This window comes from Oenanthe melanoleuca, chromosome Z, assembly GCF_029582105.1.
Source record: "Oenanthe melanoleuca isolate GR-GAL-2019-014 chromosome Z, OMel1.0, whole genome shotgun sequence".
Taxonomy (NCBI): Eukaryota; Metazoa; Chordata; class Aves; order Passeriformes; family Muscicapidae; genus Oenanthe; species Oenanthe melanoleuca.
Window position 1 is genome coordinate 73,050,379 of NC_079362.1, and position 72,089 is coordinate 73,122,467.

A 72,089-nucleotide genomic window follows, 5' to 3' on the forward strand; every position below is an offset into this window, starting at 1 on the left:
GATATTCTCTGCTAATGGGCCAACAGTTAAAAACCAGGTGGGGCAATGCTCTCTATCTTTTCCATGACCCATCCTTAATGGGCCATTGAGTCCCACTGAATGACTGATAAAATTACATCATCCCATTGGGAGATGCTTCAGCCAGAGGGAGGAGACAAACTTTTCCTACCCAGATAAAAACTGAGATTTGGAACACCAAAGTAGCCTTTTTCCACTGGATTCCAGAGGAAAGCCAGCCCTTTCCACATCATCCCTGAACCTTCAGAGGAAACTGCACCTTCTACAGGAGCACTGCTCCAGCTGAACCACATCTGCCCCTGCAGGAGGATGCAGCCACCATTGAATGGGACTGCTACCACCACGCTAACTAGTGGAGTGTCAGGTTGTGTTCTGACTCTGTCAGTGCTGTTTTCTTTTGTACTACTGGACTATTTTTTTTTCCTTCCTATTAAATTGTATTTCTGACTTGGAATCTGTCAAGGTTTGACTTGGGTTTGACAATTTTAATATATTTAATTTTTTTTAGAGATAGGATTTTGGAGCTAAAACAAGGCAGGCATAAAACTTAAGAGGGTATAAGAAGAAATTTATTAATAATACTAAAAAAAAAAAAGAAATTCAGAATAAGATTTCCAAATTATTCCCTCCTTCCCCTTCCCTCATCTTCCACATTTCTTAACCGCAACATACAAAGAACACTTCAGTTATCCACTTAATCATTTCAGATTTGAGAGAAAAGTTCCTTTTTTTGGTTTCGCCTTAGGGGTTGTCTTCACTTTCACAATTTGCATCCACCCAGGAAAAACTACTGCAAATTATGACTTCCTCCCATCCCCACAGTCCCTCTAGAGCTGTGTTATGGGCTATGCTGCAAAATTTGGGTACTACTTTTAAAGGCAGGCTGCTGAAAGCCAAAATTCTCTTTATCTGTTTTTCTATTAAATGTCTCTGTCCGTATCTCCAGTCCCAAAACAGAGAGCCCCATTTCCTCGAGGCAAAAAAATCCTTTTCTCAAGCACTTTAACCTCCCCAAGTGTATTTCACAGTTTAAAAGAATTTCAGCATAGTCACAGTCCCCTTATAGCCCACAAAAAAGGTTTCCAGCTACTTATCAGTGGCATCTCTTCAATCTCTTCCCATCTGGAAACTTAATCTTCATTTCACTGACTTCAATAGACTCCTTGTTTTATATTTCTCATTCAGGGGAGCTCAGGAGATCTGTAGTGTCATCTCCTCATGCTGCATGGTCAGCTGGAGGCCTCTCCTCTCTTGGTTGCTTCCAAAAGGGCGGCAGGACCCCGGCCGAGTTGTGGCCGCACTGGGGGCGGCAGGACCTCAGCAAAAGCCTCTCCCCCACCCCGGCCACCAGGACTCGGGAAGGGAAGGGGAAGGGGAAGGGGGCTTCTTTGGCTCCCTCACCCTCTCACCCGGCCAGGCCGCATGGAGAAGGGGCGGGGCCAAGCCGGGGCCGGGACCCCGGCCAGAGCCCACCTCACCGCCAGAGGCCGGAAGTCAAAAGAGACCGGCTTCACTTTACCAATGTGATTTGTGATAGCGAAATAACTTTTTAATTGGTTACACGAGCTGTCAGTTACTAAATTCAGCTCTCTGATTGGTCTCTGCAGCTCACGGGGGACGCCCCCGGAGCGGGGACAGCCCCCCCGTTTCCGGGCTGGTGCTCCTCCCCTCAGGCGGCTCCCCCCGCCTGTGAAACCAGCACAGTCTCTCATTGGTTTCGCTTTCAAAACCATTACCAGCTAATTACAAACCATTTGCTGCCTATTTTTGGCTTAGCTGAAGGGTTGTATGTCCCTAAGCCTGATATAGACATTATATGTGCTTGCAAAATGAGAGAATGCACAGATGTCACTTGACTGGTCACTGAGGTGATACAGGCAGAGAAGGGAATTCTGCAGCACCTTCTACGCGAAGGCAACCAGAACAGACCAAGGTAAATATGCACAGCCAGATTTAGAGAAGACATTATAAATGAGGAGCTTCTGGTTCGTAGAGAAGTATGGACATAATTAACCCAGAGTAAGATCAGCACTCATGGATCAGCAACAACCCAAGGGAGGGACCAGAAGATCTCCTACCGCTTTCTGGGATCTGTTGCAGCTCACAAATTCTCTGTGTTTCCTTCAAAAGAGGACAACATAGCCCGAAGCAGTCACTATCTGGTGATGCTGACCAGAAACAAAGCTTTGCTGTTGTCAGCTCCAACAGTTTGGCATTTTACTTTTCTCCTTGCCAACTCTGTGAACAGCTGTTTGCTCTCCTCCCTGGTGTAAATCAGGAGTAGCTTCAGTCAACATGATGCTGTTTCTCTGTTCATCATGTGGTAAAGATCTAATGCATTCTTCCTCCTAGGAGAGTAAAATGCAGCCAAGGGTAAATGTTGGCCTTGCTTTCCTTGCTCTTACACCAGCATGTGACTGTTACCATAAGAAATTGGTATTTTTTGTTTTATTTTGTTGTTATTTTTGTTGTTAGTTTTTGGGGTTTTTTTTTATGAGAAACAATGCTCATCTAGATGAAAATCAGGAGGAATCAGACCTATGAAGTGCATCTTAAGTACAGTAATGTGAAAGCAGTGCAGATTAAGGAGTTTGGGATCTAGGAGCATGCTTCTTGTGTATCACTGAGACTCTTGGTACTGATTGCAGCCAAGAGGATTAGCTTATGCTGTGGCTGTGGTGAAGATATCTGTGCTCAAAGCCAGGCAGGGTTGATCATGTTCTCAGACCCTGAAAAAGAGAAAATCAGTGGGATCTCCTCACAGCTAATTCAAATCCCCCCATCCTGCAGGGTGGTTTCAACTCTCTCAGAAAACTGCTGTTGGCCTGCAGATTTGGTACCAAAGGAGTATCATGGATACTCCTACTTACTATAAAAATGTATTTTCTGGCTTGGAAGACTTGAGCAATTTCAGGCTTGAAAGTCATCCTCACTTAAGTTGATTTCATGTCAAGGTATCAAATCCACTCTGACTTTTATCAGATGAAAGCAAGCACAATTTCAGAGACTTTCCAGGCTCAACCAATTTCTGTCCAGTGTTAATACTCAGTTACATTTGGTTGAGAAGGATTGTCTCATGCATTAGAAAGTACATATAAATAAACCACTCATGGTCAGGCCATGGAAGGAAAAGGCAACTGTTGACAAGCTTTGCCAGCCTTAGCTGGGGGTAACAGAAATCATGGATTCATGGGATCATTTGGGTTGGAAAAGACCTCTGAGTCATCAAGTCCTCCAGTTCCCCAGCCCTGCCAAGCCTAATTAAACCATGCCTCCAAATGTAACATTGACACATCTTTGAAATCCCTCAAAGAGAGGTTTAGACTGGATATTGGAAAAATTTCTGCAACACATTTTCCAGCCTTGGCATAGACAGCCCACGGCTGAAAATTTCTCCTCTTAGGAGTGGTTAAGAGATAAGGAAAAAAGTAGTGGGAGCACATAATTTACCTTTGCAGTGGGGTGAATTTAGCAGATGGTGTCCCCATGACCCACACTGTGCCCACTGTTCTTCCCAGTATCCACATGTAATCTGAAAAAGGAGCAGCACTTGCAGGTGCTAAAAATTATACAGGACAGTCAAATCTAATACAGACTGCAAAGAGTCACAGAATTATCTTGAGGTACCGTCTAACTGGGTAATAAAATGTTTGAGAAAATTTAATTTCTACAAATACAAAGTAACGTACATGTGGAATAATAACCCTAACTATACATATTCATTGATGGCTTCAAATAAGATTTGTATCACTGTATTTCATTTATGTATTCTGAATGGGATATATTATCACATTGTCTTGCAAAAGATGCAGTAGAACTGGAAGACATAGAGAGAAGGTAACAAAGACAATTAAAGGCACAAAACACCCACTATAACATAAAAATAAACTGTTACAGTGGATATAGCAGAGAGCTATAGAATGAAGAATGGTGTGAAGAAAGTAAGAAGGGGAAATAATTCACTTTTTCACAGTACAGTATCTTCAAGACTCCAAAGGAAATGCTTAGACAGAAAATTTGTTTCTTTTACTTCGCATTTGTTTTTCATTTTTTTTTGTTTGGTTTTTTGTTTTCTTTGGTTTTGGTTTCATTTGGTGTTGTTTTCCCATGCTGCACATTGAACTGTAAGCTTTGTTACAGAATTTTCCAGAAAATAAAAAATTATCCACAGGTTCAAAGTAGAGAATAGACATCCATGGAAGTCCACAGATCGAGCTGCTATTAAACACAGCAGCCCATCTGTGGCCTCCAGATCAGCACTCCCTGCAATACTTAGTGCTGGAAAGTTGTCCCAGGGGAATCCCAATGCCCTTTTCACACATCCCAGGCTTTTTTTTTTTTTTTTTTTTTTTTTTTCCACTCTGCTGGGCATCTGTTGTAGCTACTATGGAAACAACATCCTGATAAATATCTGTCCTGATCCAGTATCTTACATCTCTATATTGTGAGGCAGAAAAAAACCCACAAAAACCTGGCTAGATTAGTAAGATTAGTGTATTAATTTAGCCCAGATCCTGTTGTTTTGCTTCTCATAGAAATCATCTGGGCCCACAAAAATTCTGTGACCAATTGTAAATACAATTTGCATAAATGATCATGCTCATTTGCATATAGTTGCTTCCTTTGCTTCCTTCCCTCAGGGAATGACAATCTGTTCCCTCTGCAGTGAGTTTGGGATTGCCTTGCACCTCTGAATTATATAATTTTACTTCCTTTCTCTTTCCCTCTTATTCATTTCTTACATTATATCATATTTCTTTTCAGCTCAGCTGAGTCCTCGGCTTAGCATAGACCTGCCTTTCCTTATGTCTCTTCACTCTTTCCAAGAAAATTCACTATTCTTTTTGATGGATATCTGAATAGTCTCTACAATGTGTAATCACATCAAAAGAAAAGATTATTAACTTTTTATCCTTTTGATGTACGTTCAGCTTGCTCTAATTCATAACTGAAAAATAGGTACAGACGGTGTTCAAAACTGTTTGCTATAAGGCAAATATACTCTTGCTTATTGCACCCTTCCATTTTTTAAATTGTGCTAAAATGGCCCAAATTGTAACTTTCAGGAGAATTGGATTGGCAGGCACTTTAGGTAATTTAAGTCACCTCTCTCCCTTGAAAATCAAACTTCCTAATTCAAGCAGAACAAATGCGCAAACCAGCCCCTGTATTTTATTTCCTTTTAGTGAGAAAATTTTAAAAATAAAAGGTCTTGCTGAACAACATTTTTCCAGTTTAATCCAATTCTCAAGTAAAGCAAGATGAAGAATATTGCTATTATGAATGAACAGACCTTTACATGTCTGCTGCTCACTGTCCATAGATGGCTGAGGAGGATCAGGATTCAGACCTGTCCTTTTTCCATCAAGGTGTGGCTGGTCTTGCCTTTGTGACTGTTTTCTGCTCAGCGTTATTTTGGATCTGCAATAATAAAATTATGCAAGATGTCACAAAAATCTGATAAAATCCCATAAAAAGCAGAATTTCAGACTGAAAAACTTTATGATTAAAGCTGCCAATGTTTTCTTGCTCCACAACACCCTTGAGAAGAATTCACCAGGTTATATAGATACCAAACCTCATCTGAAGATTAAAACCTCCTGTCAGACAAGACTGCTCTGAATCACTGCAGCTATTTTCTGGTCATCAAACACCCATCATAGAGGAGATAAAATTATTTATAGGGTGAATACAATTAAAGAATACTACAACCATAAGAATACAGCCTTCCTGGCCTCCTTGCTAATGTGAAATTATGTAGTTCATGTGATTTTCATACACTGTTAAAATTTGTCTGAGAGATATTACGTGAGGCTGTAATTGAGAGCTGGACTTTTATTAAGGGATTGTTCTAGTGTCCCCATTCATTCCCTCCCAGGGATACCACATGGGGGGCTGTTGGGCTGATTTTTAATTGTTTCATAGGATGTACAAATGTCTGCTGTCAGAGAATGAATGAGTACCTCATGGTGTACCCACCCAGAAGAATTTTCCCTGCCACAAGCAGGTATACAAACATCAGTACTGGGATGTGTGCTGGGGTCACACATGCAACAGAATGAGATGAGATCCACTTCACAGGCAGCACAAGTGAAGCACGAAGCCACTGGTCCCACAAATCTATGGAAATGTACGGAGCAAATCCGATTTGGCTAATAGCCATCTGTATATTTTAACCACCAGGCAGCCCTTTCTCTCCCATTAGAGGGTACAGTCATCACCTCTGCAAAGCTAGAGTATCACTAAAAAGAGACCAGCTGAGCTTCCCTTCTGTTTCCTCGAGATGTGTGATGCTGTGAAAATACTACAGGCAGTGAGAGCTGGTGCACGAGCAGCCGTGGGGGAAAGCGCAGCGTTCCTTTCAGCTCCTGTGCTGGAAGCCATCGCAGAGAGGAAACCAACAATGATAAATGGGCTCACTCTGTGTAAGCCACCACAGCAGAGGGAGAGAATATCAAAATGTGGTAGCACTTTGGGATAGAGTGGTCCAAATGGGACAATGTCTGGTCAGCTACGGTACCAGCCCTGTGTGCTGTGTCTCATTTCCAGGTCATCTCCAAGCTGTGCTGCATATCTTGTATGGGGTGCTATTAGTTCATGATAATCACACTCTCTGCAGTTCCTTTACTGCTATTATAAAAATGCTTTTATGTTGGGTAGATGTGTTATTTATTACGTGCTAGGAGGAAATGAAGTTGGTAGTTCTGAATGTTGAACAGCAGTTGGAGCTGAGCTGCACAGTTCCTAGTCCCAAAGAACCCTGTCTCCTGTTTCATAATAATAATAGTGATTTATCCCCTGTGTTATTAAACCATTTGAATGACTCCATGCAGATCTCGGGGCCAGCATTTTATTTCTGTCATCTGAGCTGAAGCTGTAATAGCAAGACTGATCTTTTTTCTTTTTTCTTTTTTCTTTTTTCTTTTTTCTTTTTTCTTTTTTCTTTTTTCTTTTTTCTTTTTTCTTTTTTCTTTTTTCTTTTTTCTTTTTTCTTTTTTCATTTTTCTTTTTTCTTTTTTCTTTTTTATTTTTCTTTTTTTACTTTTTTATTTTTTTCTTTCTTTTTTCTTTCTTTTCTTTCTTTTCTTTTTTCTTTTTTGTTTTTCATTTTTCTATTTTCTTTTTTCTTTTTTCTTTCTTTTATTTTTCTTTTTCCTTTTCCTTTTTTTTTTTTCTTAAATCTTTTTACTTTTTTCCTTTCTCTTTTTCCTTTTTTCTTTTTTCTTTTTCCTTTTTTTTCTTTTTTCTCTTTTTTTCTTTTTTCTTTTTCTTTTCTTTTTTTCTTCCTTCCTTCCTTCCTGCCTTCCTTCCTTCCTGCCTTCCTGCCTTCCTGCCTTCCATTTCCCTCCTTCAGGGAAATTTCCAGAGTTGGCCAGATGGTACAGTTCAACAATTTTTGGCTCATACTCCTGTTGTGAGGACTGCTTGGAAGTTGTTATTGTTATGCACTAAATGAAAATTTGTTTTAAACTTAATTTAAAATTCTATTTTAAATTGGGTGTGGAGGGGGGAAGGTGGAAATTTATCCATATTTTTAGCAGGACACTGATGCAACTCCAGTGAAATGAGACATCCTTCTCAATGACTAAGAATTTTTTCAGACCAAGTTTTTGTCTCATGTGTTGTCTGAGTAGTGAAAGTTTTGGGTGAGGTCAATGGGTTTTTAAAAAATCCAAACAAAGAAAAATCTCAAAAATTAAGCAAAAGATTGCTTTTCTTGTGCTCCATGATGTAAAAACCTGTGCTCAAATTTGAGCAATAACCAATCCCTTGTACACTACGTGAGATTCAGTCCCCCTTAGCTTCAGAAGTAGTAAATCAGTTCACTGATTTAAAGGTCTAAACAAATCAGTATATATGTTATGTGCATAATTAAGTTCACTTTCCAGCTAGCACAGGTTTGATTTGGTTGACCAGACTCCATGAGAAGGATCTCATAGTGATGTCTGGAGATGGAAGTGGGACAGTTTCCCCTTCTGTAAAGATTATTTTCTCCATAGCAGAGGAATAAAGATTACTTCATTCTTTCAATGTATATGCCACCAACTGTGCAATGAAATTCCTTAAATTATGATGAAATTGCTCATTTCCTGAAGTGAACACAACAAACTAACAGGCACAGTAATTTTTAGTAGATTTGGATTCAATTCAATTTTCCAGATGTTTGCCTGCAATCAGCCTAGGAACTCAAATCTCAGAACGGTGCTATTCACACAACAGCTGTTGCAAATTTTTCTTTTGAATCACACCAATCTAAGTGTGGATTTGTTTACAGGCAGCCTCAGTCTTACATGAGGAACTGATTGATTACACAAAAAAAAAATCTTAAAAATGTTCTTCTGACCATTTACGCAGTTTCACTATTATTATATTACAGCTCCTTTTTAAAGTAACTTTTCTTATTAATTAGTAAATTTAATTTTCTTCACCAGTCAGTGAGTTTTGTTGGTGAATTGAATTTTTTTAAGAAAGACTTTTTTTTATCTTTTTTTTTTTTTTTTGTAATTTAAGTCAGCTTCCTATCAGGAATGTTAGAAGAAAATAGCAGAGTAGTCACTGAAGACCTCTTTGGAATCCATTGTCATCAGTATTTGCATAAGCTAACCTGCTCCAAGGAGTGTAATTAACACATGCTCAGTCCAAAAAAGATTAACAACACCTTTAGTCCACCTTGTATAATTCACACCTTAAATTATCACCCTCTACAGAACTCACTGTCCTTTTTTTTGATTTACAGGGAAAAAAAACAAAAACAAACCAACAGCTATCCATCACTTCCCCCAATAATTTATTCTGGTGGTCAGCTATTTTAGCAGTGTCCACCCTTGTATTTGACTTCTGGCATATTGCAAGTACAGGGTTTTTTATTATGTCTGGAATTGTTTTATTGAAGCAACCATCTAACGTTTCCTAGCTCATCCACTTCTTGTAGTTGGAGAGCAAAATGATTCATGCATGTTTACTGTTGTGCACACAATTTATGTCCAACTTTTGCTGCCTAAGAGTGGTTCATCTGGACCTACAGTCAATGGAGAGAAAAATAGGATGACTTTTGTAATATTCTGTCCCTTGGATCCGTCTGCATGTATCCCCTGGCCACAGGAGACAAAAATCAGACAACTACATCTGGATCACGTTATTTTCACTTGGGTTTGAATGACTAGAACTTGCACCTTGTATCACTTCAACTCCTGCCCCAGCCAGAAAAAAAGCATCCCTAGATTTCCAAATCCAGTCTTTATTTTATGGGGGGAGGTAGAACTTGAATGCAGGTATAGGAATATTACCATGCTGAGCAAATAATTGAAAGAGGCTGTTTGAATGTTGCTTGTGAAAATGAGGGAGAACAACATTTACACAGGCAGATGGGACAAGGGGACAAATTTTTGTTTTGTTTTCAAATGGAAGAGGAGAGATTCAGATTAGATGTAAGCAAGTTCTTTACTAGGAGGGTGATGAGGCCCTGGCACAGGATGCCCAGAGTAGCTGTGGCTGCCTGGATCCCTGGAAGTGTCCAAGGGCAGGTTGGACAGGGAATGAAGCAACCTGGGAAAGTGGAAGGTGTCCCTGGTGTTGCAAGGAGGTGGAACAGGAAGAACCTTAAGGTACCTTCCAATGTAAACCATTCTTGATTGTCAGAAATATCACAGATGGAAGTCTGGAGATGGCTGAGGGATTGATGTATTTGTGACCAAGCTCTCATTTGCAGGCATCTCACTAATGAGGATTTACAACTAAATGCTAACTAAATAGCTAGCTAAATGATGGTAAGCTATTTTTTCTTTTTTCTTTTATTTTTCTTTTTTAATATATAAGGGAGATAATATACAAGGGAGAACAATGTAAAGTTTTTGTATTTACAAGGAAATTGTCACTGTTAATGAAATAATCCAAGTAATTAACATTGCAAATTCACTAGATGTTAGGCACTAAGTAATAAAGTCTATTTAGTGTCAAGAGTTCTTACAGGAGATTAATGAAGCTAGGGTACATTTTTTCAAACTGCCTACAAAGTTGGTGTTTGACAACATGATGTGGTGTGTCTGGTAATATTCTACTGCAAGTGTCATACTGGTTGATAGACAAAAGTAATTTAACCAGAATGTGAAGTGAAGGATCGGAGGGTTTATTGGAAAGGGTACATACAGAAAGAAAACTCAAGTTACCTGAATTATACAGTATCTTTCATTCATAGTGCTACTGAGCCAAAGGTGTAGGGAACATGGTAGTGAATTATTACATATTTGGAAGTCTTTAATGTTTATACTGCTAAAAGACTGTGAAATGTGTTAATAAGAAAGATTAAATCTGAGGGGGTTTTGCTTTTTCAGTGTTACTTCTTCTACTATCTTTCCAAAATTTTTGTGGGATTGTTTAGAAGGATGAATTCAACAGTGGGTATTTAATTGATTAATTCCATCTACTTATACAAGACACTTTTTTCCACATTTTAAGGCAATGGACATTGTGTTCTTCTAATATGTCTAAAGAGAATAACACCTTTTTCTAAAAGTTAGTGGACTGGTTTCTTTTTTTCCAGAATATTTCCCTGTTTGTCAAGTTGTATTATGAAAGAGCTTGTCTGTTACCCACTTCCTTCTGCTATGTGGAACTACCTAGACTTTTCTAAACCTTTTGGTTTTTTCTGTCCTTGGGATCTGTTACGGATTTAGGCAACAGTGTTCTGTTCTATAATATCAGCAACAGAGAAATTTTCTGAAGTAAAAAGACTTGCTTTTTGAATGGATGCTCCTGAATGATCCTCCCAAATAGGATCACACATACAATCGTGCATACAAGCATGCATGCTTATCTGAGAAAACTTTACAGAATAAATCTGCAGCAGTTAGCAATATTCCCCAGTTCCTCACAAGGGAATTGAGACTAGAGAAGAAATTCATGGCAATGAAATGAACCTGATTAATTTTCACATGAAGTTTTCACCACTGAGGATTTGGTTTCTGTTGTTATTGTTTTAATTTTTAACACATGCATGTGCATAGAAATAGCAAGAGTCTGCTTTAAAAACCACTGGAGTAATTAAATGAAATTAACTTGATGAATGCTATCGTGTGCATCCTGATTGCTGAGTACTGAAGTTCTGTCTTCCTTTAATAACTTGGTGAGATAAAGTGATTTTAAACTGAATGTGATGTATTCAGTTCAGCAGGCAGCAACTGGAGAAATCTAAACTCATCCAACAGATAAAGAAAACTTTATGGTTTGTGAAATGCACATGTTGAATTCACATCACTCTCATTCAAGAAAAGTTGTCTGAGACATCATCAGTGAAGTGACTTAGTTTCATTCAGATGTGATATAGATGACACACATACCCAGTCATGGTTTCTGGAGAAGACTAATTACAGCTGCTAGGATGTGAAAAACCCTCACAAGAAGAGGAAAATTTTCTTTTTTCTACTCCTTTTCCCTCCTTTTCCCCTCCATCTTTTAACCTTTGTTTTCTTCCTCTTTTCTAAATGTCTTTCTCATTTCTACCATCAATTTTCCTCACTTTTTCCTACCCTTTAAATGAATCAGTTTCTCTTTACCTCCCATATATTCTCTCAGACTAACACTCTTCCTAAAGAAGGTTCCCACATTTTCTTTCTTTCCTTGCATCCCAAGCCTTCAGGTTCTCTTCTCGTATCCTAACATTGTTTATGTCCCCTGTGTGTTTTATACTTCCTCTTTTTTTTTTTTTTTTTTTTTTTTTTTTTTTTTTTTTTTTTTTTTTTCTGCAGAATGACCATTCCAGTAAAACAAACTGTTATTTTCACAAATTATATGTTTCTCAGGTAATTAAAATAGTTAAGTTCCTCCCATTGCTGTTAGAGTCAGTGTCTCCCTTTCTCCTGATTGATGGTTGAAAATCAGTGGAGCTTCCAAAACATTCAAAAAACTTGTAGATGTGGCAACTGGGGACATGGTTTAGTGGAGAGCTTGACAGCACTGAGTTAATGACAGGACTCAATAGTCTTCAAGGGCTTTATTAACCTAAAGGATCCTATGATTATATAAATTTTTTGCTAAATAGAGCTGTATTAAAGCCATTCAAGCTGCTTTGGCTCAAAGATTTGGGGTTTGGAAGACTTTTTCTGTACCCGTATACTGCTCTGGGCAGACTCTGGGCAAACTCCTTGTGGAGAAGAACAAAAACAGGAATCCTGCTTTCTGGTACACTTTATCCTCTGACTGACCTGATGAACACAGTCTGAAACCCTGAAGGGTCTTCAGCTGTAAGTTTCTAATCATGAGGTCAAGTTATCAAAGAAGCAGGAAGAAATTCTTCCCTGTGAGAGTGGGGAGGCTCTGGCACAGGTTGCCCAGAGAAGCTGTGGCCACCACCCTGGAAATGTCCAAGGCCAGGCTGGATGGGGCTTGGAGGAACCTGGGATAGTGGAAGGTGTCCCTGCCCATGGCAGGAGGTTGGACTGAATGATATATAATGTCATTTTTAACCAAAACCCATTCTGTGATTCTCTGATTCTGTTTGAAACTCACTAAGGTTGCAAGTCCTGGACAGTTCCCTTAAAGACATGTCAACACCTAAAACTCACTTTGAGTCATGCTCAAAATCCAAATAGTCAAAATTTACCTCAGAGTGGAAACCTTGCTAGTTCTGGTGTACCTTCATATAATTTGACTTGTATTACGTGCACAAAACAATTATTTTGTCCATATGGTTGACGTATGCAATCACCAGCAGCAGCAGCCACTGAGTGGCTAATGGGTGTAATTTAAGGGCTGAACTAAAAAATCTCAGACATGAATGAAAAACATACTCTGTTATACATCAGCATGTTTGAGATTTTTTTGTTTAATCAAATTAATATCCTGTTCATTCATTGAAAAAGGTGGTAATATTTTCAGGGTTTCTCAGTGCATAAGTTCACTTGAAAATCAGACAGGGTGGAGGTGTTTAATGAGCAGTTGAAAATTTCAGTCTCTCTCTCTTCCTTGAATAACCATTAAATAATTCAATGTCTCAGTCTCCCCTTATGAAATAGGGATAGCTGCACTTCCCTCACTAGGAGGGAGAATGGAAGTTCATAGAATAAATAATATTTTTTAGATATTGATGCATGTTATGTAGGCATTTTGAGTCAGCCAAAATCCTGTCAACAAATGAGGTTTAACCCTTCATCATTAACTGTTACCAACCTTCTAGTCAAGGATTTTTTTTTTAAATGGGATACTATTCCTTTGAACAAAATGACCATCAGAAAAACCTTAGAAAATAATGATTTTTAAAGCTAGTGGTAAAAAAATAGAAATTAATCATAATGGTGTTCCAGAAAAGCTTATTTTGTTTTTATAGGTGTATCTTCCATGAGAAGTCAGAGCAGAAGGGAGATATGCTTATATAGATTTCTCAGTATTAATAAGTCCTTCTACCTCCACATAACAAGAGATTTTAATCATGGTAGTTATCTCTCTTTGAAGTGAATATCTCACATTAATCTTTAGACAAAATTGGAGCAAATGAAGGTAAATATCTAGAATATAAAACGACCCTCGGAATTCTTATTGAAAACAACAACCCTTACTAAAACCATCATATTAAAGTATCCAGTTTTTTTTTTTTTGGTTTTTTTTTTGGGTTTTTTGTTTTTGTGGTTTTTTTGTTTGTTTGTTTTTTTGTTTTTGTTTTTGTTTTTTTTTTATGGGACCTCCTTATTTTATGCTCTTGAATAGTATTTCCCTAAATAAAACTGCACCTCCCAAAGTGCCATTATGATTTCAAGCATTCATTTCCAGAGGGGCTCCTGCTAGTCCGTAGCTGTAACTATGATGAAAAGCTGCTGTGGGCAGCCTGTTGCAGTAATGCTAACTCCCCATCTATCAACCCAGCAGATTATATGGGTAGCTTCTCCTTAGAATAGAAACTTGGAGATGTAATAATCAATGAGGCCTGGCATGCTGAGTGCCTACACGAATCCATTGCTATAAAGGATGCCAAATTATTAGTGCTTCACAAAAATCTATGGAATTGTAGTCAGCGGGGCTGAGACCAGGAGTAAAGGCATTAAGGACTCACTGAATATTTCAGTGATTGTCTCTCTTTTTAGGGTACTATATGCCATTAAAATGTATGTTTTGGAAGTTCTGCTTTTTCATGTTGTGATTTCATGATGCAGGAGCCTTAGTGGCCAAAACAGGGTCAGAAGTGACCACGTCCTTTCCACATTGCTTTCTCCACCTTTGGCACAACCTGGTTATGAACAGTATCTTTGTGTGAGATGGATCAAGAAGCTGAGCTTTCTCCCTCTGGTTCTGAAGGCAAATATCTTGTTTGATGTTATTATAGTTCAAAGTATTGAAGATTTTTAACCCAAACATGTTTCTTCTGCAATGTGAGTTTAGGAAGAAGCAATCAAAGGCAGAAGGGAGCAGCTGTAATTCCTTAGTCTGATATTACCTGCAGACATCTCTGATCAAAACCTTACAGAATGCAGAATCTGGTAATAACCCGAGGTCTGATATGTACTCTGTAGATTCATTAACTCTTCAGTGATGCCACAAGACCAAAGACAAGCAGTAGCTAATTTAGAAATTGTTGCTGAGGGCCTCAGAGGAGTGAGGTAAGAAAAATTTCACCATTAGTGGCTTATATTAGAGGTACCAAAGCTTTTCCAGCTACCCAAATTCTGGAAACAGTATCATGAAGATTGGACAGATCCAGATTAATCAGCAGGATAAGAAAGATAAGAATGCTTACACATGTGAAGTTTATAAGCTCTTCTACTGACAATATAGTTTCCATAGACAACAGTATGAATAGTATGTAAAGTATAATTAGCAAGTTATTACAAGTACATGCTCAGGTCTTCATACACCTGTTGCAGGCTCACTTTTATGGGTGTGCCTTGTATTTTGTCCTCAGTGTTCCTGAAATGTAGAATCTGCTTGAACTAAGCATAGAGATGTGCTTGAACTATCTAGATAAAGAGTGAGAGACTTTACAACTGCATCCAAGAGAAATAAGTTCTGCTTAACCAGTTCTACAGAAGAACTGTGCTGTTGACCTTTCATGTATTTGAAACCACACACAAAAACCACTGCAGACCTTTAAGTACATGAAATACACAGCACTAGAAACAAATTAGGCAGTGATCCAGGGTTCAGTCCTACCCTAACACTTTAATTTGCCTTATGATGCTGTAGGTGTTTACTAGAGAAGAGAAGACTGAGGGAACACCTCACTGTGGTCTAGTTATCTCATGATGGGAAAGGGAGGGGCAGGCATCTATCCCTCCTCTCTGGTGACAGGAGCCAAGGCAATGGCCTGAAGTTGTGTCAGAGAAGGTTTGGGTTGGATATCAGGAAAAGATTCTTCAGCTAGAGGGTGGTGGTGCACTGGAACAGGCTCCCCAGGGAATGGGGAGCACAGCACAGCACCAAGCCTGGCAGAATCCAAGAGAAGTTTTGACTGCACTCTCAGGCACATGGTGTGACTCTTGGGGTGCCCTGTGCAGGTCCAGCATTGTACTAAATTATTCTCACGGGCTCCTTCCAGCTCTGGATGCTCTATGATTCTACAAATTTTTCTGAATGGGCTAAGCCAGCCCTCTGTTTCAGCAGGACCTGCAGAAAATGTCCCACTGTGCTTCCCTCCCCTGCTGAGGGTTGTAGCAATTGGCATTAGCATGGCACCCACTGTCCTCAGAGGTTGAATACGACCTGCAGTGCATTGTCTGCAAAGCTCTTTTCAGACCAACAGCTCCTTCACTGATACACATTGCCTTTCACAAGGACAAAAATATTAGGAGATGTTTAATTCCAACAATTTAACATTAGATGAGAATATTTAAAATTCCTAGGAAAGGCTTTTGTTCGTAGTCTGAGGCTGGGTTTTGAAGTCTTTACAAACTCTCTCTCCAGGGAGGCTGTGTGGAGAGAGCCATCCTTTCAGCTCACCCTTGAATGCACTTTGAACAAGCAGCTGCTTTTACTGTAAGCATGTTATTAATGGTCTCTTTTCAAAAGCAGATATAGTACCCTGGAAAACGTTCTATTGATTTTTTCCCTTTCCCTGTCCCTGTTTCAATCACACTCGTTTGAATGGCTTTCATTTTTAGCAACAACAAGAGATTTCTTCGAAGAAAAGTGGTGTCTAGGTGCACCCTTAAATAAAATCACTGCTCAATTTAAGCTCTGAAAAATACTATTGATATTTTAATAGAAGATTGGAGAACCAATTGCTGGTTCAATAATGGCTACAAGGAGTTTATACACAGGAAACATGCACGAGGATCATTTTATTTCTTTTTCTCTACGTGTTAACAGAAAACAGCAGCCTAAATCTTGACTCACTGGATTATTACATGTCAAGGATCTCAGGAGCATGGAAATATTTCATTCCAATTTTCAAAAGTGGAAGCGTGCACTAAGATACCTGTGTGCAGAGTGCAGAAGATAGAAACTCAAAAAATATTGTACCATATATTTCTATATAATCAAACTCATGCAGAGAAACATTATGTAATACATTGTGTACAGCTGGAAACATGATTTTGCTTCTGACTTTGGTTGATGTTATTATTAATTGCTTATATCATATAGAGTCAAACAAAGTTTTTCTTAACTTTTTTTGGTGGGGACCAAGGAAGAAATCATGACCACTGTTTTGTAAGCCTCTAAACAGGGGACATAAAACCCGCACTGAATTACGTGCTGCAGTAAGATCTAGGGAGAGATTGGTGATGTCAGTTGCCACAAGTACATCTCAGAGTGGCTGATATTTATTCCCCATCCCTGGAAGTGTCAAAGGCCAGGCTGGATGGGGCTTTAAGGACCTGGTCTAATGGAAGGTATTTCTGCCCATGGCAGGAGACTGGAACAAGAGGAGCTTTAAGATCCCTCCAGATCCAAACCACTCTATCATTCCATAACTGAAGTCCTGGAAATATGAGATTATGTGAGAGGTTCTGTAGGAAAGACAGGTGTGGGGGTTTGGGTAGAAAGACAAGGCAAGACAAGGTGATCTTGCTTTTGGGGAAAGAATCTTGAGAATGCATCATAAATGCCCTTACTATTTAATTTCAAAATATATATTTAATTCTATATAAAAGAATATATTTAAATAAATAAACAATATGTGCACAATTAGAATATATAAATTAAATAAAGATATATCATTAAAGAAAGAATCCATATGAAAGCCACCCATATGAGGAACAGCAGAGGGAGATGGGATTGTTTAGCCTTGAGAAAAGATGGCTCAGGACTGACCTTATCACTCTGGAACTCCCTGACTGGAGGGTGGAGCCTGGTGGGGGTCAGTCTCTTTCCTCAGGCAACAAGTGACAGGAAAAGGGGAAAGGCCCTCCAGCTGTGCCAGGGGAGATCCAGGTTTGTGGATACTGGTGAAAGCCACTGAAAGAAGCATCTTGGATTTTCTCAGGCTGCTCAAGAAAAACATAAGAGAAAGAATTTTAACAATTACTAAGCACCTGTTGGATGCCTGAGCTGTGTGATGTTTTTGTGAAATCATGTTTACCTGGGGTGTCACCTGCCTTGCACCAATGGAATTGCTTCTGTCCTTGCTACCACAATCTACTCTATATATGTGTGATTGTTTCTTTAATAAAGGGGCTTTTTACTTCTCTTCTGCATGAAGGAAATATTGTTGCTACATCCTTTTTGCCGCTCACCAAGCCCAGTAGCAAAGAGGTTGGACATCAGGAAGAATTTATTCATGGAAGGGTGTTAAACATTAGAATAGGCTGCCCAGGGAGGTTGGGAGTTCCCATCCCTGGAGGTGCCCAGGAAAGTGCCCTGGGCTGGTGACAAGGTGGGGTTTGGGCACAGCTGGGACTCCATGGTCTTGGAGGGCTTTTCCAGCCCAAATAATTCTACCCTTCTAAGATCTGATATTTTCATCAAACTCCTCTCTTCCAAGGACTTTTATAATGTTGGTAACTGAAAAATTCTACCTTTGTGTACTTTTTCAGACATAATGAGTAGAGAAAATAAGTCTCATAAATACTAGAAGCTGTAGGATATGAGCCAGAAGTCTAACTTCTGCTTACTGGTCGACATACACAATTATATTATTCATAAAATTTGCACAGCTTTGCTCATAAACCCATTTGACAATTTTTTTTGTTCCCTGAGATCAGTTGTATTGCACATATCTCTGAAAATTAAAGTCCTTTTTTAAAAACCAAGACACACATTTGAGTATGGGTAATTACTTTAAAATTCAGGCTTGACTTTCTAAACTATTTTCAACCAAGAATATTGATTTGTCCTTTCACATGTAGAAAGAGCATCAACCTACTGAAAAAAAAACCCAAAACAAACCAAACCATTTTAAGAAGGCTGTCTTTGTACTCTCAAGCCTTTGCCCATAAAGACTTAGATGTTTATCTGATGGCTGCTTGCCTTCTTTAACAGGCTGTGGTTACCAGTGTGAGCCTCGACAGGAGAGCTGTTACATTTTTATTTTAACACTATGTCCTACATAAAAGTTGGCAATAAGAGAAAGTACTCTATAGGATATGACTCCCCCATGACTCTTCCTTTGCACACTGACATTTTTTATATGTCAACAAAGCTCGAGTGAAAATATCTTATTTTAAAAAATAAAAAAAAGACAAAGAGGAAGGGAAAAGAGGGTGGGTCAAGGCAAATAAAATAAGCTCAGTGAACTTCTAGTCATGATAGTAATTCAGATGTTTCTTTTGATGAAAACTAACAGATGAGCTTAAGAGAAAATGGTACAGATGTAAAAGAGGAGTGTGTGAATTAGGTGGCCTGATGCAGGAATATAAATTTGGTTCCTCAGCAATATCAACTGCTTAGAGCTCCTTTCCTTTGCCTTGAGTGTATTCTTTCCAGTGTCAATCCACCTAGGATTTGGTCCCTGGCTCCACTCACTCTCACATGGATATTTACATCTGTAGCTGTACACTGCCTTTCCTGCTTGCTGTCTCTTTAAAACTGGTGTTAAAGTCCATGGTTTATGTTACTAGTTGTTTCTTTTTTTTTATTAGACACATTATTAGTTTTTATTATTAGTTTATGCTATTAGTTTTTAATTAGACACATTTTCTGTTGGAATGTGATCCTGATCAGGCTTTCACAAATATTCCCTTTTGGTTCTGCTTCATGTTGCAATATAGAGTAGGAAAATTCAGGAAGTCATCTTATATTCTTTGTTACTTACCTTAATGCAGTGTTTGTTCTCCAAAGCCATACAAAATCATTAGCTTGTGTTTAGCTTGTGATTGTTAATGAACTCCTCATGCTGTCCTACAGAACTTCTATCAAGCCCATCATTTCCATCTTATATCTGATAATACCTCTCAAAATATGTTATCAGTTATTTTTCTTTGCTGAATTTCAATCAAGATATGTTTCAAAATATTTTCCTAATATATTCAGGTCAATTTGAATACAATTTCTTTCCATCAAAATTCATCAAGATTTTACCACCTGTCTCTGATCCAATAATTTAGAAGTCAGGCTTTATTCCACCATGCATATCACTGATATCAGGAATTCAGTGGTAAAACTAAACTTCTGAACTATTGATAAATCCTATACAGGAATTTTGTATTTTATTTCTATTAAGTAATTTCTACTCTTATTGTAAACAAATGCTCATTTAAGTTTCTTAGCAGAGATGGATACATGATATAGATATCAATCTTGCTTATTTTCTGTCCTGCTTTCAGTTGCTTAGCAAAAATTCAAATAAACAGAGCAACTATTTTCTTATTCCGCAATTGAAAATATTTTGCATTAGATCACAAGAAGTAACACCACTGAAGCAACATGGTGTGAGCTGATTTAAACTATAATACAAAATTTGCCATTATGTACTTCTTTAATTTTCAGTTTTTTGCTTTTTCTTATAATATGCTAACTGTTCTATCTGATCATTGTTTCATGTGCTGTTTCATTTTGGTTTTTTTACTATCCTTCCTATTTATAAAAGTTTTTTTAAAATCTTTTTAATTTCCTCCTTTATTTTTACAGTGTCCTTGGTGTTATTTTTTGCTGTATTTTACCATTTGTGTTCTTCTTTATCCTGGGTGCTATACTAAACACTGCTTAGTCATGAATATAATTGCTGCATTTTTGATCATGTGGATCATAAATTCCACCATGGGAGACTCATCACATTTGTATCTTAAGTTAGATTTCCTTTTATCTATTAGTTCACCAAGTGGCTTCATGAGATCTAGTGTTCTCTCTGCTCTAAAAAGAAACCCAACTAAACAAAACACCAAAAAATTTCACCAAAAAATAACTTTCAGAAAGTGGCAAAAATTGCAATTAAAATTAATTGCATGATCAGTTATAGAATAATCCACAAACTATGAATGGACAAGCCATGCAACCCCATCTGGAGACACTTAGAAAAAATAGCTTTCCTACACATACAGGAGCTGTTCAGGTTTCTTTATGTTTCCCTAAAGAGATAGTCTCTCTGATAATTTACAGTGCATTATTCTTTTAATTCACTATTTTGTAAAGTTAAAAAAGATAGAAAGAAGCAAAGTGCTCTCTGTTGAGTCCATATACTAAAAAAAAAAAAAAAAAAAAAGAAATTGGTAACTTCTGTGAACACACTGTGAGTAACTGTTTCTGCATTATGAGCTAGATAAGAGAACAGGAAGAGTTAAACTGAAAAAGGAGATTTAGGTCAGATGTTAGGAGAAAATTCATTATTCAAAATGATGGCAAGTATCTGGCACAAGTTGCACAGAGCAGCTGTGGCTGCCCCATCCCTGGAAATGTCCAAGGCCAAGTTGGATAAGGCTTGGATCAACCTGGGATAGTGGAAGGTGTCCCTGCCCATGGCAGGAGGTGAGACTGAATGAGCTTTAAGGTCCTTTCCAATCTTTCTGTGATTCTATTCTATTCTTCATTAATTGTACTCTCAGCACTAATCTCTCAGTAAGGCCAACAAGTCATCATTGTGAGACAGTCATGGACAGGGTGAATATTGGAGGTTTTGGGAATGGCCTGATGAGGGTATAATGTCATGAGTGAAATCTCAGAACAGACACAGTGTTTTGGTAGAAAGGCTTCTTTTCACTTTTTTAAACTTTGTTGCCAATTTAAGAATGCAAAGCCTAATTCTGTGTTTTACTGCAGCAGGTTCAGTTTCCTTTAGTCTTTAAATCATGTTCAATTGTTTCAAGAGTATATGCCAGGAACTGTCCTGTTTCCTCAGAAAGCAGTGAATGAACATATAGCACAGAGCAGAGACACTGAGCATCTACCATTCAGAACATATTTTTAAACTCTCAAGCAAGGGTGGCCAGTCACAGCTGCAAGGATCAACTTGAGAACTGGGGACACAAAGTGCCAAGTCTGTAGAGAGCTGGTGTCACTCTCTGTAGAACTCAAGACTACTATTTAGACAATATTTTACAGTATAATTACTTCTTCCATGCTTTGGCCAGACCCCTTTTTTCCTACTTTCAAATGGCAAGTCTTGTTGACCAGGACTATTCCCTTCACCCTGCAATTTCTTCCATTTCATAAATTCTGTACGAAAACAGTGAAAATACTGAAAAGAGTGCCCACCTCTCCAGAAAACCAGGTGCTTGTTTGGTTTTGGTTTTTTTGGGGTTTTTTTCTGCATCTTCTAAAAGAAACCTTTGATTGATTTGGTCCTGCTTAGATTTCATTCACCTACATTTTACAGGTGATATGACTGACCATCAGATGATCAGTGTAAATGTTATCTGTGGACAGACTAATCTGAATTTGTGGGGCTGTATGGACTGTAATACAACAAAATACTTTTTGCTTACCAGAGCATCCACCTGAATATTTCAAGTCAACAGTGTTAAAATTATTATTTTTTTTAGCTGAGGTATGTATCACCTGAGCACAATATTCCACAGCTGCCTCAAATTCGTGATTTTACACCTTCTTTACCATGAATTCCCTACATTCTCCAAGTTCCTTAAGTTGTTCATATCTGTTGTCTTTTTCAAACACTAGAACACGAATTCTCACTCAAGATGGCAAACAAGTTAGTGGAATCCCTTTGAATAAAGACTTTATTTCATTCTAGTAATTAGCATGGCACTTTGAACTTGTGTACTTTTCTTTTTCACTCCATATTCTTTGCAAACTCTCTTCATGTGTCTAAAAATACATAAATGAGATACTGGTTTTCCAGTGATAGGCACTGTTAGTGTGTGCTGCTGAACTCTTTCAAGTGTGATAACCTAGGAATGGTGGGCTGCTGAACAAATGTGATTATTCTTGGTTGGACTTACACAACACTAACAGTGGGTCCACAAATATCAGGAAAATAGAATCACAGGCTCACAGAGTGGTTTGCTGAAAGGAACCTTAAAGTTCATCTCATTTCAACTCCCTGCCATGGGCAAGGACTCTTTCACTAGACCAGAGCTCTGAGCCTCATTCAAACTGACTTTGAAAGTTTCCAGGAATGGCCAGCCACATCTTCTCTGGGCTTGGCCTCATAGCCAAGAGTTTATTTCTAATGTCTAGTCTCTAATGTCTAACATAACCCCTCCCCTTGTGAAACGTCCTTTTGCAGCTGCTGCTCTCCACTCCTTAAGTGTGACCACCCAGCCAATTCCTTACTCCCCAAGTGGTCCATCTGCCAAACCTTGTCTCTCTAATCTAGAGATAAGACTGCAGTGTGGGACAATGTCAAAAAAATCAATTTTGTACAAATCCAAGTAGACGGCATCAGTCACTCTTCAGTCCTGTAGTTTTATGACTGCTTTTTGATGCAAGTTGCCAGGAACCTGGGGACAATTAGTGGCCTTAATTCTTCTAACCTCTGGCCTTCAATCCTCCTTTCTCAGTAAATCTCAGAACTTCACTGTTCTTAGCTCCTCTCCTTTATGGGCCCACAAGAGATACACTGTGGCTTGCCTCCAGCCTTCTCCTTTCTGCTGTTAAAACATTGAAAGTTTTTCAGGTCAAACAGAATTTCTAACTCTTATAGTTGCCACTGAGCCAAAGAAATTTTCTCCACATCTTTGCACAAAAAGGCCATCATCCATGAGAGAATGCCTTGTAGTACCAAAATGTAAAATCTACCTCCTTGAAAACATTTAAAGCATTTAATTTTTTTTTTTTTTTTCCTAAAAGAGTATCTCAGTCCAGCTGAAATACAAGTGCCACTATCCCCAGGAGGAAGCACATCACTGCCAGGTGAGGGGAATGACTCCTGAGGGTGGACCTTGCTTTGTTTGCTATGAAAAGAGCTGGAATAAAGAACAAAATAACTCTTTGGAAAGACATGGCAACTTGCGATCTCTGAGAAACATTTAATACTCTGCTCATTGGAAAGTTACTGTTATGTCACAGGCGCGAAATGAGAAGTCACAGGAGCTGCTGAGGATCTGACACTGCACAAATAGTGAAGAAAAGAATATATAAGAATACATTTCTTTCTTTGGAAGTCCCTAGTGCAAGATCTTTCATGTCAAAAGCAAACAGTGTCAGTCACCACAGATAGTAATATGTCTTGTTTGGCATATTTAGCTGCTGATGGATGGTCAGACTCAGCCATTGGGCCAAAACTTGCCCTCATTTACATCAGCTGAAATCTGCAGAGAGCCCACCAGAGTCAATATAAATTCCTTCAAGTTTACAAGAAATGTCTGTGAGGCGTGTTTGACTCACAAATAGTAACAGGGGAGGAGCAGAGTCACTGCGGTTTCACACGTGTTTTCATCCTGAATTGAATAAACAGATGAAATCTTAAAATGTTTCATGGAATGGAAGTTTCTTAGAAATTATATGGGAAGTGAAATCATTCATTCCTGGTAGTTTTGATGTTAGGTTTGATCTCTCCAAGCAGTTCTGTGCTGCATGGGAATTGTACACCAACAGCTGAACTTCAGAAACACTGTTGACTACTGTGCCTGTCTTTTGGTAGGCACCCATTTATACACCTAATTAAAGCTGAACAAGGGCAGGTCTGAGGTTGAAAACCATTAGTGACCACAATTACCTATCTTCACTGGAGTTATGTTCTGTTTATGCTGAATTACATTGAGGCTGGAGGACTTTGTCAGGGGTGGAGGAGTTTTCTCTGGAGTAGGAGTAAACCCAGTTGATCAACTCAACTTTATTCCCTTTCTCCTTTCTCTGCTAACCTTTGCAAAGGGTGCACGAATCACTCTGTGGTTAAATAGGGTAGATGCTACAAGGATATCTGGTAGGATGAAACTGAAGAGCTACAATATGGACAAATGACAAAACAAAACTGCAGTCTGAATGGAGCTTATCAGCTCGTTCTAGAGAAAATTTTATTTAATTGGGTGGGTGAGAGAAGTCTCACAGCTCATACATTTAATACTGGATGAAGGAAAAGCCTTTAATAAAAGAAATTACAGCACTTACTAGCTGAGCACACTAAGTGGGGAACAAGCTGAGTGGTAATTCCTACTCATCATTTTATACTGTTTAATCCTCAGATGTGTAAGCCGGAGATGCTGAGCTGAGATCAGGCTGGTTTCCAGGAGGTCTGGTCCATTACAGGTCACCTTTGGAAGGATATTGCAAGCCTATCAAGGAAAAAGAGTGGCAAACTACTTTTGTGGGATAAATTCTGCTTCTCTAGTTGGTAACAAAAGACTCTGTAATTTCAGGATTCCACCTGCTAGTTTTTAAATCTCTAAACATCAAGTTCGTTTCTGTATCTACAGTCTCTATCAACACCAACAGCAAACCTATTTTTTGGCAGCCAGGGGAGCTGCTCATTTCCTTCAGCCACTCCTACCTGTTGTCAACACTCCAGAATGACAAGGAACAGGGGACAGCTTGTATTTTGCTTCTTTCCCATCTCAATGGAAAAACAAAATTGATCTTGCAATTTTTTATTTTTTTTATATTCATGTGGAACAATATAAAGTTTGATTTGTTTTGCTCACTGACACATGTTACTGTCTTGGAAGTAACTCTCCCTTTTGCACATTCTTCTGGAGGTTTAAGATCCAAGTATCATCTGAGCTTTTCTGCATGGCATCACACCACCTTCACTCACACCTCTCAAATGGCTTTTGAAGGCTGTATTTGTGGAAGGAAAATGCACAGGCAAATACTCTTCTCCAAACCCCATGGAAATAAACATATTCTAACTACAAAACAAAAAGTTTAGGATCTAAGCTGTTAAAAGATAGAAGTAAACCTGTGTCTGAAAAAATAGTTCTACTGACTCTGATTCTGATCAGGTTCACAGGATGTCTGTGAACATTTGGTTCCCCCAAATAGCAATTAAAATAAAGCTAATTTGTGCTGTTTGACTTCAGTGACAATGATCATTTATTTATTTCTTCAGCTCAATTTCTTCAGTGTCAGTAGCAAGTGGTAAAGAAAAGAAACAAAGCATCAAGAAGTGAGATTTTGCTTCCAAGAGTTGTTCATGTAGAAAGCACAGGTTGTTCGGCCTTGGAGCCAATAAGTTGCTACACCTCATTTTATACATCAAGGTTGAGGGCAGATTTAAAACAAGGGAAAAAATTACTGGGACAAATCTCCTACCTGAACAACAGAAAATCCTGATCAATGGTGATCATTAGACAGAGAAAGAGAAAAAATACAGAAACCTGTGATCTTTTGGCAAATGTTGCTCACTTTTTTAAAACTGCATTTCTGAAAAAATTTCCTTAAGTCAGTGTAACTCTGGGAAATTATATATATTATATGTGAATGAAATTACCAACTCCTTTAGTGAGGGTACCCAAGACTACCTGCTGAGGTAAAAAAGAAAATGGAAAATTGTGCATGTGGAAGATATGTTTTTTCCAATATCACTGTGTATCACTGTGGGTTTGGTACAGTCAAAACCTATCCCTTTCCAATAGGAATAACTAATGTGGAAATTTGCTTTGGATCAAAAGCAAAGCTGCTCAGCTCCCCTTTCACCACCATGAAGCTTCAAATTAAGAATTAAAAAAAAAAAAAAAAAAAAATTGCAGGTCAGATTTTAACTTTAATCATGGTGCTATTACTTAGGGAGAGTCTCTTGCTGTCAAGCCCCAGTATCTGTGGTATTTAATAGTGGAATTGACTTTACACACACACTCACATATATAACGCACATGTGTGTGTGTGTGTTGTGTGTATAATGGTTTTGAGGTACTCTACCTTAACATTTTTTTAAGTGCTCTGCTTCCTGAAGTGCTAAGCATCCCATTTGGCCTCAGTTCAGTGCTGCCATATGCACATATACTTTCATAGAAGTTTTTTTCTTTCACAGCTTGTCTACACAGAGAAGTTAGATTAGTGTATGAATTTACAACACACTAGATACTGCGTATGGTTGAAGCACAGACTGCCCTGGACCTCATGAACTACAAGTTTCTTTTCACCTTCATGGAGGCCAGGAGAAGCTAAAAACTAGAAACAGCTACATGAAAACCATCCCATTTAATGTTTGGTAATAAGATGGTATGGAAGACAGCTTGAGTTCATATTGAGATGAGAGAACTCAAGTTGCAATTACAAATATCTGCCAAGGATTAAAAATTTTCAAATTATGTTGAGGACAGTGGAGAAAGCAAACAGAGTTTCAGTTCTTATTTTCCACTCATGGAAAAGGTGGTGATGGTTGCATTGTTCTAAGGACCATGCTGCCTATAGAAACTACATGGGAATTGCTGCAAAGATTCAGCAGTGGCATTTACAGAAAGGATAATGTGCCAGGATTATGCATTGTGTCTTCCATCAACACACGTGGAGGTACATCTGAATTTAGTGTTTCTAACATCAGCAATAGGGCCAGTTGGCAAACAACACAGACAGGGATAAAATATTTCTCAATTTCCAGTCATTCTTCAACATATATGGAAATTATTATATGCCCCACCCAATTATTGTGAAAATTACCAACTGGTCAGTACCTGAAAGGAGGCCAAAAAGAGGAAGGGAAGAAGCTGTTGTAGTGATAGGACAAGAGGGGGTTGAAAGAACATAGATTTAGATTGGATATTAGAGTTAAGTTATTTTCTGTGACAGTGTTGAGGGCCTGGCCCAGGTTGCCCAGAGAAGCTGTGGCTGCCCCATCTCTGTATTTGTTCATTCAAGGCCAGGCTGGATGAGCCTTGGAGCACCCTGGACAGGGGAAGGTGACCCTGCCTATGGCAGGGGGTGGAATTAAATGAGCTTTAGGGTCCCTCTCAACCCAAGCTTTTCTGTGATTCTATGAAAAATTAGATGTTCATTAGGGAGACTAAAATAATAAAAGATTTTTTTTTTTTTTTAGCAGATTTCCATTTTCCTAGATGACAATTCAAAAGCCCTTTTAATCCTATTTATTCTACAGCAACCTATAAAAAATCAAAGTAACCATGACTGAAGAAGGAGCACAATGAGACAAAGAGTCTATCATTGTGGTCTGGTCCATTTCCTAACCTCAGTAAAACCATGGAAATGAGAAGATTCAAGCCTCTGTTTGAGCCTGGTACAAACCACAGAAGAAGAACATTTCTTAAAAAACTTATTCTGCAAAGTTCCAGACTGGATGCACAGAGGTAGCTTAAATATAGTTAAATTAATTTAAAAAAAAAAAAATAAAAATCCATGTAAATGGACTCGTTACATACAAACTTCTCAATTTTGCATTTAAGTTATCACAAGCTGTCTGCCTGTTGAACTAGTGGTGTGATTTCAAGCAGCCATGGATTTTCAGGCAAGGATTGAAAACAGATGGTCTCTGATACCTTTTTCATTATAACTTCCCTAAGTTTTCAGAAATCTGTAGCTTTGACTCCAGGTCTTTTGCCTCTTCAGCCTTTGACTTTCAATCACTGAAGAAAAAAAATGTCAATATTCCTTAAAACAGCTGAGGTGCCTTATTCTCCAGGACAAGAACTGGCAATCCTTCTTATCCCTTAGAGATAAAGAAATAGCTGGAAGGAACTAAATGGTTTCTGACAAGGGAGGGGGGGGAAATAAAGAAAAAATAAAAGAAGGCACTTCTGTTCCAGAAACTGTTTATTGAGAAAAAAGAAAAGAACTCCCAAGGTAGGTTCTATAAAATACATGATACCATGGCTGTGGTTAAATAGCTTCAGGCCAGGCAAAGAAAATAGATGAGAGATGGGTGAACTCTGCTGCTGCAGATGGTAAAGCAGTGGGATGTGTGTTATTTGCCCCAGTAGTGGAGTGAAGTCTCCCAGAGACAAAAATACTGGAGAAATATCAGCGGTAGCCACTGAAAAGTTTACTGTATCAAATCTGTTCAGACTCCAGAGCCTTGCCAACAGCTGAAGGACATTACAGCCAATTGATTTCTCCAGTGTAGACAACACCTGAAAATAACCTTGGCTGTCTGGAGTGAGTGGTTCTGTGTTTGTTAGCTTTGTCTTTAGTTACTGCCTCTTTTATATGCCTTTTGTGGATTGTTCACCTGGAAGTTGAGTACTTTCTTGCTTACTCTGTCAGCTTTTGTTTTTTCAACCCATTACAGGGTCACCTAAGAAGAACTTTGAAGGTTTGACTCACAGTCATGCAACAAAATTTGTTTCAGGTGGTAATGTTTCCCAGTAGGAAAGTGTTTGGATTGTTGGAAAAGTAGTTTGTTATGAGAATATATAACAGTTTTCCAGGATGAACAAGTGATTTTTTTTATTCCTTTGCTGTGCAGAGTTAGTGAGCAATAGCCTGAGGGAGTCAAGTCTAAATCAGGCTGGATAATTCATTGCTTTTATTTTAATATCTTTTTACCTCCATCCAGCCCAGGTCTACAAAATTATTTTCCTTTTTGTATATCTAGCTAGGGTTTGGAAAACTACAATCAATATTGCAAGTGTGAAGGCAGCCAAGTGATATAGACACACTTCCCATTGCTGTGTGTGATAAATATGATCTCCAGGATTCCTCCTTTTCACTGCTCACCACGACCCCTCTAACAGATATGGGCTCTTTGAGAAGCATTTTCCAACCTGTGCAAAAGGCTGATGTTAATAGACTAGTGTTAATATTCTGTTTTTACAGGCCCATACTGAAACTGGAGTCATGCTGAGGTAACTGTAGTTTATCCTCTTCTTCTTTGGACATTAGAAATTTCTCTTGCTTTTTTCTTTCACTTGCTTTATTCTTTCACCCTTGCCTGAAACGATAACTCAGTGAGCCTCTTCACCTTTGAAACTTGCCAACATCTAGCTCTGCTTGTCAGGGGAGATTGAGCACAGCTCAGATCAAAAGTATGCTTTGATAATAGTTACTACTTCTCTGTGGACAAACAATGCACTGGGGCACCTGTGCAGATTCACTCATAGCACACTTGCCTTCAAAGGTCAGGAGTCCAGCTCTTCAAGCCCTTGGGATTAAGTGACTGTGCAACTAGGCCAGAATTTATTCAAAATCAAGATAATTTTTTTTTTTTAATGGGTACATTCAGTGAGCTAGCCAGTGTCTCTGGAATTGGTGCCTGAAATTGAGTAACCGTGTCATTAACTTGAATTTTCAGGCCAGATTTCTCACATGGTTGCAAACCCAAAAGACTCTGACTCCTGTTCAGCAAAAGTTTAAGCGTCCAAAAAAGACACTTTTGAGAAAAAACTTCACAATCAGAGCGGGTCAGGACATGGATTACACTGGCATATAACACATAATAAATCTTGGCAAGATGCTGGTGTTGTATCTGCCTGCATACAGCCTTAAAGCAAACCTACTCAACTCACTCAAACCAAATCTACATCTGAATATAGAATGGTTGGATGGAAGGAGTCTTACTGAATTTAAAATATATAAAATCTAGCAATAGCTGTTAACAAGTTTACTTGGTTCCTTCTGTCCCTGGAAGGTGTGCTGAATGCTCCTTCAGAGACATCTAAACATTACTCCTCTCTTTAGGAAGAAAACACATGTGTAGTACCATGCCAAAAGAAGAAACACTGAGCTTGGGCACAGATCTGCTGTTCATGAGAGACTCTGCACAGAGAGGTGTGTTTTGGGCCAACACAGGGGATTGAAGGAGGGAAGGCCATGGGATCCCTACAGGATTTGAAGCTTTATCTGTCAGTCCCCGTTCTTTAGCCAAGGAAGATTGATTTGTGTCATGATGGGCAGTCTAGAAGGAAAGTGAAGTACCTTGCTTCAATTTGTGATCTCATGCTGTGAGAATATTTGGAGTAATTCCTGTTTAAACCCATTAAGTATACAAAAAACCAGAACATTTGCAAAGATAATTTTATAGTATGTGCTTTGCACATCCCACTCCAACTGAAAATGGAAATTATGGTAAAGGGTGCAAAATCCAGATTAAGTTTTACTAGCAGATCACCTGGTATATCTATGAACATAATAAGGGTTAATTTTAAACAAACATACACACATATAAATTATAGATTGACATAATCCGTTGGCATCAGTTCTGCTTCTGAACTATCCTATTGAGGGCTAAACTGGAGCTAAACTCATAATTCATTATAGTTCTGTGTCACACCATGTAGACTACCAGTTCTGGTGAGTGCTAATAGCAATTTCAGTAATCTCCACTCTACCATTTAGATGTGACATTTTGAAGTGTGTGCACCACCAGACTCGTTACAGGCCAAGCCTCTGTTTGTTAATACTCTGGGGAGATGCAGCTGTAATATCTTTTGTGGAACATCATTGGATTTCTAGTGTAATATCTCTACAACACGATCCATCTAAAACTTCTTGAGCTTTGTTCATCATTTCAAGGGGGGGAAATACTAATTAAATCTGACAACATTTGCATATAGAGTTTAGCAATTAGATGAAAGATTTCTCTCTGTAATTCTAGAGGGCAATAACACAAATTATTAAAGAAATTTGAGAGCTACCTGGAGTAAACAGTCATCAAGATAAACAACATCCATGACGCTCACAATTTTAATTTGCATATATAGACAGCTATAAAGTAACTTCTCATGAAAATTGGAAATCTAAATTAGGAAGCCTTTTATCCTGGGCTTGAGCCAAATTTTACTGTAATTGGTGCATTTTTTAATATTGACTACAATGATTTCTGAATCAGGTTATAATAAAAATTTTCTCTGTAAGTGAATGAAGTAAATGAAAATTGTGAGAGCTTGTCAGAATCCAGATCCAGAAGAGCTTCAGTATTCACACATGTGACAGCCAAAGATAATTTTTCATTACTGCTTTTCCTCTAAACCTTTTGTCACAAGGTGATTAAAGAAAGGCTGACAACCAATTCCTGACAAAATCATTTCATAATTTCATGTTGGCTTGGGAACTTAGTCCTTACAAATAACTTCCTGAAGACAAACCTGAAGAATCAGTGTATGGATCTCTGCTGTCCTCTGTGGAAGAAGGATAATACAACTACAGAGAGCCTTTACATATCTACAATTTTTTGCTTTTAAATCCCCTAAGGTATTAGTAATTCTCCAAAGATCTAGGAGTGTCCAATCACCAATGTAATTTAACTCAGAAATTACAAAAATATTGTCTTTCCTTTTCATAAATAGTTTGATGAAGTGTTCAGTGTACTGCAAGTACCTTTCTAGAACTGATCTTAAAAATCATGGAATCTAAATCACAGAAATCATATAAAAAGTAAACAACAAAAGATCCTAGATTGACCAGTTTAAGATGCTGCTTAGGCAGAAACCAGATGGAACAGCAGTCAGTAATAAATGCAGAAACAAAATTCTTGAGAGATGATACTGAACTATTGTCCATTAGGGGAAAGTTCTGGTTAGATGTTCCTTAGTTAGGTAAATAATCTCCACCATGATTTTATTGTGAATACTGGGCCTGTTTTCCAAAAATTTGTCTGTTCTGATTTTGTCCTCCATAAAATCCTACAATACTCAGTTCCTAAGTACATTTGCATCCTGTATGAAAAACCAAACCACCAAATACTCCCAAAACAAAACAAAACAAAACAAAACAAAACAAAACAAAACAAAACAAAACAACTCTCCAATAGATTTTCTTTTCTTCCTTTACACTTACTGGTACTTCATCACGTTCTTATCCTATAATAAATAACAGAAACTCACTCAGTTTCATTTGACAGCTTTGCCCCATTTGTCAACAATAAACTCTGTTTAGAAGTTTTTTCTTTTAATCCTCTCATATACCTCCTTTTGAAGAAAATTTCTGATCTATTTAGTCTCTCATTTACAAGCTGTCACAATCATCCACATAACCACTCTTTGACAAAGACACTGCAATTGTGTGTTTATGAGCATTTAGAGATTTTCATTCAGGCTAAGGTCTTTTTACCCCCAACGTGACATTTTGCTTCCTCTTTTTGTAATAAAGCATTCTTTGGTTTATTTCTCATCCAAATGGTTACAAGGAAAAGTATTAACTGCTGCAGGCACCTATTATTAGTTATTTAGTTTATACAGGCTGTCAAGAGCTGGGCAGTCCAATGATGTTCATTACGTTTTGGAGATAGTTCTTGCTGCTGCTATAAACCTTCCCTGAAGGCAAAGTAGTGGAGGTTGTCTTGAGAATGGCTGTTCAGTGAAAAGCAATGAGCACTGAAGGATGAAAAAATGAGTTAGTATACTCTTATTCACTGTGATTCACCATATTAGGTGAATGGTCAGCAATATCATAAGCCAATACACAGAATATGCATTGTAGTCTTCCAAAGATCTGTGTACAGTGTTTTCCTATGGAGAATGAGAGATACTAGGCATTCATTAACTCATGGAACCCTCCACCTGCCAATGCAGAATTATTCTCTGAAGCAAATATCTGAGGGACCTGATAAATACCTGCACAGATACGACATTCTGGTCAAAACTCAGGCCTAATCTTATGTGATATGTTGTTAGTTTTACAAGGCCTGGAAATTTAAAATGTCCTTACTTTCTCTTGGATTTCTATTCCTGGTTCTTTTGTGCAACTTTGAAAATGCAAGTTTGTACTGTTCAGTCTGCACAAGACACTGGAGTTTTTGTGAATATAAATGCAAATGACGGTACAAGTGTAAAACAAATAAAAATAACAATATCTTCTATATTTTCATGAACAGTAATGATAATAGATTTTGAAAAACTGTTACTTTGGGCTGATAAAGATAATCTACTGCTGCTTTAGAAATGAAGGTTAAAATCAATCTCATAAAAGATAAGTATGGCCCACCACCTCCATTTCTAGCTAGCCAACATTATGGACTCAATGGCATGAAGTCCTCCTATTAGGGATAAAATTCGTGGTAGCATGCAGAAATTTAGTTGTGAAGAGATTTGTGTGAATTACTAAGTACAATCCTACCCAAATACAGGCTAAATTCAATAAAAACCTGGTTACTTGTCTAGTCAAGAGTGTTGCAAATGTTTTTGTGGGCAGGAGCCCAGAACCCTTTGTGGTCTTCTGTCTCCATTGTGAACCACTGTGTTGGGAACTATTATTTTAATATTCAGTGTCTTTTGTTGCAACTGGAGTTTGATGTGACCTGCTCTTTTGCTGTGTATGAATCTCTGGCATGGTGTTTTCTACAGCTCTTCTTGGTACTGGATGAAGGAGTTAGATAAGGTTTTTCCAAAGCTACAATCAATCCTAAAATGAATCTTTTGCATATGTTTCTTGATCTTTATTGTCACTTGTTGTAATGTCAGCACAGACTAACTGTGCCAGTAGTGGACAGATACAGTGCAGGTATCTAAAACTGCAAAAGATTTATTTGTGCCACTGATGATTTGGCTGATGTATCCATAAGTTCTTACTGTGTGACAAAAATTTGGGAAAATTTACTTTGATTGTTGTTTTTTATTTATTCAATGAAAGGAATCTCCGAAAAATGTGAAGCAGTTGCTGGAATCAACAAAACTTTTCAGGCCAGATTTCTTTTGGTTGATGGGTAGGGCTGCATGGCACTTGAGAAGCATGCACAAGTGATGATCCTTTATTTAGGATAAAAAGCCAGCCAGCCAAAAAACCAAAACCCTATACTTCATAGTTTTATGGAACTTCCCTTTACTAAGTTAGTTGTGATCCCTGAAATCACTAGATTAATAATAGTCAACTCTAATTGTCTGTACATTGAAGTAAAATGCCCAGAAAATGTACAGCTCTGTGCCAAATGAGAGTATCCTTGAATAACTGGGATAATCAGTGTGGACAGGTTATTCCAGGAACACTTGGATGATGTTTTCCTTGGAATAAATCTTGGAAAATGTGCTATCAAGAAGTGAGTATCTTTAATGGTTAAGGTAGCTCTGTCACCAACCTATTATGTAAGTGTTAGAGATGTTCTGAACTCTGGGTCCCCAATCATGCAAAGGTGAGATAAGCAGTTCAGAAGTCATAAGAATAAGATTTTTTTTGACCATGGATCTAAAGAACTTTCTTTTTTTTTCCTATTTGACCCTGCTGTGAGACCAGGACTGACTGCTGAAATACTGAAAGTTTTGCTCTTATGTTTTGTTTTGCTTTTTTCCTCCATAGCATAACAATATATACTACTACAACAATTACATCACGTGTTACACATCCAGGGAACAGGGAAATGAGCATTTTTGAGTGTACTAGTACTGGAATGAATAAAAAAATCTCAAACTTTTTTAAATTAACCCAAATGTTTTGGAATTCATATACTTGCTGTAGTGCTAATCATGCAAATTTTAGGATTAGTGCTGTAGTGTAAGCTATCTACATGTTAATTACCTTCTTGTCATCAAGGAACAGACACACCCAGAGATGAACTCATCATGCTACAATGGTCTGAGAGGTCCATATGTACTATACTATGTCTATGTGTACTGACTCTGCACCAGTGAAGGAGCTTATACCATGTACTTAATATTTAAGTGGCACACTGAAGAATCTTTAAAAAAAAATTAAAGGGGAAAAGAAAGTTTGTAATTAGGTTCACTCCCCATTATTGTAAGTTTATTTCTTTATTTCTCAACCACAGTTTCGTCAATTATCTCATAATCCTGTAATTAACTGGAACACAAAGCAAAATACCTAGTTTCCTTGTGTCAAAAGAGTAATTGTAAATAGTTATTTGCCCTTACCACTTTTTTAGGTGACTACTTTCTTGACTTTTAGCTCACCAATTAGACAGAGCCTTTCTTATAATATGCATTATCACCAAGCCTGTTTCTCTGTCAGTGTGATTCTCCTCCTGGTGTCCAGGGCTGCCTGAAGCTTCAGGAGCAGCTCTGTGTTGCCACAGGTGTATGTCAACTGGGCTGCCTTATCAACAGAATTTAGAAAAATCTGATTATTGTCCCACCTCGGACCCATCTTTTATGACAATTTTGCTGGACACATTGAAGAACTTTAATTTCACTTCCATCTTTAAATGCATGGATAAATGTTTCGTTCATCAAGGTTATTGTTCATCAAGTTCCTGCAGAACCATAGACACTAAATAAAATACAACTCTGACACAAATTTCTCAAAGGAGAGGAATATATCTATGGCTACCAGTGAGTACAAATTATTTTAACTTGTAGATTAACACTGCATCTTTCATGCTCCATATTGAGTGCATGTTCCAGAGGTTGTCTCACTTTCACTTCCAGTGAAATGTGCCCCTGACTATGGCAAAAGGGCTGGAACTAGATGATCTGAAAAGCTTCTTCCAACACAAACCATTCTGTGATTCTAATACTAGTTAAAATGTTGGAATAAATATTTCACAGGACATTGGAAGACTGGTTTTATCCTAGGTCATGATAGAACCTCACGTGGACTGATAATGGGTGCAATTTTCCTCCTCTTTTCCCTCATTCCCTGACAGTGAGTTTAGCAGCAGTGCATTAGTGGAGCCTCAAAACAGACCATGGGAATTACTGTCTAATTTTGCTGCTAAACTCACTTTGGAAAAATGCCTGGACTATATAGAGCAAGGGGCAATGGTTTCAACAGACAGATATCAGGGCTAGAGGTGATATTGGGAGGTAATTCTTCTCTGAGAAGGTGGGCAGGCCCTGGCACAGGTTACCCAGAGCAGATGTGGTTTCCCCATCCCTGGAAGTGTCCAAGGCAAGGTTGGACATAGCTTGGAATAATCTGGGATGGTGAGGGTGTCCCTACTCATGGCAGGGATTTGGAACAAGATGAGCTTTAAGGTCCCTTTCAACCCACATCATTCTATGATTTTATGGTCCTACAAACACAAATGTATGAAACTAATAGGAAGAAAAAACTTATTTTCTGCCACATTCCACAGAGAATATTGAGAGTTTTGGCAAAATCAGATTCCTCATAAAAATTACACCAGGCCCGCATAAATTTAGAAAAGCAAGACTGAGAAATAAAAACAGAAAAGTCTTACAGGAAGACTGCTCCTGTCTATCACCTGTAGATATAGCAGGGCTTTGTCAGGGCTGAGGAGGAGGCAGCCTGTGCTGCTCATCACCTTCTCAAAATCAGAGATAATAGGCACGATTTGTCTGCTTTTACTTAAGCTGTTACCAGTTAAGTGTTTAGAGTCAGTGAGTAGATCCCTCAGGTCCATTTACATTCAGTGGAGGAAAATAGTCATGTTCAGAAAGTGATTCATTGCATCTTACAAGATGAAGCATGAATCACCTGCTGGGGATGCCAATTTCTCTCTATTCACTTCAAACCCAGCCTGGGGCATCTGGCTCAGGCTTACATTTCTAATGCTCAGACAATCAAATTTAGGAGAGAAGAACCCTACCAAGACTGACTGTGACACCTGTGGTGTCTGACTTAAGCACCCTCAGCACCCAGCATGGACTGAGCCCACAGTCCCTAAAAATGTTGCCCATATCTGAGAATTTTTTTTAAACTCCTCAACATCTGAAGTTACAACAGTCACAGAGAAAAAAAAAAAACAACAAAACCAAAGTACATTAAACTTAGATTTTTACTTCAAGGTTGTTTGGTTCTAGATTTTTTGCAGATCTTGGTTTTATATTCCACAATTAACATATAAAGTTTTGTAAGTTTCTTAAACTTTTTTTTTTTTAATTAACTTCCTGAATTAATTTTTAATTTCTAAAATGCACCCTCAAAAAACAAAACAAAACAAAAAAAGAACAAAACAAAAAACTTCCTTACCTTTCATATGACACTCAGTGGAATAGTACAAATTAACAACAACAACAACAACAAAATCACTTTTAGTATGCATGAAAATTTCTATTTCTTAATCATTTGCATTTGTTTATGTGTGTGTCACTATGTAAATCATCAAATAATACAGAATTTCACATCCGAAGGAAGATTTTTCAGGAAAAAAATGAGCTTAAGAAAAACAAACAAACAAATGAAAGCAGTTGGGGTTTAGATAAAGGGTTATTCCCTTTGTCTGTAGACCTTAATGATTAATGAAGATCATGTCTATGTTTACTTAGACACTCCGGTTACTAGAGTGTATCTAATATCTGCAAATTTTGCTTTTAGAATATGATTACTGTGTTTTAGTGTAATTATGAGTGTTTTAGAAGCAGAGCATTTTCACTACCTCTTCATCTCTCTGATCACATAAGTGTATTTTGGGATGCCTGTCAAGAAAATTTGAGCAATGCATTTTAACAGCAATAACCTTTTGAGCAAAAAAGCACTTATGAAAAGGCCCATAAAACCCTGAGTTTTTAGGTACTCAAAGATGATTAAAGATTTATTCTGAAGGAGCCTCACTTGAGAGTTTGAATAAAGCCCACTATTTGGAGGAACCCTTTATTTCTTTGTATTTTTCTATAGGAGGAAAATCTTGGATTAAAATTTTACATAATGAAGAATTGTAATTATTCTTAGATGTTCAAACAAGATTCTGCCTGTTTAGGTTTTCAGAGTGTTTCATTCTGAAATTTCAAGCTGCTGTAAAAATCAGGTATTACCTTGGTGGCAGCTTAAATTTATGTTGTGGCTTTGGTCTGAAGAATTAAATGTATGTGATGGGGCTCAGGCTTAAGGAGGACTCAGGCTCTCCCTCAGGTGGAAAGGATACAAATATTGTATTGGAAAGCAGCTAATAAATAGTCCTCAAGAACTCCACCCTGACTTATCATCATGCTCTACATCTAAAATTTGTCTTTTTAGTTCTTTTGTTGGTTTCACCATATCTGATTTCTGTTTCCATGCAAGTTTAGCTCAGTTTGACAGGATTTATTGGCTGTGTTGATGCCATCCTTCTGTCCCTGGATAAATTCGTGCATGAGAAGTGGAGTTCAGGTACAGAATCAGGAGACTAAATTTTGGAGTCTTGTTATAAAAATAGGTTCATCTCAGTTATGTATCATACCTTGACATAAGAAATGATTCATTTGACTAAATCTAGGTTCCAATTACTATTTTAGATGTCTTATTATGTGCTAGATATCTGCAAGACATTGCTCCGTATCTCAAATGATACTCATACACCCAGGCCCTCCTAGAATGACATTTGATGGTCATGCAAGACATCCTAGAGTTCTGAAATAGCATCAGCTGCCTGCATAAGCAGCTCACCTGGTCCCTGTAGATCTGTGAGGCCAGTGGACTCTTGACCAGCCTACTGGGGACAAGACTAATGCCTAAGCCTTAGTGCTCAGTGTCATCTGACTCATTCTCTAATCTAAACTGACTTTGTTGGTTAGCTCTCCATCAACTCTGGTTGCCCAGGGTGACCTATTTGCAGCCTTTCAGTACCTGAAAGGAGCCTAAACAAGAGATGGAGAGGGACTATTTACAAGAGCAGTGACAGGACAAGGGGGAATGGCTTCACACTGAGAGAAAAGAGGTTTAAACTGGCTATAAAGAAAAAAATCCTACCCTCTGAGGGGGCTGAGGCACAGAAACTGTGGCTGGCCCATGCCTGGAGTATTTAAGACCAGGATTGATGGGTCTTGGAGCAATCTGAGGCATTGGAAGGTGTCCCGGCCCATGGCAGAGTATTCAGAATTAGGTGGTAGTTAAGGTCCTGTCCAACCCCAGCCTTTCTATAATTCTAAGTGATCAGGCACACAACAAGATGGCACATGAGTTTTAATCACTCAAATTTAGTGTCCTAAACCTGGTGTGGAAACTCCAGTTCCTCCTGCATTGCTCACTCAGTGCAGTCACTAATGGGTTTGTCTTCCAGTTGTGACAAAACCAACCACAAGATTCTTCTGAGGTTTTGAAAGGTGGTGTCAGATGTAATGGAATTCCTGTACCCATGCTTCTCTCTAACCCCTGCCCTGTACATGTTGTTCCTTCTTACCAGCTTTTATGAGTCTGGATGGATGGCTGTAGTACCAGTATCAGGGTCATAGAATTAATGACAAGAAAGAAAACAGGAGTGACAAAAGAAGGACAGGAGTGACAAAAGGAGACAGATGGAGGCTCAGAAGTTTATAGTTTATAAAAACTAATTTTTTTTCCCCCAGAAATGTAGGCCTAGGACCTAATATCAATTTGTTTTTGTATTACATTTATTATTTTTTTCTGGAAGTACCTGGAAATAAAATCATGTAGATGTATACATATATATATTTCCTGAAATAAGGTTAGAAATGTTGTTTTTAAAGAATGTTTTATACCTTCCAACACAAGTAAGAGCCATGCTTCCCTCCATGATTCATGGTTAATAGCATGCTTGCTTTAGACACCTTTATTTATCCTACAATAACATGAAAAATATGCCTGAACTGGCTTTATTTTTAGTCAGTTTTATGTTGGCAATCCTTTAATGGCACAAAGAGGGAGGGGTGCAGGGCGAGTCAATAAAGGAGAATGTGAAAATGTGTCCTTCTATAAAAAAACAGGCCTGAAGTAGCAGTTGGACCTTGGCATATGTGTGGCCTATTAGTGCCTTCTGTCATAATAAGCCTTCTGGCAGAGCAATAACATCAAGGTGTTGTTTATACACTATAAAATGCTAAAATGGCATTGTAAAGATTAGCTGGAAGGTGAGGATTGTTCCAAGGGCTCAGTTGTTTTGTTTTTGCTTTTTTTGTTTTCCTTTTCTTTTCTATTCTTGAGACCAAGAAACACCCCCCACAAAAGTTGCCTCCTTCAATAGTTTCATGACTCTTTAATAGGAAAAATGCTACCTGCAGAGAGGCAGTATGGCCCATGGCTTAAAGGGACACAAAGTTCTGCCACAAATGTCACTTTGTGACCCAAGTTCACATCCCTTCAGTGTGCTTCTTACCTAAACCAACATCTGATGCAGCTGAGGGCTCAGGCACCACAAAAGAGTTAAAAACAAGGAAAGTATCTAAATTATGAGTTTTCCATCCTGACCTGTTTTTACCTAAGGTTCAGAAATGTAAGGCCATCAAGTAATGTCATCAGAATCATCAGTTTGAATTTCTTAAACAGAATTAGTTCAATGTTTTTGAGCAGCTAAGTCCCTTTTGTACATGAGGTTTCCAGGCGGGATTCCTTACAGCAAATTACCATAAAGAGAATTACCATGAGACTTTCCCTGTACTAACAGGCATCCCCATGATTGCAGGGACAAGAAAATCATTACACAGGAGCATGGAAGAGACATTTACCCTGGGCTCAGCCCAGCTGTCCACGGAGCAAGTGATTCCATGACACCACGTTAGACAATTTAGGGAGTTGAGAACACCAATGTAGAGCTCATGGATATGGTGCAGAAACTATGATCCTCTCAATGTGGCAGCTGGAGGACAACCAGGATACAGACACAAAATAATATGAAGCTAAGCCTCCATGAGTTAAACTTTGTGTTTCTAGACTAGCATTTCACACATAAATGTAGCTGCCTCTGTCATCAAAAGATTTCCTGGGATGAAGAGATTGAGCCCTTTTTCAAACCCATCTTTAAAGGCTTTAAATTGGCATTTTGGAGGGGCTGAGGTACATCTACCAGAATGCTTTCTCAAAATCCAGAACCTTGTGGAAGAAAATAGAGTAGAAAATCATAATTTTCAATTTCTAAACATTAAATACCATTTTCCCAGCTCTCCTCAATATTTTGACTACTCTGTTAAAAAAAAAAAAAAAAAAATCCTGTTTCCCAGATGGTTTCTGAAGACTACTAGAGAATGGGAATGTATTTAAAATCTTGATGTTAAAATTGAAACCTTTCCTGAAGAAAAAAATCGGGGGGTGGTAATCAAGGATAACTTCATATAAACTCATGGGAACACAGCTTCTCCCCTCCACCCTCCAATTTTATTTATTCATATTAATTGTCAGTATTGCATTTTTTTTTTTTTTTTTTTTTTTCAGAACATATTAGATGACTTTTACCACTGATTCCAAACTCTGTGGGCTTCCCTGTCTCTAAAAGTCCCTAAGCATCAGCCTGCTGAGAGTTGGGAAGATGTGCCAGTCAAGCAACCACTCAGCACTTATTCTGTTTCTTATATTCTCTCCTAAAGCATCTGTTACTGGTCTCTGTCAGATGCAGGATACTGGGCTAAACTGAGTTATTTTCTGCCCCGAAGATTATGTCATTATGTAACAAATGAAAGTGCATATTTTGATTCCTACCACCTTCTGATGGTGAGGCTTGGAATTTGGATGGATCCAGGGGAAAGCACTGGGTTGGAAGAAGTCTAAAGGAGTTATACAGTTTGGTCCAATTGTTTCTCTACCTGCTTGACAGCTATTTTTCTAATCAGTTTGCAGCTTCCCTGAGCAAAGAAGTCCCACAGACTCCCTGGAGTTCATTGCCCTAACTGGAATGCTTTCCTCATCTCCAAGCTATATCCCCTTCCCTACAATTTATGATGAATCTGACTCTTACCCTCATTAAACATGGGAAATAGCTTATTCTTACTTTATTTTCAATTTCTTTTCTTTCCCCCTACATTTTGAGTGTTCTACAATTCTTTCCTGCAATTTCCTTCCTGTACCAGCAAGCTCATTTGCATGGTTTTTGCATAATCTTTAGGTCTCCTAAAACTAAAATTATTCCATGGTTGTATGATCAGTCTTTTCTGAGAGCTCATGGTTTTTATCTGAGGACGTTCCTGTAGTTCTCTTATTCATTTTCTCCTGTTTTACTCTTCAGTCAAAAATCCAAGGCTCCAAACTGGTGGCACTACCATGGCTGAAGATTTATGCCACTTGAAAGTGGCAGGGGAAGAGACCACTCTTTGTGTGATGCTTTCTCCTCTTGGGTGGGTCTGATTGTGTCATTAATTTCCTATGTACTCTTTCCTTCAACAAAATCAACCTATAGTAATATTTCAGATCCCAAATAATAAAAATAACTAGATCAAAGAAATAGATTCTAAAACAAAGCATCAAAGAAATTATCAGACATCGCTTGCTTTATTATCACCATCATAGCAAGGCAACAGATTTCACTTCACACTTCCTTCTTGCAAAAGGTGAATTATGTTTTGTGGTTTACATGTAGTCCAACCAGCAAACACCAAGAGAGATGGCAGCATTTTAATTAAAATTTATAAAGCCTCTCTGAAAATTAGTCTGGGGAAAACACATCTTGTAGAAAACAGAGCTGCCAAGTTTTGGCTGGAGGCTGAAGCAGGGTTTGCAGGAACTGGAAAGAACCTGTACTGGGCCAGTGGGAGACTAGGAACAAAATCACACTGGTACAATCACTTCTGCTGAATTAAAAAGTGCTCAAGGAAAGAAAACAACTTTAATTACCAAAATGCCATCATGTGCAAACAAAAAGGAATTGAAGAGCTGGTCTCCCCTGTCATCTCCAGAAGGTTAAAAATCCCCAGCTCATTTTACATACAGTTAATGATGGAAGATACCTTGGCTTCCTGTGCCTTCTCACTCCTGAATTCTGAACAGTATGTTCTCTAGAGCAGAAAAAATTCCCTAATAATTATTTTCCCCCTAATTCCCTAGTATTCCCTATGTAATATTACTGTGGCCTAAACTCTAACCTGTGTTTACCTACTCAGTGTTCTAATAACAACCCATGAGGTTTGAACCTAGTGGAGAGTAATGAGGTGGAGACATGTGCCTGCTGCTGCAAGATGAGTTTGGGATAGGGCTGTAATACACAAGTTATGTGGGCAGGTCACATGCCAAGGATTAATTAATTCAGCCTGGAGTTTTCTTCTAGCCCTGTGAGCGTCTTGCCTCTTCTCGCCCTCAATATCAGCTGCCCTGAAGATATTTATCTGCCCTAAACAACCCCAAAACTTACATCAGACCAGTGGGAAATGGCACTTTTGTTAACTCATGGATGTGGAAATCCAAAAGGCAGGAAGGGATCTATAGCTTTATATGTAGTTTTACTTGATGATGTTAATAAAAGTTGGTTGTGGTAGAGATTGTGGTTGGTTGAGATGTGTAGGACTGGGGTGACAAGGAAGGGGAAAGCTGTTTTGCCATCCTTGCTGCATCTCTGTCTCCACTTATGTCAAACATCCCTTTGGCAGAAGCTCACCATTGCTGTGCAGGAGCATAAAGCAGGAGCTGTGTGCAGGAGGCAGAAGATTGGCAGCCAGAAGCATCAGCTGTGCTATAAAAATTATGCTAATGTGCGAAAATGGAGTTTATTTGGAAGTAACCACTTTGTGTTATGGAGGGCTGGGTTTCTTGGGGTTTTAGTTTTTTTTGTGTGTGTGCTTTTTTTTCTCCTGCCCACCTTCATCTTGACCCAGCTCCTCCAGGCTTCTGCCACAGACACCTGGGGCCAAGTGCAGAAGATGGGTTTTGGGTTAGTAGCAGCCATCATTTGGCAGGAATAAACTACCTACCCCATTAAAAGCCTGTCACCTCTGCTGTCAGCTTTTCAGAAACTTTAAATCCCAGTAAAATGAAACACTAACAGCTGCCTGTTATCACATATTGTGTCCCGTATTATTCCGTCTTTGCTGCAGTGAAGTTTAGTGGGGGAAGAATAAAAATATATATATATATATATCACACTTTTCCCCTTGCCAGAAGCAACATGTGCATCTGGAGAAATTTTCCCAGTGAGAAAAAATTGGATACAAAACCATATTCTGAGGAAATTGCATTTTATCTCATGTTTCCCATTCTGCATGAGCAATTATTTGTGTGGATATATGTTTTCTTTAGACTGCGTGTGCCCATGTCTTTGACTGTTGATGACTTCAGAGCAGTGCTAGTTTTGTGCAGAATTTAACTGTTGACACAGACTCCACATAAATAAATAAAGAAAGAAAAAAAAAAGCACATTCACCCAGAAAAACTACACCATTACCAAGCAAAAAGCCCCTTTTGTCACTGCATATGCAGTAGCTCTGCAGAGAATAGCCCGTTCTTTGTTTCCTTCCAAAGAGACATTATTTTATTTGACACCCATGGAGCTGCACAAATGAGAGTCAGCAGGCATCAAGCAGTCCTCTTGGAAAAAGAGTTGGCATCTCTCTGCCTGGCACATCTGGTGAGTTTGAATGGCATTCACTGGCACGGCTTTGCAAAATTAATTACGTTCCAAAGCCTTGTCACAAACAATAAACCCTTGTGCCAAATGCTGATCTTTTGTTTTCTGCCAGATGTAATGCATCTGCTTCTCTTTATCAGGTTTAATCCTATTTGGCTTTTGCAGTGCAGTAAACAATGCTGTGGAAGTTGGAAATGAAAAGTGGAAGAATGTGGAAAGGCACTGAGCAGAAGAGACAGAGATGCCACGTGGTTAAAACACTTGATGTGGAGCAGCTGGATAATGTGCTGTCATGAGGCACAGCCATGGTGAGAAAGGCCTCTCCTCCTTAGTGAGATTGCATCAAGCAGCAGTGTGAGGAAAGATCCTCAGTGAGCTGAGGATGCAGAAATCCTACTGAATGGCTTGGTGCTGGGTGTCTTATTTTGCATGTCTAATTCTTCTCAATAATTTCACTACATAATCTGGTGCAGGAAGACCTTTCTCAATGCCGTCTCTCAAACCAAGGGAAAGCTCCATCCAAAAGGAGAAATGAGGTGCAATTAAAGGCAATTAAAAAAAAATAAAAATCTTTATTTTTCCCCACATCAGAGCTTAATTATTTTTAATCCTAAGAGAGAACTGGATGGGTTGAAAACAAAATTTAATCCACCTGCTGCTACCACCAGGCATGGTCTTGAAAAGATCTGTGATTCTACAATATAGAAGGCCTTGTTTTTTTATTCCTTCCCTCTCAGCCAGCCTCATGTACCTCATTATATAGAAATACCCATGTCCTTCTGCTGCTGTGCTAAATATATTTTGAGTGGTGCATGTAACTGCAAGCCTGTGACCCCCTTCAGTCCTTACACTCCATCTCCTGCTGTCTTTAATTTTGCTGTGGTACAACAGGGATCTGAACTGTACAGCTCGGTTTCTCTTAAATTCCTTAAATTAAAGAAGGGCAGTATGGTTGCCACTACAGGGAACTCAAACCTTGTCTGGGCTGTGACAAAGGACCAAAAAGAAGCAACCTGAAGTCCCCTCTTGGTGGGGTTTGTGGTCTTTAGGGATGCCTTTGTCACATGGACTTTTCCTTTTTAAATGCATTTTTCAAGAGGAATAACTAGTTCAAGGTTAGCAGTTTCTGACACGTATGAATTAGAAATAAACCCAAACAGTTTCAGTCACAGACAAGCTGGAACTGAAGTAATATTTACTGGTTCAATGGTCTTCTCTCCAGATATATTGAAATCAAACCTATATGACTGAAAAAAGCAGAAGGGAGAATGAATGAGGGAGCAGGAGACTGGATTTCAGTTTGACTGCCTAGTTTTTAATGTTTCCTTTATTTCAGTTCAAGGGCATTAATAGCCTCAACAGCCTGATGTATTTAGAATCTTTCCTGTCTGGCTCAAAACTTCTGTAGAACTTTAAGTATGGATATAATTTTGGACTCATGACTGCTAGTCATCACCACAGCTTTATTTAATGGGTCATTTAGGCATGAGATCTCATTCCCTAAGGTCTCGTTCTCTTCCTGTGTGTGAGTTTTAGGCATCACACCTTGGGTGTCTGCAATAGTTATTGTTGGTGAAACAACCCAGATCTCAACACTGGAAGTTACCAAAGGGAAGAATTAGATCTTTCTGAAACATCTCTGAGAGTTTCCATTGGACAGGAAATATTTTCTGTCCCAAGGAAACTGTCAAGTCAACAGACAGCAGGAATTTGAAAGCCAGGTTCCAAGAAGAAGTTTGCAAGAGGACTTCACTGGAACAAGGACTGGAACCTATTGCCCAGGGAAGTGATGGAATTGTCATCCCTGAAAATGTTCAAAAAACAAGTCAATGTGGCTCTTGGGGATAGGGTGTAGTGGTCAGCATGGTGTTTCCAGGATATCAGATGGACTCTAAGATTTTAATGATCTTTTCCACCTTAAATTTCTTTAATTCTAGGTCTCCAAAATTTACATAAAAAAAAAAAAAAAACAACACCAGTTTGTTTTGTTCTAAGCATTTTTAAAAGGACATGAAAGGGACTTTAACTTTTCAGAGGTTAATTTTGGAAGATAGCTAAAAGTTTGCCAGTGATTATTGCAAGTTAACTTTCTTTCCTCATTCTGCACAAGTGCCACCTGAATTCCCTTGAGAGGTTGTTTGGTTTGGAATTAGCGTTGATGGTCATCATGGCTCATCCTAAGACTCCCAAGATCTGATCTCTGCCACCATCTCTGTGACAGAATCAGCCAGGACAAGTAATTTCGTTATAATTTTCATGTTACAGTTTTCTCCCCTCCTGGCATCTGAAACATGTAAATTGTAATAATGGCCTCATCAGTAAATTGCTCTGAGATCTGCAGCTGAAAGTGTGCCATGTGGCAATGGCATTGTATGTAAACCTTGCTGGTAACACCTACAGCAGTCATGGTCATGACCTTTGAGGGTTACCCATCCATGGGTGTGTGAAGATGCTGCAATAGATACACAAGTCACAGAGCCTGGTGCCTCAGAATTCCTTTACTACAAATTACTGCAAAATGACTGTCAATAAAACCAAATATGTGTATATATGTGCACAAAAAAAAAAATAATAATTAATTGTAGAATCGTAGAACTCTTAAGGTTGAAAAGGACACCTAAGAATATCATGTCCAGCCATCATCACCATGTTCACCATGAGACTGTCCTGAAGTGCAGTATCCACACATTTTTTGGACACTTACATGGATGGTGACTCTAAAACTTCCCTGGGTATCCTGTGCCAATGCTGCACAACCCTTCCTGTGAAAACATTTTTCCTGAAATCTAATCTAAACTTCCCCTGGTCCAACTTGAGACTATTTTATCTCATTCTGTCTCCTTTTACCTGGGAGAAGAGACAGATATCCACCTCCATACAGCCTCCCTTCTGGTAATTATAGAGAGCAAAAAGGACCTCCGTTTGATATACAGGGCATATAATGTATTGCAAGCTACTGCAGAATTTCATCCAGTGAAGTAAGTATGTGCTTATGAACCTTTATCCATGTCAGTGCTAAAAATATATATATGGTAAGTGTTGCAGGCACAACTTGCACCATACCATTCCCAGAATTTGGACTTAACAACAGAAAATTCTCATGTCAAATATGACCTGTTTCATGGAGCCTGGAGTCAGCCAGGTGATCCCATCAAGGGTCCAGTCTGTCTGGGGCATCTTATACAGGGGAGATCCTGCAGAGAAGTTAATTTTGTGTAGGTATTCAGTTACTTTTCATTTACTTTTTTTGGGTTAGACACACATAAAAATGAAGTTGTGTCAAGGATGTTTGGGTTGAATAACAGGAAAAAAAAAATCACCCAGTGAGTGGTTGGGCACTAAAATAGGATCCCCAGGGTAGGGGTCACAGCACCAAGCCTGACAGAGTTTGAAGAGTATTTGGACAATACTTTCAGGGACACAGTGTAGGATTCTTGGTGCTGTCCCAGAGCTGGACTTTGGTGATCCTTGTGAGTCCTTTTCAGTTCAGAAAGAGACTATTCTATTCTAATTCTATTCTATTCTATTCTATTCTATTCTATTCTATTCTATTCTATTCTATTCTATTCTATTCTATTCTATTCTATTCTATTCTATTCTATTCATCACTGAAATGGATAAATCCTATGGTAATATCCATAATAATAACAATAAAGAGTACAAATTCAAAGTTAATCCCCTACCATCTTAATTTCTACTGACAATGTTATTAATCAGACATATGAGGAAGATGCAGCCTACGTGATTTGTGTTAACATCTGTGTACAATTGCCATATTCAGCTTTCATGTGTGCAGTGACTTACAGCAGGTCATCCTAGAACTTTAGGGCTATATCAGGCCCACAGACACATGTCTGCTTCCAAAGGGAGAAAGTGAAATATCTTCTTCATTGTTGGAGGTGTTGTAACTCCAGTTCTTCACATTCCCACTTTTCTTTACAGAATCTGTTCCTAAACATTTAAACACTTAAACATTTTTAAGTAATTCTATCTGTACCCAACTGAACTGTGGTGTTTTCTGCTACACTAAGTATTCTCTGACACTGTCCAGGATGAGGTAATTAAGAAAGTCTATACAAGATAATTACAAGCAACTAATATATTCTGACAGTGACTTTAACAGTCATTTTTTTCATAGGCTCAATTTTCTGTCTGTTTATCTTTATTTATCCATCTGCATATCTAGAAGGTATTTTCCTGGACAGCTTGTTGCTATTGTTAGCTTTACAAGTCAGTCAATAACAAAACAATCTTTGTCTTTTTTCCAATTTTTTTACCTTTCAATTATATCAAAGATATCCTCCTTTTGCATTAGAAAGGGTTCTGAATCATTTTATATATATATATAACCAAATAACTCCCTTTCCCTCATTTAAGTTTTGATTCAAAATCCATTGAAGAACACAAGACTACTAAATCTCACTGAAGCCAGCAGATATTCATGCTCTGTAAACTGCAGTTTGCAGTGACCTGTATATCTCAATGTATCAGTACTTGATTTCCCTGTTGTCACTTTCAGACCTCTGTATTTCACTCGGCATTGTTAGCTACACAATTTTCCTGCAATAGCTAAATACCTTTAGGAGTTGCATGGAATGGCACCTACAAGGTTTCAATATTTCTTCTTTCACTGCAGAAAAGTTAATTGCACTGGGCCTGTGCTTTGCCAACACCAATTAACACAGAAGCTGAAATTGCAGCTTAACATTCTGGTCGTGTGCATGAGTCTGATCTGTGACACCTCAAGTACCTGCCCTCTCACATCCTTTGTTCCTTCCTGAGGCTTTGTGGGGGTTCTTGCCACAATTTTGAAACATCAGCGCTCTGTTTAATTGGTATGAAGTAAAAGCATTGCAAGTAGAAGGACATTTTTTACAGTTTTCATAGATGTTTACAGTTGAAGAATCTCCACCTAGTTCAATTATGCCTGAGCAGAGCAATAGCCCAATCCCAATTTCACAGCTTCTATGATTGTGCAGGTATCCATTGCTCTGTCTTTCTGGAAAACAAATATTTTGGCATTTGCATCTCTATAATTGAAAGAAGACTTAAGAAAAATTTACACTTTCCTATTATTTTAGAAAAGTTTATAAACCAGAGCCTAAAGGAAGTGACAGAAAGAAAAATGGAAGCACGTGTGGATCTCTTAAGCTTGGAAGATAAAGGGGAACTATTGGGTATTCAGCTCTGAAACAAAGAATTTCTTGAAACAAAGAGCATGAAAAAAACCCAACATCATTGTACTTGAGTTGAGCAGTCATCAGAATCCCCATGCTAGTGGCATGGCCAGATTAGGAGAAGAAATGGACAATGCAATATGGATGAACCCTGTGCCTCCGTCTTTCTTTGTTTACCAGAACATGTGTTCTGCTTTTTCTGAGTAGAGTTGAAATAATTTGAGTGTTTTTGTACTCAGAGAACAAAGTTTATTTCCATCAGCACCTGTATTTTTACCTTCAAAACATGAAGAAACTTCAACAATATTTGCTCTACAGTAAGTGCAGGGAACAGTTAAGTAAAGAAAACTAGGTTAAGATTTACAAGGAAGGCTTAGGTTTCATCACTGTAATAACTAATTTCAAGCCACCCTTAAGCTGTTTTTTCCATCTGCAGGAACAGAAGTTCACTGAATTAATCTAGCTCAACATTTTATAGAGGTAGGATGCTAGGCAGCTACATACAGGAACTGTGCTCTCCTACACTCCATGCTGGTATATTAGCCCTTATGCCTTGATCCTTCTGTGTTTTCACTTCTGGAAAACACAAAAACCTGTGTGGGTTTTTAAAAAGAATATACATTATCTCTCAAAAAGAAAGATTTATGTGTATGGGTTCTGACTGTTCTTATTGCTGCTACTTATGCACTAACTGTACCTAGTAATCACAACAGCTGTAGCCCCAGCCCCAAAAACAAATATTAGCATGACACTACTTGTCTTTGTGGAAGTTTCAGAGATTTTAAACCTTTCAACTTTTTCTTATTGTTTAACTCACATATTCCAAAGTCCGATATTTGTTAAATACTTGCCACAGTCATCTTTGGTTACACTGGTTTAACTCCTAAAGTGTCTAACCCCTTAACTTCTTTACCTCCTTATGTTCCTATTTTTATGTATCTAAGTAAGAAACTTAGATACATAAAAATAGGAACATAACAAAATTGCTAGCAGCTGTACCTCATCAACAAACTAAGAAAAAGTAATATTTTTAAGAGGAATAGGCTAGTGATGTACCCTGCTTCTTGGAGAAAATTAGGATGGCATGAAAAAGAAGGAAATTTGACCACAAAGTTTTTGTTTAACCCATGAGACCATTCTTTGGGAAAAGGTGTGTGAAGTGAATTACCTCTGTGAAATAAAAACACGACCTAAAACTACTGCAGTTGATAAGCAATTAGGAAAATGCAGTACATTTAAAGCACAACTCAAGACCCAACTTGTTGGTATAATTCAATGGAATCAAGTTGCTAACTCTCACTAAATCTTACTAACATATTCCCTAAAACTGCCATGTAAACAGCAGCATGTTGGGTTAGCTTGGACTCACAAGCAAATTCAGGGTAATGCCAAATCTGCAGTGGCAGAGTTTCAGTGCCATAAACCTGAGGCAAAATGTAGAACCAAGTCTTCTGAACTCATGACAAGATGCAATGGCAATGTTTCCACTGAAGAAGTCATAGTGCCTCCAGTCACATCTAAAAAAGTTAAAGAAAAAAAGGGAAAAAAAAAAAAAAAAAGTATAAATAAAGTAATTCTGTGGACAGAGGAGGCATATGGGCTGTTGAGAGCTCCTTCATAATTAACAACTGCTGGACAGAGCCAAACCTGAAATGACCAGACTGACCAGAGTCCAGTGACAGACCATATAATTACTGAGTTACAGAGCATAAAAACAACTGACTGCTTCCAATTATGATGTGAAAGGGCAGCTTCACAGTTGTGCCACTTCGTAGTGCTGGGGAAAGGCAAAGGAAAATGTGTTAAAGGCCTAATGAGGTGTGTGGGTGGAAGTTACTGCCACAGTTTACGGCAGCTCAAGTTGTTAGTTCCTACCATGTGTCACAATCCAAGGGAAAGAGGGAACATGAGGGAGGCAGAGATGGGAGCAGAGTGTGGGAAGGCATTTTCTCATTGGGATAACTATAAGCAAAGATTTCCTTTCTCTTACTTCTTCCTGAACAGATCAGACATTATATTTTAATAGAGCCATTTTAAGAATCCCAGACAGTTTCAGTAATTGATCCAGTGTTTTTGCAATCCAGGAGACACATTCGCTTATTTTAGACAGTCTGGGGATTTGTTCCCACAAATCTCTTAAAAACCACAGCAGGGAAGAAAGAGGTAGGGGCCTTGGTACATCTGCAGGAGCAGACAGCACAGGGAGACCACTGTGGAAAATGTTGAGTATAACCCCAATGAGAGCCATCAAGATACACTCAGCCCACATAAACTTCTTCTCTTGAAGGCCCACTGCATTCTCTACTTCTCCACAGAACCCACTATCTTGTCACTTATAGCTGGCACAGACAACTGAGATGGCAGAGAGTCAACCACAGTATCTAACTCATTTGACAGTCCTTAATTTAAAACGTAAATCACTTCTGAATAGATTAATTGAGTTTTCCAAGGGGTATTTGCAGCCTATCCTTTCGGCAATGGCATTTTCAGCACTGCCTTTCCACCTACCCTAAAGAGTGAAGAGGTCAGCAGACTTGCTTTATGCAAAGAGGTTGCAGTATAATCTGTGGAGAAATACATATAAACAGTTATTTTGTAGTTTGAGATGACACCACAATATCAGCTCCGTGAGATTCCATTCAGGCTGCTCATCCCCACATGGTCCATTCAGTCCCGACAAACTGGGGAGGCTCTAAACCCTGAATTATTAAAAATTTTATGACATTAAAGGGAACAACAGAAAGAAAAGGGCACAAAGAAATGTTGTTTTTGTTATTTTCCCATTTTTCCAAAAATTAGGAGTCCTGAAAGACCCTGAAAACCTATAACTGTGTGTTGGATGAGAGGGTGTCTTGCTATTATTGTTGGGCAAGGCTATTGCAGAATTTCTGCCTCTACTTAATACTTTGGGTTGCTTCTGGTTTGGACTCAAAATTTTTGAGTTTCTGCAAAATGAGCCAAGAAAAGACATAGTCAGCCTGTAAAGAATGTAAGTGACATTTAAATAAAATAATTCAAATATTCCTCTCACAGCTGGCTTACATTTTCCATAGTTGATCAACTCCTTGTCCTATCAATTATTACAGTCCCTGCTGACCACAAGGGAATCACTCAGAGGGTTTTTTTAAAGGAAATTCAGGTGTTAGACCTTCCCTTTCCCTACACCACCAAACAACAGGATTCAGAAGGATTTTCAAATCAGTGTGCTCTCTATGCACATTGTAGGTGAGAAGGGCAGTATTTTCATTCAAGCTGCCCCAACAGCCCCAGACATACTTCCACCACTTTACACCCAAATTTCTTAAACATATGGTTACAGTGGACAAACTCTGGATCTCCTCACAACACAGAGGAAGTCACAAAACACCCAAGGTCCCAGGTGACTTAAAACTCCCTCATCCAAGGAGTCTCCAGTGACTAGCACCTGCTTCCAGAATACTCATTTCATTTTAGTTTGGGAATGTCAAAATTACAAAGCATTAAAATAACAAAATATGAAAAGCCTGCTTAATCAATCAACTCCAAATCCTTCTTTTGGGTTGTAACAGGAATCATTGTATAATGGAGGGCTCACTGTTATAGGTTATTAGTTATGACTGAATTGTTGATGTCTGTGTTGGTGTGTAATGTTGACTATTGTTGATGTTTTGTGTCCTTGTAAAGCAGCAATATTCCTGGCTCTTTGTCCCTCACCACATCCCAGTACCTGATTCTGCACCCATGCACACTCCCCTTTTCTCCTTTGAATTAGCATGTGACAGCAAAGACTTATGGGAGTGCCATTAATGGTAAACACCCTTAAAAATAATGAGCCAACATAACATTAAGGACTGAAAATGGTATTCCCAAGTGAGGAAAACAGTGGATGAAAGAAAACCATCATCCAGAGCTTTCCTCACCCAGTCGCCATAACCTGGACAGCATCTGGCTGGAATGACCTCACTAGATCAGGAGCCAGCAGTGTGTTCCTGAAGACTGCCATGAGGATGAAAGGCCTAGCTTTGCTGAAGGACAAAGCTGCTGGTTTTTTTCTCTGTGTTGTCTGGGAGCATGATCTTAGGGGTTCATCTGGGATAGCCACACCTGCAGAGGGCCAGAGATTGGATGGCCACTCACCCTATTGGGCCTCCAGGGGACAGCTGGCTGTGCCAGACCGAGGAGAATAGCCTGGCCCCAGCAACGCAGAGGAACACCAGTAAATATAGCCGGTGGCAGGAGGAGGAGGCGAGTGAGTGTGGTGTGAGACGGGGACCGGCAGCTCAGACCCCTGAAGCGAGGGCAGATCCCTTAGTACTGTGGTTCCAGACTCCCGCGAGGGGGCCAGCCAGGAACAGGGGGAAGTGAGAGAGAGGCCTAGCAAGGCCTAGCGAGTGTTTGAGGCTCTTCGTGGGGACAGAGAGAGTGCCCCACCCAGGTGTGCAGGGGAATAGTTGGTGTGAGAGGCACACAGAACGGGGTAGGTTCCCCTACCCCCCACCCCCCATTCAGGCTAAGTGTCTTGGGTTACTCTGGGCATGCTGAGGCCTAGGCCTGGTGTGAGTTGCCCATGTTGTTAAGCAGTTTAAGTTACTCTGGGCATGCGGAGGCCTAGGCCGAGTGTGAGTTGCTTGAGTTGCTAAGCAGTTTAAATTACTCTGGGCATGCGGAGGCCTAGGCCTGGTGTGAGTTGCCCGAGTTGTTAAGCAGTTTAAGTTACTCCGGGTGTGCGGAGGCCTAGGCCTGGTGTGAGTTGCCTGAGTTGCTAAGCAGTTTAAGTTACTCCGGGTGTGCAGAGGCCTAGGCGTTGAGTTGCACACATTGTTAGCACCTTATAGCTCAGTGACGCTGGTGGAAAGGCTACCAGCTATAAGAGGTCCCCTTCAGCATCGAGGCTGGGGGTGGGTTTTTGGCGGGCCTCACGGGCTCCAGGTTGGGAACATTTTTAGCAAGGAGATCCCAGGGGAAGTGAAGCTAGCACCTTATAGCTCAGTGACCCTGGGAGAAAGGCCACCGGCTATAGGAGGCCCCCTTCAGCATCGAGGTTTGTGGGAGGTTTTAGCTGGTCTTACGGGTCCTGGGCTGGGCACCTTGTTTGAGAAGGTCCCTGAGACAGTGAGGCTAGCACCTTACAACCTGGTGACTGAGGGAGGAGGGCCCCTGGCTGTAAGAGGGCCATCTTGATTGGTGAGATGAAGAGGGAGGATTTGGTTGCATGGTAGTTTATTTTATTTAAAGATTGTAATTCTAACCGAGATTTCTGTTAAGTACTTTCCGGTATTTTATTACTCACAATACTTTGTTTGAGAACCACTGTCTTTGTTTTGGCTCCCATATACATTAATTGATATATCTGTCATTTTTGTTTTTTAAACCACTATTTTTCTTTTATTCCCACACTACCTTCCATTTTTATTACGCACGATATTTTGTTCAAAAGCTTCCAGCTTCATTCCTTTAAAAACTGAAATCTTTATTTTGTTTCCTACACTATTTCAATTTTTTTAAACCACTATATATATTTTTATTTTGTTTCTCACGTTATTTTATTCTTATTATTACTGACACACTATTTTGTGTATATATTATTATCTTTACATTTTGTGTTTTACTACTAACTGAGGAAATCTAGTCTATGCTCTGTGATTTAGTGGAGTTTGAATCTTTGATTATGGGGCAGTGTGTGGAGAAAAGTGCAAAAAGATCGGGGAAGAGAAAGACCCTAATGAAGGATATTTCTACCAATAGCCCCTTGGGGGAAATGTTAAATGGTTGGGATAGAAAGGATTTGAACAAAATAAAAATGATAGAATACTGTATGGAAATTTCACCTAAGGAAAGTATTTCGGAAGGACCTGTTTATTGGCCGTGGTATGGGTCTAAGGAGAAATGGCTATGTGTAGCCTTAAATAAGCATGTCAATTCGAAAAAGGTAATAAACTCAGAGGAAATAAAATATGCCTCTTATGGGCTAGAAAATGTGGAAAAGGATAGGAAAGTAAAAGTGTATAAAATGTCTAAATGGGCAAGATCTAGAAAAAGACACAACATCCGGGAAGGGGTGGGATCCCTTGGATTGCCTCCCGTCTCCTCCACCTCCAACTCTACCTGTAGTCCATCCTCCTCTGCCAGTGTTAACTCCTCCAGCCTAACATGCAACGCTAGCGGTTCACCCTATTCCAACCTCCACTCTCTCAACTCTATTATCCCCACTTTCATATACCTCTCCAGGACCTGCCTCTCTTGTTTCCCTTATACACCCTGTTTCTCTTCCTAATTTCCCAGTGTCACCTCCCATTCTACCCGGTCCCCTTGTAGCTCTTCAGGCTCCCACAGATACCACAACACACTCTCTCCCTACCTCTGTAATTCAACCTTGACCCTCTAACCCCTGCCTAACAACCCAAAGTATTCTTATTCCCATCCCTGCCCCCAAAACCTTCCAAAATGCTTCTCCTTGTATTGAGGGGGAAATGTCAGGTACAATAGACAGTGTCAGAAAGGTCATACTTATAACACCAGATATCAGAGAAAAAGAGGCAAGATCAGGAGGGAAAATTGGAACGAATGCTATCTCTGAGGGAAGTACCTATGGGAGGTGCTGGGGCGGGGGGCATAGGGTTTGTAAATGCACTATTGACTGCTTCTGAGGTAAGGAGCTTTAAAAAGGAGATCAAAAGTTTGCTAGAGCCCCCAGTAGGAATATTGCAACAATTTGATCAATTCTTAGGTCCTAGTATATATATATATATACATGGGAGGAACTAAATTCAATCCTGGGTATTCCTCCAGAGGAAATACAATTAATTCAAGCTGCAGCAATGAGAATCTGGGAAGGAGAAAATCGAGTTGGTCCTAGAGGAGAAGAAAAGATACCACAAAAACCACCAAATTGAGATCGAAATGAAGAGGATGGGAGTGGGAGGAGAAATATGAGGGACTATAGAGCTTTAATCATACGAGGGATACAAGAAGCAGTTCCTAAGGCCAACAGTGCCAAATTAGCTTTTGACAGCCAACAGGAGAAGGATGATACACCAAGGGCATGGCTTGAAAGATTGAAAAGGAACTTTCAATTGTATTCTAGTGTGGACCCAGAGAGTCCAGACGGACAGCTGCTGGTGAAAATTCAATTTGTAACTAAAGCCTGGGTGGATATCAGGAGGAAATTGGAAAAGTTGGATGATTGGCAAGAAAAACGTTTAAATGAGTTGTTAAGAGAAGCACAAAAGGTATATCTAAGGAGAGAGGAAGAAAAGGCTAAGACAAAGGTGAAGATCATGGTGGCAGTTGAAAGGGAGAGCACAGGGAATGGAAGAGGTGAACAAACGGGCTAGAAAAAGTGAGTCAAGGAAGACTGGAAGGAGCTAATCAAGAGGGAAAGTAGGGGAAGAGAAGGAACTAGACAGAGGGAGGAAAACATGAGGAATGGATTTGATTTGCTACTGTTGAAAAGGGTCATATAAAAAGGTATTGTAGAAAAAAGGAATGGGATGAAGCAATAGAAAAAGAGCAGGATGCTTTAGAGAAGATTTTAAAAGGGGAAGATTAGGGGTGTCAGGAGCTCTACGCTCTGAGGGATAAAATAAAACAGCCAGATGAGCCCTTGGTAAACTTAGATGTTGGCCCTCAGAGCAAAGATTATGAATTTTTAGTAGACACTGGTGCAGACAGAACAAGCTTGAAGGAAATACCGGAAAGGTGTAAATTGAGTAATGGTATTTGTAAAGTAAGAGGTGCTGAGAATAATCCCATTGATGTATCTATTATAGAAAGAGTGCATATGAAAAGGAACTTTAGAGTAGGATATGTAGATCTGTTGTACATGCCATGGCTAGATAGCCATATTTTAGGCCAAGATTTTGAGTGCAATTAAATATAGGTGTGGTGCCAGAAGGAGGGCGTATGGTAGCTAAAATAATGATGTTAAAAGAGGAAGATGAAAAAGGTATAGATCCAAAAGTGTGGGCAGAAGCACGCCATGGATTGTTGAATATTCCTCCCATAAAAATTAGAATGAAACCTGATACACCACCAGTAAGGGTCAGGCAATACCCTATTTCTGCAGAGGGAAAACAAGGATTAACACCAGTAATTGAAAGTTTAATTGAAGATGGAACTTTAGAATCATGTATGTCTCCACATAACAGTCCAATATTGCCAGTAAAGAAACCAGATGGGACATAGATATTGGTACAAGTCTTGAGGAAATAAATAAAAAAGCTATCACTTGTTATCCAGTGGTAGCTAACCCATATAATTTGTTGAGCAATGTATCATCAAAGCAGGCGTGGTTCAGTGTGATTGATCTGAAAGATGCCTTTTGGTCCTGCCCTTTAGAGAAAGAAAGTAGAGGGTGGTTTGCCTTTGAATGGCAAAATGAAGACACCGGGAGGAAGCAATAAATACAATGGACCTGATTACCAAAAGGGTTTACAGAATCACCTAATTTTTTTAGCCAAGTCCTAGAAGAACTAATAAAGCAATTTGCAACAAATGGAGAAACACAGATTCTGCAATGTGTGGACGATCTATTAGTCTCAGGAGAATTAAAAGAGGATATTCAAAAGACCACAGTCGAATTATTGCACTTCTTAGGGGATAAGGGTCTAAAGGCGTCCAAAAAGGTGTCCACAATTTGTGGAATCAGAAGCAAAATATTTAGGGCATCTTATTGGAAAAGGATACAAGAAGTTACGACCCAAGCAGAGTACAAGGAGTATTATCATTGCCAGCATCAAAAACTAAAACTGATGTAAGGAAATTATTAGGGTTTATTAGCTATTGTAAATTATGGATAGATGGTCATAAGCAATTAGTAAAATGTTTATATGATAAGTTAATGAAAGATGAACCTGTAGATTGGAATGAAAGTGATGAAAGGAAATTGATGGAACTGAAAGAAAAATTAATGACCACTCCAGTATTAAGTTTACCTGATTTAAATTGATTATTTGAACTGTTTGTTAACATTGAAGAAAGAGTAGCTTATGGAGTCATTGTACAAGAATGGTGTGGAGCTTGGAAACCGATAGCCTGTGTGTCCGAACTATTAGACCCAGTGGTTAGACGATGGCTGACTTCTCTCCAGGCAGTAGCAGCCACTGTAATTTTAGTAGAAGAAGGCTACAAGCTGACCTTCAGAAACAAGATCAAAGTGTACACTCCACATGATCTTAAAAGCATAATGAACAAAAGAGTCAGCCAATGAATCTCAGATAGCAGACTCTTAAAATATGAACTGATTTTGAAGAACAGTGAAAATTTGGATTTAGCTACCAAAAAATCCAAGAGTCCAGCACAATTTTTATGTGGTGAACCTGAAGAGGAATTAGAACACTGGTGTTTGGAAATCACAGATTTACATACAAAAGTTAGAGAAGACTTTTGGAACATCCATTAACTGGAGGGGAGATCCTCTTTATAGATGGCTCTTCAAGGGTCAAAGACAGAAAAAGAATATCAGGATATGTAATTGTTGCTGAACAAAATATAACTGTAATAGAAAAAAGAAAACTCTCTGCTTATTGGTCTGCACAGTGTTGTGAGATCTATGCTCTATTAAGAGGGTTAAAATGGCTAAACTGCAAAAAAGGAACTATTTATGCAGACTCAAAATACACTTATGGAGTAGTACACACATTCGGAAAAATCTGGACTGAAAGAGGATTTATTAATTCAAAGGAGAAGACATTGATTCATTAGGGTCTAATTAAAGTGGTGCTAAATGCCTTGAGAGGCCCCTTGGAGATAGCAATGGTACAAATAAAAGGACACCAAAAAGGGGACTCAAAGGGAATAAGAGGGAATAATCTAGCAGACCAGATAGCCAAGACAGCTGCTATAGAAGACACAAAGAAAGTATTTCAGTTAAAAGAGGTAGAGAACAAAGATGATAAAGACAAATGAGATGAGGATATACCAGTATTCAGTGAAAAAGAACAAAAGGAATTACAAAAACATGGCGCTATTAAAAATAGTAAGAGGGAATGGAAAATGCCCGATGGAAAACAGATATTAAGTAAAGCATCGACAAAAAAAATATTAGAAAACTTGCATGCCTCAACTCATTGGGAAACACAGGTGTTGTATGATCATTTTATGAGAACATATATCTGTACTGGAGTATATGAAATTGCTAAAACCAAAACATGGGACTGCATGATTTGTCAAAGAATAAATAAGAAAATAATGCGATGACTGCCCCAAGGAGGACGAGAATTAGCAGTGAGATTCTTTCAAAATATACAGAATTACCCCAAGTACAAAGGTTTAAATACCTATTGGTAATAGTAGACCACTTAACACATTAGGTTGAGGCATACGCAACTACTAAAGCAACAGCAGATGTGGTCAGTAAGACCCTATTAGAACAAATTATACCAAGATATGGAATAATAAACACCATAGATTTGGATAGAGGTCCACATTTTACAGCAGAAGTTTTACATCAGATAGCAAATGCTTTAAATATTGCATGGAAGCTCCATAGCCCATGGAGACCACAAAGCTCTGGAAGGGTTGAAAGAATGAACCAAACATTAAAAATAGCCCATACAAAATTAATAGAAGAAACAAAAATGAATTGGCTTAAGTATCTTCCTCTTGCTTTAATGAGAGTAAGAGCAAAACCAAGGGCAGACATAGGGGTTTCTATGAAATGATATTTGGTTTACCCTTCTTTACCACCTTGGGTAACACAGAAACATATGAAGAAGGAGAGCAAAGTGTGAAGAAGTATTTACAAGCTATAAACAAGCACCTTAGAAGAATTAAGACAGGCTGTCTACCTCAAACTACACCTATTGATTTTAAGATTCATAAATTCCAACCTGGGGACTGGGTTTTTGTGGATGAAAGAACTGTCTCTGAAAAGGGCCCCTGGGATCTCATAGCCTGAGACAATGAAACCTTTCATGAGAAATATTTACCCCCTACATGAAACCCCTGTTATCATTTAGGATATCTATTGGTCTTGAACTTTACTAGATGATTGGTCTTTTCTCTCCTAGAATCTTAAAGTAATTGGATAGTTCTCAACTTATAATTTTACTGGTTAGAATCTCAATCCCCCTAAACCCTATAAAAAACCCCTTGCTATGCTATGTATCTGGATTTTGCTGGTAGAACCCTTCCAAGAAATAAAGCTACATTCGGAATTTCTACAGCAGCTCCCAAGATCTCATTCCTAGCTAGCTGAGATGCTGACCTTCTGCCTCGGGGACTCCTGGAGCTATCCAAACCCCATAGCAGCCTGAAGCTAGAACCATCCTAGCCCAAGCAGCTACAGGTTTTAATCAAGGTTTGGAAAGAGCAACCATTAGCCCCACAGTGGGAAAGTCCCTTCCAAATTTTGTTAACCACAAAAATGGCTGTCTGAACTCAGGAAAGGGGATGGATCCGTATTTCTAAAGTAAAAGGACCAGTCTCTGCACCTGCTGAACCAACTTCGGTTCTCAGTCCCATTCCCACTGAATGGACATCAACTAGAGAGACAGGTAGCAAGTTACTCCTGAGAAAGAAACCACACGAAGGATTTTTTAAGTAAACAATATAAGAAAGTCTTCCTCCTAAAATCTAACACCTGAGTCATAAAGATATTTATCAGATGTTAGTAATGTATTTAAGAAGAGTTTATCTTATTAAGATATACACCTTTTTAAAGTTGTAAGTAATTTCTATTATTAACTGTAAAGGTACTATACTAGGACCCATGACTTTTTAAAGTTTTGAGTAATTTATGTAAAATATTATATAGGTATGTTTTTAACCTCTGGTATTTCTTGTTACAGATCCTAAACTCTAGAAAAGATAGAACATCCTCCCACACATCTAGCAATCAGACCCTAAAAAATAGAAGGAAAAAGGTTGACACAAAAAGGGGAAAGTTAGCTCCTGCAACAAGAAGTCTAATAAAATCCAGTAAGAACATCACAGCGGGGGGCAAGACCAGATCAGGATACACTTTTGTCAGAGTCACTGATCCTCTGAAGGTGATTAAATAGGGGGGAGACATGGGTGGGAAAGTGCCCTGTACCAGATCCCTGTTTGCAGTAACCCTCCTGTTGGTGAGCATTCGAGGAGGAGGAGCAATGTCCTGTGGCAAATGTTACAATCCATTATATGCAGGAGACTCCTAGATAGCTGTCCTCAGAATCCACTCTAATCCAAGTCCCAATTGTGCCAACTTTTTACAATTAACAACTTGTGTCGAGGACGGCAAAACCTATTTGCTATATGAAAATATAGGGAATTTTAAACAAAAAATTGCTAGGAGAATGTTCTATCAAAGAAAAATGGATCTGTTCTTAAAAGAGACTGGTAAAACCAGGAGGTGATGGTGGGGAGTTATGAGCCATGCAAACAGAAACAAAGAAGAAAACAAAAACTCTGATATGGCTAAAGAAGTTTACAAGAAATATCAGAAGCACCGAAGAATATAAAAAGTTTATGAAATAACTTTTAAATGGTCGATGCGGGCTGGAGCCAAATCAAAGTTTTAGAGGGCGAAGTTGTTATAAGTTATTAGAATTGTTGATGTCTGTGTTGGTGTGTAATGTTGACTATTTGTTGTTGATGTTTTGTGCCCTTGTAAAGCAGCAATATTCCTGGCTCTTTGTCCCTCACCCCGTCCCAGTACCCAATCCTGCACCCATGCACACTTCTGTTATCTCCTTTGAATTAGCATGTGACAGCAAAGACTTATGGGAGTGCCATTAATGGTAAGCACCCTTAGAAATAATGAGCCAACATAACATCAAGGACTGAAAATGGTATTCCCAAGTGAGGAAAACAGTGGATGAAAGAAAACCATCATCCAGAGCTTTCCTCACCCAGTCGCCATAACCTGGACAGCACCTGGCTGGAATGACATCTATAGACAAAGAGTCAACAGTGTCTTCCCGAGGAGTCTTGTGAAGAGACAAGGCCCAGCTCTGCTGAAGGACAAAGCTGCTCTTCTCTTTTGCGTTTTCCGGAAACAAGCGGTGGTGTGCGTGACCTCTCAGGTTCCCCACCCAAAGCTGTCCTTAATAAAGGCCTTAAAAAAGGGAGCTGGTCTTCTGACCCGCTTGTTTCATTCACCAGCAAAGATGCTTAGCCAGGATCTGCCAAGTCATCTGCTGTACTTCCTTATCATTCAGCTACACTTTTATTTTACTTGAACATTAAAAATAGCCATTTCCCTTGTTAGTACACAAGTTATGCATTCTTTCTGTTGTTCAGTGTCACTACTTAGTTCCTACGCAAACAGGATTTTTTTTTTCCTTGAAAAATGAGATTTTTCAGTCAACAACAAGCATGTTAGCACAAGTATTCCTTGCTTGTATTGGTACACACCATTCCCTGGCACATCATTTTGCACACTACTGCTATCAGTATGCCACATAGTGACACCATGAGCAGCACTGGAGCTGCTGTTTGTCTACCAAGAAATAATGTCAAAGCAAACAAAAAAACCAAACAAGCCAAAAAAAATTCAAACGAAAAAATAAATTACAGTGAATTTTTAGAAATTCATTCTCTAGATTAGCATTTTCCTCGTGGAAAACTTTTTCCATGGAGACGGGGTAAAATATTTTTGTTCTTAATTTATGAAATAACTATGTTTGACAGAAAGCTGTGAGGAAAAAAGTAATCTGAACTTCTCTCAGCATAAAAGCTGTATCTCAGCAGAAAGGGAGCATTGGTCCTGGGCAAGGAGTAGAAACTGGAATCTCTGGGAGCTAGCTTGGGGATAAAGAAAGAAGAGGAAGAATAAGGATTCATCAACAGTTCATAAGTATAATTCAGAGAAGCAAATGAGTTTAAGGAAAAGCTTTATGCACAAAGTAAATCCTTCAGATATAGATGAACATGGGTTGTTTGTAGAACCTGATGAAAAGTAGTCTGGGACATTTGTTTCTCTTGGCCGTGGTGGCAGGGTTAGCTACACACTTCTGCTTGTTGTGACATCCAAGAGTCTGGGAAATGTTAGCTTCTCCTGAGGAGAGGGTGCTTTGGAAACAGTGGTAAATCTCAGCTTCAATTAAAGCAACCATGTATGATGTCTTCTTCTTCTTTTTTTCTTTTCCTTTTATTTTTTTTTTTTACTTTTTTTTTTTTTTTTTTTTTTCCTCGTTTTATTTCTCTTTCTCTTTTTTCTTTTCTCTTTCTTTTTCTGGTTTGGCTGGCCTCCTCAGAATGGAGGCATTATAACATGGCATTGCAGTTCCTGACTCTGCAGCTGGAGAGATTCTGCCATGCCACACATTTGGGGAAATTATGTTTGAATTGCCTGTGCATACTTTCTGAGATTAGATAGGGGCTTCTTAGTTGCCTGAGGGTCCTGGAGAAGCACATACTCTATTTTGCAAAGTTTAGTATGAAGGCAAGGGTTTTGAGGTAAAGCACTGAAAAGGCAAAACCATTACAGCTACAAAGGAATTATTTTCTCATGACACTCAAATCACACAGAGAAACTGTTTAAGTCACTCTTTCCTCAGTCTATTTTCTTTTTAAGCGTTGTAATCCCAGAAGTGAGCTAGTGAAGGGTTTGGAGGTGGCTCTGCTGTCGTGAAAACTGTTTTATTGGATAAAGGAAACCTTTCATAAAGAAGTGTCTTCAAGAGAAATTCTTCAGACCCTTTTAATTACACTAAGCCACTATATTTTACTTTCCACAGGGAGGGAAAGCAGCTGCGTGTAGGACTATGTCTGGAGTAACTTTTGCTTCTACAGGAAGCTCTCCTGTTGAATGTTTGAAAGGGCTTGTATGTGGCAATTCTCTGCACCAGTACTTCACAGAAAAATAAAATGCTCTCCCCAAACCAAAAATCAGCAGACGATGGCCAGCCTTTTTTTTTTTCCTTTTTTGTACTCCCTTTAAAATGCTCCTGAAATCTCACTCTAACCATCTGAGAATGTACCACAGTTTGCAAATACTAGCTGCTGTTTTTCTTTGACTAGCTACTATAGTAATCTTTGACATTTCCACGACTGAAACACTCACCACAGCATTCGTGGCCTAATAAAATGGCATCACACTGAAATGGAGTTTATGCCACACTTATGGATATGGAGCACAGACTGTTCCTCAACCATGAGCCAGAACAGGAACTGTGGCTTGAAATTTAAATCAAGTCCTGAGTGTCAAGTTAGAGAAAATATTGCATATTTAAGTCTGTTTATCTTCCTCTTGCAGATTAAAATTGTATGGGTGCCTTAGAGACGGGCTATTATCTTATCTGCTTTAAGCCACAGAAAATAATTCTGTCTAAAACGTACATGTACAAACTCTGCTCTAGTATTAATTCTTTTTAACTCAGATATGGCACATTCTTTCAAAAAATAAAAGACATTTTCTTCGTGATGCATCCACACATCTCTTGCCTTCAACACGTGTTGCACTAAAAATCAGATATTTTGGCCCCAGTGTACCAGGGAAATATCTGCCAGTCTTGCCAGAATAGATAAAATTAACTTTGCCACTTTTTTCATTTTTATATATCTATGATGAAGCAAAAGATTCCCAAGTGTTTTTTGAGAAATACTTTTTTTAACATAGATTAAAGCGAATTTGTACTTATTTTCTGCTTGTCTTTGGCACAAGCACTTGAATATTAATTTCTTGATCTGTATAAAGCACAGGGCAATTTCAGCCACAGATATGGGCTTTTTAGCTTATTCCCCTTTAAAAAATCTAAGCTGTCTTCTTATCAGTTCTATGTGCACAAGGAAGTGGTAGATTTGGTTCATAATTCATATTTAGACAGGAGGGATTGTAGTGTCACCTTTTCCTATTCTGTGCAACATCTCCTAAAGGCTGTCAGGGAGCCATGGTCTAAAAAATGTGTGTACCTGGGCTTATTACTACTTAGAAATGAAGCAATGACTAGTTAATATTTAATTATTTGGGTGAGCTGCAGTTTTAATCTCATATATGACATAAAATTGAGACCTGAAAAAGCCTTGCTGGACTATTCAGACACCCTTTTATTACAAGAAGGAAAATAAAGGAACCTAAACAAACTACATGAAGTTTCCACAGGAAGCAAAGAACAATCCAAAAGGCAGCAAGCCAAACAGAAAACACTCAAAACATCAGAAACAAAACAAAGATAAAACAAAAGGCAAAAATTCCTCCAAAGACAAGTGCACCAATTAACGTCCAAGCAGTTTTGCATTCTGCTGAAGCACACCAGCAACTTGATTGAAAGGAATGGCAAACACAAACCTCTGCACTGTAGGTGGTCTTAGACAAAATTTACTGAAGTACTGCTTATGTCAAATAATATGGAAAGCAGACCCAAACCCAAGCATTTATTTTTAATAAAGAGCTTAGAAATGAAGACATAGGGAAAACAAAGGAGGATAGTCTTGAATGTATTGGGTTTGGACTTGGGAAAACTATCCTGTTCCCATCTCTGTCAAACAGTCCTGGTGTCTTCGAGCTTGTGGATAAAGAACTAACCCTCACCATGCCTCAGTTTTCTATTTTGCAAGCAGATAGTATTTGTTTTGACATATTTTTTAAAAATAAAATTTTCAAAAATATATGATCTCTGAGATGCTTGGAGCAATACATGTTTTTATGTGGCAGCTCTAAAGTGCCACAGACACCATGGAATTTGATCATCATTACTGCATGTATACACTACAAAAATAAAAATAAAATGTATGTTCAAATTTTTTGTGTCCAAATCTCTACTATCAATATAGACCATTCTGCTTCCCAAGGCAATGTATCACTTTTACAGTTATCAGGACATTGCATATGAGCTATCACCTGCAGGAGAAAACAGGGCCTCTGCAGATTATTAGACTTTCTAGCAATTTTTTTTCAGATTTCATCTGAGATCAGGAGTACTATCAGCAATTCTGCAAAAGCTTCAGCAAATCTGAAAAAGTTAAAAAAAAAAAAAGAGAAAACTTCTGAAGCTGATGAATTTGAAATAGTGACATCACACACTTGCTCTAAACAGACTGTTTGTTTTCCACCACTCTTTGACAATTACCAGTATGTAAGGTGGGTGCATGTTTTCATAGATGATAATCCCCAACACTTCCTAATACAGAGACACCACTGTCTGATCCTCGGGCAAGATGCAATTTCTAATGGATGAACCCATCCTGCTTTCAGTTTCATGCACAAATCTATCTCCTTCTAAACACTGGGCTCCTTTGTTGGGATTGTTTTTTTTTTTTTTTTTTTTTTTGTTTTCCATACATTCTCCTTTCCAAGAGCACATGAAAATGTGTAAGATGGGAAATAGAACAAATTTCTGCATGCACTCACTTGTGCTTGAGTTCCTCCTCTCCCTCTAGATCATCAGTTTCTGGTATCATGGAATCAGAGAGTCATAGAACAGAGAACCATGGAATCATAGAATCACACAACCATAGAATCCTTGAGAAGAGTAGAATCATAGAATGGTTTCTGTTGAAGGGACCCAAAAGAACATTTGGATCCAACTCTCCAGCCATGGGCAAGGATGCCACTCACTGGACCAGAGTGCTTAGGGCCCTTCCAACCTGGCCCTGGACACTTCCAGGGATGGGGCATCCACAGTTTCTCTGGACAACCTGTGCCAGGACCTCACCACCCTCTGAGTAACAAATTTCTTCAAACATCTAATCTAAACCTTCCCTCTTTTCATTCAAAAGTGTTGTCCCTTGTCATCTTGTCCATCACTATCTGCCCATGCAAAAAGTTCCTCTCCCTCCTTCTTTATAATGACCTTTTAGTGGAGGGTGGGCACAACAAGGTCTCCTGAGAGCACTCTCTCCTCCAGGCTGAACCATGCTAACTCTCAGCCTGTCTCCATAGCAGAGGTGCTCCAGCCCTCACAGAATCTTTATGGTCCTTCATGTCCTTTCATTGTAGTTCAGTTAGTTCATTCCAAGTTTTTTAGGTCTTTCTCTTGAGATAAAGGGCTGACAGCCTGACTCTCTGCAGTCCACAGATGCAAAATTGTGATCTATTCCTGTCTTGGTGGTCTTTGACATCAGTGGCCAAGGGAGCAGTTTGCATTACTTTCTCTAGGAGTCCTTTTTAAAATCACAGACTCACAGAATGTTGTAAGCTGGAAAAGGCCTTGAAGAGCACAGAGGTGGGACACCTTCCAGTAGACCAACTTGCTCCAAGCCCTGTCCCACCTGTCTTTGAACAAAGAAAAGCCCCATTTTCACTCAGGTCTTTGCAAGACATATAAATGCCCACCCTTGAAAAATGAGCTCTGAACCCAGAGCAGAGGGAGAGAGTCTCCTGCTAGCCCAAAACTGGCATTTGTGACCTACTCCTGGCCCAGTATAGACATCAAGGGGAGTCTGCTTCCCTTTCCCTGCATGTAGTCACTGTCTTGAAAGACCTAATTCCACCATGAACTCTACAGGAGACTCTTGGTCATGATATAAATGCTCTGTGTGATAAGGATCAGCTGCACAATGCAGAGCACATTTGCTTAAAATCCATATATTGAACATCTCCTTCAGTAAATCTCTGTACAGTAGCTACACTGGTCAAATTCCAGGTTTTGAACATTTCTCCAGGTGTCCTCTGGATGAAACCTGCCTGAGCCTTGCACATCATCAAGTGTCTAATTCCACAAAATGGGAATTAATCTCCTAAAATTCTGTAACTTTTTTGAAAATGTTCATTTTGCCTTTTGGTTTATATACAAGATCTCTTTGCAAATTCTGCAAGGTATTTGTGCTTGAATTATATTCTCCTTCATGAGTTGTGTCATTTGAGTTGCCTAAGATGTGTGGCTGTTGAAAAAATAAATCTTTTTTATTGAAATGAAGATAACAACCAGATCATGAAATAGGAAGACTCTAATGATGCTTAAAATGTGATCTATTGCTAATGATATGAGCTGCATAAACTTTTACAGAAATGCTTTCACTCAGACCTAAATTATTGATGCCAACTTTGTGCTAGGTGAAAAAAACAGATGTGATAAACAACAAAATAATTTTGACAAGCATTTTATTGTTTGTTATTTTATTATTATTTGCCCATTTATAAAGATGAATCCTTTCAGAGCAATCCTTTCCACTGAACCTCAGTAGAAATCAATCTGAAAAATAATTAAAATAATTTAATCTTTCAATATTTATTGAAGCAATCTGAAAGAAATTGAGCTGAAACTGAGTCTCTGTAAATTATATATGTCCATGCACTTCTTTCCTAAGTTGAAGAGATATCCTTCAGGCATGGATCAGGGAGATGAAGTGACAATTAAAATGTAGACACCTGAAATAGGATCAAGTCTGTATTTTTTCTGAACATTCTGCAAAAATATAAACTGAGACAATTTGGGTCTTTGCCTGCCTATCCATTCAAGTTTTCTCTTAAATATAAGATTAAGGGTATATCCACCATAGATGGACTTAGAATCGAAATATGTTAAAGAAAGTGTATTTCCATATCATGCTCTAAAACTAGTGGCAGTAATTCCCTAGTCTGTTATTAAAGCCAATACTTTCAGAGGATTACAAAGGGTCTGGCACATACTTAGATAAAATATTCAGAGTTCTGGAAGGGTCAAAGCTCTTGTGCTCCTTGGTGTGTACCAGCTTTTCGTTACTGAGACTCAAGAAGAAGCTTCTCTGCCCTTCTGAGCAGACTTTGCCATAACTGTAAAGTTTCTGGCCTTTCAGAGCAGGTGGCTCCAGCCCCCACTGGATGATCATACAGCTGTTCCACAGTTTTATTGTCCTTCGAGAAGAAATTGTTTCTTTTAGAGTTGTGCATATAAAAATGCTTGGTTATAACATGTTCTTCATTACTGCAGGAATTACACAGGCAAATAATCAGCTGGAACTGAAGTATTTGCATGCATAATTAGATCACTTGTATGCACAGTAATGCATGCAGCTTGAAGCTGAGGCCATGAAGAGACAGGCACTCTCTTTTGGTTGAGTTTCTCAGGACTGGTATCAGCCCACCTCTGTTTCTAGAGATAAGGTCAGTTTCTGCACATTTCCTATTTAGTAAAGATCAATAAAGGCACAAAAACATACCCAAGTTGACTTCCAGCTACAGCCCTCTACCTGGCTGATGGGGAGACTCTCAAATGAGGGATATTAGTTAAACCTTTGAATTCTTAGAAGTGCCTCTATTCTCCTCTGGCTAAGCCTGAGGGTTACAGTGGACATTAAATTGTCTGACCAAGACCCTTCAAAGTATAACCTTTAGTGCAGCACTCTGATACAGACTGAACATATGTAGTAAACACTCACAATCCCCAGAAAAGATTTGCTGTCTATAGAGAAGCTTTCACTTTGTTGCAGTGTTGTTTTTTTCCAGTCTGTCTCACAGGGAATGGGCCTTTTCCATTTGGAAACATCCTTTTAGCAGCTGCCTTGCAATCAGCTACAGTGTCTGCTCTGCTTATTTATTTTAGTCTTTCCTTGTATTTGCTTCCCAGCATTTTCTCCTTCTGATTTCTTGAGAAATGGCACATGTTTTGTGGGGGAAGCAGTACAACCCACAGGATTGGACACTGGCTGGATGAAAAGGAAATCTTGATTTTCTTCCAGGGCTTCTGTGCATTGTGAGTCACTTCACTTCCCCGTGCCTCCGTTTCTAGCAGTGGAATGGATGATGATATATCATTTTTAAAGCCCTTTTGAGATATCTTGATGAAAAGTGCTCTGTCAAAATTAGGTAATACCTTGCATCTGCAAGTCCTTAGTGTTATGGGTTGCAAGTTAACTGTGTGCTGTGTTTGGCAAAAGCCAATCTCAGAAATTCTCTCTCCTTTTGCATTAGGAAAACAATTAAAACTATTGACCTCCCTTCCTGAACTGAACTATCCTAATAATGTTTAGTTTCTTTTTAAATGGAAACCACATTCATATATCTAAGAATTTATGTTGAAACTTTAGAGATCTGATGCCAAATACGTTAAGATTAGTAAAAAGATTCCAAAGATTCCAAAGATTTTAGTAGGGTCTGGACGAACCCCTCTTTTTCTTCTTCTTTTTATTTTTTTCCTTTTTATTTTTTCTGTGAGAGGAGAGAATTTGACTAAATTATCTAAATAAACATGTCTTCAGTCTTCATACTGGAAATTTTAAGTTTACTTTGGAGATTTTTGCCAACAACATTTGGACTGGACAACATCCTGCTACTTTACTTTCCATCCCTTATTTGAAAACATTTTAAGAGGATTATAGTTCAGCAGACTGCAGAGGAGGAAAGAGGAAAAGTATTTTTCTGTATATAACATGATATGTCTATTAGTAAAATTGTATAAATAGCACACAATATATCTTTTCCTCAAAAATGCTCAAAGAAATTGAAAACTTTCAACTCTCTTCTATTTTCTTAAGTTTGAATTTTCTTAAAAATAATAATTCAGCCTAATGCACTCCCAATTCCCTCCAAATATTCCTCAAAATTAACAATTTTCTTGCAGCTTAATTAGAAGTGTAATTTAATTGAATTCAAAACTAAATTTTCATTTGTAGTGAAAAAAAACAAAACCATTTTGTTTAATAAAATGTATTAATCTATTGGGAGATTTAGTCACTTTTTTTTTTTTTTTTTTTTTTTTTTTTTTTTTTTGCTAATATCCCAAAGCCATGGTGGCTGGAATATGCATAACAACTATTTGTATGAGAATAAAATTTGTGGAAATGGAGAAATACACAAAAAAAAAAAAAAAACCTCAGAAACTTTGCACGTAAAATAACCAACCCAATCTCTTTAATATATCAAAAGTACGTAGGAGTTTTACACAGAAATGACATTAAAGATGATATTGAAATGTAAAAAACTTACTCTACCTTTTTCCTTTCTCAGCTTTTTCCATAATATTGAGCTCCTAATAGGAATTTGCCTTTCTAACTTGTTTCATGTGTATTTAATTTAGTATTGTTTCTAACTTACACTTCTCTCTATGAATCTTATCTACTTGATTACACTTTGGTTCTACCTCAGTGTTCACCATATCAGATGCTCAAGCATTAATTATATTTTGTATATAATTTTTGTTGTTAATGCTTGTTCAATATCATGAGGTCTTTCATCTGTGAATAAACTCTCCAAAATCAAGTAAGTTTGGCCACATCATTATGATTTGTATGCAAATTCCTAAAAGTCATACAATACCCACTGGTAGGAGTGTTCTGGTCACAGGGTGTAGCTGTTTTGAAGAGCAGACGTTGTGTAGCATCTTCTGGGAGCTCAACTTATCTCAACTCTTTCAAGCATTGCTCCTGAAATCTTTATTTCTCAACATACATATCTGTGTCTGTGTCTGTGTGCACACTGTCTTTGGTCCTTTCCTAAACTGAATTTGTTTTATGTATGAATTAAACTATGTCTAAAAAATATTCACTACTTTAAAATATTTGTTACCACATTATATTTGATATTTCACATTGCTTGAATTTTACTTGCATTTTTGAATGTTTATCTCTAAATATTTTGCATTTGTTTTGCCTGCTTCCCTCTGAAAAATTATATTTGTACTGGCTATAATATGCATTTTTTAAAATAGATTTTTTAAAATTTAAATAAAAATATAAGATAAATATTTGTTTGTTTTTTTATTTGCTTGTTTGTTTTTCACTTGGGGGATCTGATCTAAAATCAGATCTTAAATTTGAGATTAGGAATTTCTCACCTTGAATAGTTGCATGGTTTATTTAATTATTCTGTAACACATTACAGATCTCAAAAGTTTCTTAATTTTTTACATTCTCATGGGAATCTGGCACTTCCTAATTTGAAATCTTTACAA